This window comes from Pistacia vera, unplaced genomic scaffold, assembly GCF_008641045.1.
Source record: "Pistacia vera cultivar Batoury unplaced genomic scaffold, PisVer_v2 Contig514, whole genome shotgun sequence".
Lineage (NCBI taxonomy): Eukaryota > Viridiplantae > Streptophyta > Magnoliopsida > Sapindales > Anacardiaceae > Pistacia > Pistacia vera.
Genome location: NW_022196351.1, coordinates 110,714 through 175,000, shown reverse-complemented (window position 1 = coordinate 175,000; position 64,287 = coordinate 110,714). Strand labels below are relative to the sequence as shown.

The window sequence follows — 64,287 nt, the reverse complement described above, 5'->3', positions numbered from 1 at the left end:
ACTGTCGATAATTAATTGATGGAGGTGCAACAATGTTTGTAACAAACCTGAGGAAGCAGCATTAGCTTTAGGATTGCCGGATTGTGTTGTCCTTTTACCCTGCATGATAGATAAGATTTGCTGGATTTGCAAATCAGAGAGCCTATTTGTCACTGACGACACTTCTTGCATTATTGGACTTTCCTTAACATTTTTGACTGAAGATTGATGGCTATGGTTGCGCTTGAAGATTTTGGTGGGTACCCATTCAGCTTCCAACATGTTTCTCGTATATGATGGTTGCGGTCACAATAAAAGCAATGTAAGGGTTTTCGATTAGATGGGTTGGAATGAGAAGAAGAACCTTGTCCATGTCGAACAGCCAGAGCCACCGGTTCAGCCCTTCGAACAACCATGGTTGAGTTCTCCGTCGTCTCACGTGCAGCCCCCAGGCTTCGCTGCTTCTCTTCTTGTACAATGGAAGAGTAAGCCTTCACAACATCCGGTAGTGGATTCATCAAAAAAATTTGCCCTTGGATTGCACTGTAGGACTCATTGAGTCCCATGAGAAATTGTTTCAATCTGCATCTCTTATGGTCTGCCTCACAAAAGCAAACGGTGTCATTATAGGATCCTAGTTCATCCCATAATTTTTTAAGCCTTGTGTAATAAGCAACAATAGTCATCTGATCTTAAGTAAGACAAGCAATGTCCCTCTCAATCTAAAAAATACGAGGGGCATTGCTTTGAGAAAAACGATCCCGAAGATCTTCCCATACCTCCTGGGCGGTGGTCAAAAGAATAACACTGTCTACAAGGTTCTGTGTGAGTGAATTGAGAATCCAAGAGAGGATCATATCGTTGCATTTTTTTCCACGAACCATAGTCATCTGGTTTGGCTGTAGCAGACGATATTGTGGTGGTCCCGTCTAGGAAACCAAACTTGGATTTGGCTTTCAAAGAAATTGCCATGGCTCTACACCATGTCGAATAATTATCCTCATTGAAGGGCTTGGAAACAAGCATCATTCCTCGATGATCGGAACGGTGAAGAAAATATGAATTGGCAGCTTCAGGCTTGCCTCCATTCGAAGGTTGCTGTTCTATCATGATAATGAGAAACGACAAAAAGAAAGGGGGCAGAGGCAGAGAGCTAGGGTATCGTTCCCTGCTCTGATACCATGTAAAGAAGGAAAAATAATATTTGCCTTTGAATGATTTTATTGAACTGGGAGACGTAGCTTTATACAAGAGATTTCCTACAATCATGCTAATCTATTCTAGGTATTCTAAGTATAAAAGGCAACTAAACAAATATACAACTAATACAATATATTTTTCAATGAATGGCCAGATATCATTGACCTTCCCTTCTCAACATCTCAGCCCTTAACCGACTCTATTATGGTTGAGCGAGATGGTTTTAGATTTCATGTGGAGGTACACTATGAGAAACTACCTTTCGTTTGAGATTACTGTGGAATTGTTGGACACTCAAGTTCTTCTTGTCGTCATAATAAAAATAACAAGAGCTCAGATATTGCTTCCAAACCAAAGCATTTTATCACCCGATTAGAAACCTTAACTCTGATCCCAGTGTTAAACTTTCGGTTTCCAACTGATGATGTTTTGAAACGCAGAGCGGTAGAGGTATTTTCCTAGTATCCACCTGTCTCTCCCCCATGTTTTCATTCACTGCTTGTTTACGAAGCGATGTTGGGATTTGGATAATGAATTTATTCCAAACTTCTTATCAATCTCTCTTCCATGGATGGGTTTTGGAGCTCAATTTTCTCTAAAAGGTTTTCCAAGCAAATCTTCAATCTCTGGATCGTTGGTTGCCTGATGACTTGTAACAATATTTGGAAAGCTCGTAATAAACTGCGGTCTAACAATATTCAACCTTCTATTCATCAATTTTTCTCCCATTCTCAAGTAACATTGAGAAAATTGGGTTCCTTTTTGCCTGGATTCATCTTCCTGAGTACGGACTGTTCTATTCTTTCTAAAATTGACATCCCCATCCACTTGCGCAAGGCGCCAAAAATTATTGATGTAATTTGGAAAAAAGCCATTTTCTACTTGGGTAAAAATCCATACAGATGGACTTTCAAAGGGTAATCCAAGTTTAGCTGCGGCAGGTGGCATTTTCCGAGATCATCTGGGAGTTTGTCATGGCTGCTTTGCTTCTCCTTTAGGCTTTAGTTATACAGACATCTTTTTATGTTGAGTTAATGGCTGTTATTCAAGCCTTAGAGATGCCTTTTTGTCGTGGTTGGTCCTTCACTTGGCTTGAGTGTGATTCCTTATCAATAGTTGCAAGTTTTCAGAGTTCCTATTTTTCTCCTCCTCGGCAAATCCGAATTCGGTGGTTTAATTGCTTTACGAAGCTTCTCTCTATCAACTTTCATGTCTCCCACATCTACCGAGAAGGCAACCAAGCCGCTGATACCCTTGCTAATCTTGGATTGCTGCAAAATGGATTCACATGGTGGGATAAACCTCCTGCAAACGTTCATCAAGTTCTTTTTCAGGATACATAGGGTTTCACATCTTTCTGCTTTGTTTAGCTTGTCCCGGATTTTCTTGTGTTTGCTCTTGTACGTCTGATGTTCTGCTATGAAATTTACCGCTAGATAAGATCCTTTAGCTAGAGTTTCATAATAATAATAATAATAAAAAGTCGTTCCTAAATAATTACATCATCATAATAATAAAAGTACCTTTTAGTATATATATATATATATATATATATATATATATATATATTAATATATATATATATATATATATATATATGTTAGAGTATTATATATTTACTATAAGGGTAGTTTAGTCTTTTATGTAGTAAGGATAGTTTAGTCTTTTACTTTTGTATATTATCTCATTTTTCTTTTTGCATGTAGTAATTTTCCCTCCTTTGCAATGAGAAACACGAACCCTCATTTTCTTCTGTTATTTCTTTTTAATGTTTGATTTTTTGCTTTTGAATTATTCACATGGTATCAACGTCACGTTTATTTCTCTCCTCTCTTTGGTTAGGGCGATGATAGTTTGGACTCCGACTTTGCACGCCAAGCGTGAGAAAGGGTGTTAAAGTTGAATTGTTTTACATTATTCTAATAGTGGACTGTTATAGTATATATATTGGTTGAGCTCCATTCTCCTTTGAGCTAGCTTTTAAGAGTGAGTTCTACGTAAACTTACTTTATCATGAAATTACAGTACAATGCAAAAGAGGGAAAATGAGATAAATACAAAAGTAATAAAAGACTCAACTATCCTTACTATATGAAAGACTAAACTACCTATAGTAAATATATAATAACGCTAAATATATATATATATAATATATAATATATATATATTATATATACCGTATAAGCAAATTATTATCTAGAAATATTATTATTGTAATATATTATATTCGGTTTATTTAATTATCATAACACCTAAAGAATAATAAATCTCTGTGTTTTGTTCGCAATTCACATAAATTAACATTAATTAGAATCATAACTTGCAATAAAAAAGAGATTAATTCAGCAATTCATGTAATGACTAGTTCAGAAAATTAGTGGAGGAGGCTTTCAGACTTAGCGACCTCCCCTCATCATCAAACACGAAGCATTGCCTTGATGATGAATCAATTGACCATAAATTAACGCATTGTTAGGATCTCTCTCTCCCTACATATATTTATAAAACATCTCAATCCTTCAATTGCATTCACATTGAATCAACACTACTTCAATATTCAAAACATCATGAGTTCAGCTGACGAAACCGTTGAAAGTATAACAGCTGAAGCTCCAGCTGCCGATGCATCACGCACAGCAGCCACCGCGTCTGAACGAGAGAATTCTCTCGTCTCTGTCCCGAAGATCAGTCGCAGCGCATCCCTGGCACGACCTGGAACTCGGCCCTGGAGCCCCCCACATCTTCAACGTTGTGGTCGAGATTACAAAGGGAAGCAAAGTCAAGTACGAGCTCGATAAGAAAACCGGATGTGATTAAGGTGGATCGAGTTTTATACTCCTCCGTTGTTTATCCTCACAAATTACGGCTTCATCCCGAACATTATGCGAAGATAATGATCCTATTGATGTTTTGTACTGATGCAAGAGCCGGTGCTTCGGGATGTTTTCTGCGAGCGAGGGGCTAGGCTTATGCCGATGATTGATCAGAGGAGAAAAAGATGATAAGATCATTGCAGTGTGTGATGATCCGGAGTACAAGCATTACACTGATATCAAAGAGCTTCCTCCTCATGTCTTATGGAGATTCGCCGGTTCTTCGAAGATTACAAGAAGAATGAGAACAAGGAGGTTGCAGGGAACGATTTTGCTGCCACCAACTGCGGTTGACGCTATTCAGTACTCCAGGATCTTTATGCCGAGTACATCTCCATACTCCAGGCGATAGATACGATATTTGGAGGGCCTAAGTTATGGATCCATAACGTCATCGACCTATGGTAACCATAGATTTAGTATCTCGGATAGCAAATGAGTAATATTTTTATCGATACTTCATTGATGATTTTGTTGTAGTCTTTTTCTTTTATTGTTTTTCAGATGGAGAAAGGATCCATCGACCGCAATAAGTCGTGTTGTCAACGATATTTAACAATTTTGAAAATTATATGAACAAATGTTTTACAATTTTTTTTATTAATTTGATGGTTATTATATATGTTTGTTTTATCATTTAAACAGTTTGATGACAAGAAATACAATTAGATAAATTATTCAATTTGAATTTTAGATGATTATTACAGATTTTATCAAACAAAAAAATTAGCTGGAATTTGATAAATTATAAAGTTTATTTAAATTTGATACATTTATTTATATTAAATTCTATGCGTATTTATTTTTATATATATGTTGGTTATTTATATAGTTTGGTGAGAAGAAATACAAATAAAAAGTTATTTAAGCTTGCTACATATATTAAATATTTAAATTGAATTTTACTTTTGCCATTATAATTATCAGAAATTCAGAATCATGATTATGATTTTTTATCAAACAATAATAATTAAGTTGGAATGTGATACAAGTATATAAGGTTATTATCATAGATATCTTTAAAGGATCATTTAATTTATCAATACCTAATATTTTAACATATTACAGATCCCTTTGTTAGGAGGCTTTATGTATATATATATATATATATAGTTTTCGTAAAACTAAATTTGCTACAACCAGGTTTGGTTTCCCATTTTACTTATGCAAAATACATTTGGCTAATGCAAATTGTTTGTGGGTCTGTATTAGTGTTTAATTCAGAAATCTTATCAAAGATGTATGGTATGTGAGTTTTCAGAGGTATTTTCCACTTTGAACCCTAAGGTTCACACGTTTCTTATGCTGTCTTTGTGTTATATAAGCGACTAAAGTCCTCATCTCATAAGTGGGATTTTTGCACCAGCACAGCTCCAGCATACATCAATAGTATTGCATAAAATGTAAGCATTTATTTAGATTTTTATTTACTACAAACAAAGAATCCCTAGTTAGATTGAATAACTAAATATTTTGCAAATTTAGTTCAAAGTCGTTTTTAAAACTAGAACTCCAAATTTGATTTTTGACCAAGTAAACCAAGTAATCTTAGAAGAATAAGAAGAACAAAATTTTAAATTTTAAAAAATCCATGTTTCTTGTGCATTATTCATTAAACTATAAAAATACATGCAATACAAGTGTAGCAGCCTGCAGTCCAAAGTCGTAAATTCTTACATATCTGAGAATTTGAAGCTTTGATTCATTAAGTCTCGATCTCCATATCTTTAAATTTTTAGCAATCATAGGATCATTGACATAAAATTTGCAACTCATATTATATCAATATCATATCATTCCATTATGATTTTAGCAGAAAAATAAGACCTGTGTCTTCAGTTCAATTAATGATCATGTTTTCTCGTTCAATTTTGAAAATCCATTTAATTTTTTAATTTATTAATACTAAGAATATCTTAATAAATATATTAAATATAATACATATAGAAAGGGATTGAGATCAAGGACATAGTCATACAATAACATATGGGTTCAATTGAACCCACTCAAACTTAGAAAAAAAATGAAAAAATGTTTTATATTTTATGGTATTTACAATTTTGACCTCACTTAAATTCAGATTGAATCAACTCAAATTTTGAAAAAAAATCAAAAAGACTTTATATTTTATTGTATTCATAATTTTGATCTCTCTTAAATTCATATTGACTCCACACAATTTTATTGTAAATTTATCAATTTAAATATTTTGAACCAACTCAGTAAAAATTCTGACTATGTCTCTGATTGAGATACTGTAACTTAAATTTTTGACACTCTTTATGAGTAATTCATCTCTGCTAATCTAACAGTTAGAAGAGAAAGTTAATAGTAACTACATTTAATATCATATCAATATCTCTCAACACCATCAGGTTGATAAATCACAATCAGACAGAAACCAAGTTCCCACTCACGACTCTTTATCAAGTAATTAGAAGACAAATGTGTTTTACTCTTTTTAGCTTACTACCTCTCATGATTTTTTTGTTGATTTTGCTTTTCTAAGTAGTTAATTGTGTTGTTTCTGGTAGGTTTTTTAATTTTGTGATGTTTACCAGCAACAACAACCAACTTTTATTTCATATTTATATTATTTTAAAATTTTGCATCTTAGTTTACTTATGTTATTCTCATTTTTATATAGAGTGTAACGATCCAATAAATGAAGTTGATGCAGGCAACGACGTGCCCATGAATGATGATTAAGGAGAAGTTTTGAACCTTGTTTCACAGGTCCTCCCAAAGATAAGCATCATTAAAGATATCAATGCCCTCTTTAAGGCTAGAAGGTAATACTAGGCTCCATTTGGTTCACTATTCTGATGCTTTTTAGAATAGTATTTTGGAAAAAGTAAAGTAAAGTTGAATTGAGTTGAGTTACTTTTACGAAAAAAGTAATTATTAATGTTTTAAGTTGAATAAAGTAGGATTGGATTTTGAGAATATTGAAACAAATGCATTTTTTTTGTTTTTAGGATAGGATAATAGAATAGGATAAAGAAAAACTAGTGAAACAAATGCAGCCTTTATGTAGTCAAGTTAACTCAGTTCATGAATTGACATAATCCTTTCTATGTCAACCATACTGATTTCTCATTATGTATATGGCTGAATTGTCTTTGCAAAGATCGAACTTTTGTTATAATTTGGTGTTACCCTTATATTGTTATGGATGCATTGATCTTTCTAATTCTATAATTTATTATCTATTTGTAGAAGTTCTTGATAAGGATAGTAAGGGTTTTTAAACTTAGGATTTATCTTAACTTTATCTTTTTGAATAAAGGGATAATCCTGGACATAATTAAGAGTTATCAGGATATCCTAATAAAGTCTATATAACTAGGCTGTTGTAACCTATGCTAAAGTAGAATACACTAATAAAAATTATCAGGTGTTTTCTTCCTGATTTCAAGGTATCAGAGCCAAGTTCCTCCGACTGTAAATACTAATGGTGAAAACTTCCATGACTAGTGAGAGAAAAGGCAGGAGCCGAAGTCCTCCACCTGTTCAAGATTCATCCTCCAATCTTTCATCCCATCAGATTCCATCCTCCTCAAATACAAGATCTGGACAACCAAAAGTCTTGTTTTCTTCAAGTAATAATGATAATAATTCAATCCAAATCAGTGTTCACAAACTGAATGGAAAAAATTATGTCTCATGGTCTCAAGTGGTGAAGTTGATGGTTCGAGGAAGAGGTAAACTAGGCTACTTGACTGGTAAGATTAAAGCCCCACAAGAAGATGATCCAGCATACCAAAAATGGGATGTTGAGAATAGTACAGTGATGGGATGGTTAATCAATTCCATGGAAGAGGAGATTGGTCAACTGTACCTGTTTCTTCCCGCTACAAAGGATATTTGGGAAGCTGCAAAGGAAACATACTCTGATGTAGGGAACTCCATACAAATATTTGATTTGAAGTCTCGATTGAGAGAGACCAAACAAGGGAACATGACTGTAACTCAATACTATAGCGTTTTGGCTAAATTGTGGTAGGAGTTGGACTTGTTCTTTGAAGCAAACTGGAGTTGCTATAAAGATACTGCCAAATACACAAAAATTTTAGAAAAAGAGAGGATGTTTAAGTTCCTTGTAGGTTTGAATAAGGAATTAGATGAAGCAAGGTGTAGGGTCCCAGGAAAAGAATCTATACCTTCTATAAAGGAAGTATTTGCAGAGGTTAGAAGAGAAGAAAGTAGAAGGAAAGTGATGATGGGTGAATCAGTAGGATCCAACAATTTAAGCACACCACCAGTCTTCAGCTTTGGTTTCAAAGGGTTGGGACAATCATACCAGGTCTGATGGAGAGCCGAGGTTGCAAAAAAAAGGAGAAAAAGAGGAAATCTAGTATGAGTATTGTCATCGGCCAAAGCATACCAAGGCTACCTACTGGAAACTACATGGCAAGCCAACCAATTGGAAAATTAATAAGGCTGGAGGCAAGGGATTTCATGCAGATAGAAGAATTTGGAGATCATCCAAGGTCTGTACCATTCAACAAAGAATAGTTGGAACACTTACAAGAATTATTCAATCAGTCCAATTCTAGTTCCTCTGATCGCTTTTGTTCATTTGTTGAGACTGGTAATTCCCTCACAGCTTTGCAGACCAATGTAAGAACAACCAGTTCTTGGGTTATAGATTCAGGGGCCTCAGATCATTTGTCAGGTAACTCAAGTGTATTCATGTCCTATAACCCATGTGGTAATCTAAGGGTTAGAACAGATAATGGTTCTTTATCAAAATTAGATGGTAAAGGGACCGTCAAATTGTCTGAAAATCTTTGTCTACAATCTATCTTTCATGTGCCTAATATAGCTTGTAATCTCCTCTCTATTAGCAAATTGACTAAGGACTTAAATTGTGTGGTTATTTTTCTTCTTCTTATTGCGAATTTCAGGACTCTCTCTTGGTGAGGATGATTGGCAATGCTAGAGAAGAAGGAGGAGTACTCTACTATTCTGTTGCCAAGGATTCTGAGAATAATCAAGCTATAACATCTAGGTGTAATTATGTCTCTATGTCTGATAATTCAGAAATAATGTTGTGGCATCACCGATTAGGCCACCCTAGTTTCCCTTAATTACAAAGATTGTTTCTTGCGTTATTCAGAAATAAAAATCCAATATTATTTGAGTGTGAAATCTACCAAATTGCAAAACATACCAGATCAATGTTTCAAGTTAAACGATACAAGAGTTATAGGCCATTTTCTATAATTTATAGTGATATTTGGGGACCATCTAGAGTTAAAAATATTGCTGGATCAAAATGGTTTATTACTTTCATTGATGATCACACTAGACTATGTTGGGTTTATCTTCTGAAAGAAAAATCTAAAATAGGTAGAGTCTTCTAGAATTTCCATTCCATGGTTAAGAATCAGTTTCACACACATATTCAAGTCCTAAGAACTAATAATGGTAGGGAGTACTTCCATTCTAGCCTAGGAAACTATCTGCTCAGTCATGGGATAATACACCAAAGTTCTTGTGTAGATACCCCATAGTAGAATGGTATTGTAGAAAGGAAAAATAGGCACCTTTTAGAGGTTTCCCGGGCACTTATGTTCACCAGAAAGTGCTTAATTATTTGTGGGGGGAGGCAGTCCTAGCAACAACTTATTTGATAAATCGATTGCCTACTAAGATTTTAGAGTTTCATATTCCTCTCTCCACATTTCTACAGACATTTCCTGATTTTAGAGCCTTAAACTCTCTGCATTTGAAAGTCTTTGGGTGTACTACCTTTGTTCATGTTCACTTTCATAATAGAGGCAAGTTAGATCCTAGGGCCATTAAGTGTGTGTTTGTACGATACTCTCCCACTCAACAAGGATATAAGTGTGGAAGAAATTGTTTGTCTCTAAAGATGTGACCTTTTTTTAGTCATAACCTTATTTTCCCAAACCCTTTCTTCAGGGGGAGAACTCATGGATTGATAATGAAGATAGTGTTTGGGAAATAACATTTCCCACAAGTTAGACTCCTACATCCACTCCAAAACCTCTAAATCAAAACTCACCTTTAACTCAAATCCAGCCTCTCACCAATCCTAATTCCATCGATCAGAATAGAAAATACCAGTCCTAATTCCATCAGAACAGAAAATCTTGAAAACCTTACAGCAGAAGAGAATTTTGACACTTTGACTCGGGAACATATGAAGACAAGGGGAGGTTTGACTAGGCTAAATCAACCAAACCCCAAAGTTTATTCTCGAAAACATGGTTATCAAGACAGTGAGAATCTTTCTGACCATCTACATGGACAATCATCCCAACCGAAAGAAGTCAATGAATCACAGCCTCCAAGTAAGAAAATTCTACCTCTTAGTGAGTCTGAGTCAAATGTTGATCTTCTTGTAGCTCTTAGGAAAGGGGTTAGGTCTTGTACTCTACATCCTATTTCTCATTTTGTGTCTTATGACAATCTATCTGTTGATTATCGAGTGTTTACTACTAATCTCTCAACCATAGAGGTTCTGAAGTCAATACAGGCAACATTGGATGATCCTAAATGGAGAGAAACTGTAATGGAAAAGATGAAGGCCCTTGAAAAAAAATGGAACATGGGAATTGGTGAGCTTACCTGAGAGGAAGACTACTGTGGGTTGTAAATGGGTGTTTACAGTAAAATATAAGGCAGATGGTTCAGTTGAAAGATATAAGACAAGCTTGGTAGCTAAGGGATTCGCACAGACTTATGGAGTAGATTACCATGAAACCTTTACCCCTTTAGCCAAGCTTAATACTATTTTTTTTCTCCTTTCCCTAGCTACAAACTTAGACTAGCCCTTGCAATAGCTAGATGTAAAGAATGTTTTCTTGAATGGTGACTTGGCAGAAGAGGTGTATATGGAGTTGCCACCAAGTTTTGAAGGTAATCAGATAGGGAGGAAGGTTTGTAAGCTAAAGAAATCCTTGTATGGCTTAAAACAGTCTCCTAGGGCTTGGTTTGAATATTTTACCAAGGCTATTAGAAGTTATGGGTTCATACAAGGTTAGATTGATCACACTTTGTTTTTCAAGAATAATGGTGGTAAGATTACTGTCTTAATAGTATATGTAAATGATATTATTCTTACAAGAAACAATTTGGAAGAAATGCAAATGGTTAAAAAGGTTCTTTCCAAGGAGTTTGAGATAAAGGATCTAAAACAATTGAGATATTTTTTAGGGATGGAGGTTGCCAGGAGTAAGAAAGGGATCTCTGTTTCTCAAAGAAAATATGTTTTGGATCTATTAAAAGATACTGGAATGTTAGGGTGTAGACTTGCTAAGACTCCTATTGAGCCAAATGTGAAGTTTGACTAGGACAGTAAAGATACACTAGTTGAAAAAGGTAGGTATCAAAGACTGGTTGGGAGGCTGATATACTTGGCTTATACAAGGCCTGACATAGCCTTCTCTATAAGTGTGGTAGGTTAACACATGCAAAACCCATAGGAGAAGCATCTTGAAGCTATAAATGGAATCTTAAGGTACTTGAAGATGACACCTAGGAAATAACTATTTTTTATGAAAACTAATGAAAGAAAGGTGGAGGCATTCACGAATGCAGACTAGGCAGGTTCAGTGAGTGATAAAAGGTCAACTTCATGGTATTGTACCTTCGTTTAGGGAAATTTGGTGACTTGGTGAAGCAAGAAGCAAACTGTGGTTGCAAGGAGCAATACAAAAGCTAAATTTCAGGTAATGGTACAAGGTATTTGTGAGTTGATATGGTTAGAAAGACTCTTGGCGGAACTAGGAATCAAGAGTGAAGATCCCATGAAGCTCTACTGTGATAACAAGGCTACGATTGGGATTGCGCATAATCCAGTACATCATGATAGAACCAAGCATGTGGAGATTGATAGGCACTTTATTAAAGAGAAGATTGACAACAAGTTGTTGTATGTTATCTATCTACCTAGTACCCAACAGATTGTGGATGTTCTTGAACGAAATAGAGGCAACAACAGGAACAAAATATAACAGTAAAACAAATCAAACAGTAAACAAAGAAAATAACACGTGCGATTTACCCTAGTTTACCCAATGTGGGGCTACGTCCAGCTTGTTGGACTAAAGAACAAAACTGCACCGTTTAAGAATAAGTGATACGACAGCATTTTCTGTATGTTAGAGTGTTGCTTTAGGCAGCTTAGCTAGGACACTTATCGTGTCTTTCTTCTTTATAAGAAATATGGGTATAAAGTGTACAGTATCAGAAAACTTTACTAATTGAAATTAGATACAAATTTTCTTCGTTCTTTCTCCTCTGTTTTTCTTCTACTCTCTACTGTTGATTCATATAGTTTCACATGGTATCAGAGCCTTGATTAACGTCAATGGCTGATAACTTTGATCCTTCTATGTTCTTCAACTTTGGAAAAGTTTTGAACAGCTCCAGCTCAACTAATTCTGTTCCTTCAGCTTTTTCGTCTGGTTTACAAGTCGTGAACCCTAAACTTACGCGCGACAACTATCGATTCTGGAGGTCACAGATTCTTTTCGCTGTTGGAGCTCACGAGTTGGAAGACTACTTAATTGGTAATATACCTTGTCCTTCTCCAATAATTGTTACTAAACAGACTGTTCCTGAGTCAATTCATGGTGCTAAAGATAAAGAAAATGAAATTAAGGAAGAAATAAATCCAGCCTATGTGAGTTGGAAACGTACAGACAAATTCTTAGTGACCTGGTTATTAGCTTCAATTTCTGAGAGCATGTTCGATTATGTATCAAAATGTCGCTACTCACATGAAATTTGGTCTGCTCTTGAGCATGAATTTGAGATTGACTCTAGAGCTAGAGCACTTCATTTAAAAAATTTGTTGCAAACAACTTAGAAGAAAGACCTTAGTATCGATAGTTATGTTAAGAAAATGAAAGAAATAGCCTCAAGTCTGTCTGCAAGTGGACAGATTGTATCGGATGAAGATCTTCTTTAGTATGTTCTTGATGGACTTGGTCCAGAATATGATGCAGCAGTTGTTAATCTCACATCAAGAATTGAGTCTAAATCAGACTCTGTGAGTTTACAAGAAGCAAAGTTTTTGTTGCAAAAGTATGAGGTTAGGCTAGAAAAGTTCAACACGTTGGAATTCTCTAACAGTTCCGCAAACATAGCAACTACTAGTCAGCAGACTAACCTCTCTAGAAAATGTGAAAATATTGGTCCCTCACTCAATCTGATGCAGCATCAACATCAGACTCATCACTCTGCTTATCCAGTACCTATAAGTTCATCAACTCAGTCTGGATCTTCTAGCACCTATAATCAGATGCCTATTTTTTCATATGAAGGTTCTTGGAACAATTATAGACCTGCTGTGCATAATAATTTTGGCAGAGGCAGAGGTAAGTTCAATAATAGAGGGAGACCAATTTGCCAAGTCTGTGGCAAACCGGGACACACTGCTATTCAGTGTTACCACCGTTATGATTCATCCTACAGTGGGGGCTTTCACTCTGGAAACCAGTTTCAGTCAGGTGGACCTGGTGTTGGAGGTTTTCAATCTGGAAACCAGTTTCAATCTGGTGTTGGAGGTTTTCAGAACAGTTTTCGACCTAGTGGATCTAGTGAAGTTGCTGGTTTTCAGTCTAGAAACAATTATCAGTCTGGCATCTTTCATCCACCATCACAGGTTGCTAATGTCATGAATGGTTCTCAGTATAATCCCTCTGTCTCAGCTGGTGGTGCTAATCAAGTTGCAAGGACTTTCTCAGTTGATCAACTTGTTCATACCGGCTTACCAAGTCAACAGTCATCTGCTAGCTTTCAATTTGGTCCGCAAGCACATATAGCTATGCATCCACAACAGTATTCAGATCTTCCCTTTGCAAATGCAAACACTCCTACTAATCCAGTCTGGTACATGGATTCAGGGGCTACTGATCACATTGCATCTGATCCAGCTCACCTGAATGTTAGCAAGCCTTATGAAGGGACAGATCAGTTGCAAGTGGGCAATGGTGAGTTGTTGCACATCTCTCACGCTGGTACCTCTTCTTTACCCAACAATTTACATTCCAAATGTCTATATCTCAAGAATATTTTGTGTGTTCCAAAAATTACAAAAAATCTACTTAGTATTTCTAAATTTACAAAGGATAACAATGTAGTTGTGGAGTTTAATTCTCATTGCTGTGTTGTAAAGGACAAAGTTACCATGGCAACACTACTGCAAGGGGATCTTAAGGCAGGGCTTTATCAGCTGGTGATACCTCCAAATCTTTCAGTTCAACCCTCTGTTCCCTTAGAAAACTCTTCCTTAAGGTCACCATCTGGAAACCTAGTATTGTCTCACATTCATGATGCTAGTTCCTTAAGCTCATCATTAGATCCTGTTTTTAGGAATAAAGTTGGCAGTGACAAACTTAATAATAGTCAGCCTGTCTGCTCTAGTGCTACTGAATCAGAGCAACAACAACATGATCTTTCTTGTATTTCAGATTTTAGTAAACAACATATCTCTTCTTGTACTTCAGATTTTAGCAATAAAAACAGTGATATTACTGACTCTGATGTTTCCTTTATTAGTGATAATCAGAATGTCAATAGAGCTGATTGTGATGTTGACTGTTGTGCTCATAATGCATCTTCTGTTTGTGTGATTAATGATAATCAAGAATGTGCAAATTCTATCCATGAATGCATCAATCATGAAAAGTCTATCTCTCATTGTGCATATCATACTGAACCAATGTCAACATGTGCTTTAACTATGAATAATTGTTCCGATTCTATGATTTGGCATAAAAAGTTAGGACATCCACACATCAAAGCATATCAACATATTATAAATTTGATGCTAAAGAAATCACATCTGAATTCTGTTGAGTTTTGTGATGCTTGTCAAATAGGAAAAATGCATCACACCACTTTTCCTAGGTCAGCATTTCGAGCCAGTTCACCCCTTGAACTCATTCATAGTGATGTGTGGAGACCTGCCCCTATTCCTTCAACTGAAGGATTTAGATATTATGTTTCTTTCTTGGATGACTATAGTAGGTTTACATGGCTCTTTCCACTTAAAACCAAGGCTGAAGTCAGATCTGTTTTCATTAAGTTTCATCACTTAGCCGAAAGACAATTTAACCATAAACTTAAATGCATTCAATCTGATCAAGGAGGTGAATATAAAAGCTTAATTCCTTACTTAACTAGTGAAGGTATTCAATTTAGACATTCATGTTCTTATGTGCATCAACAAAATGGTCGAAGTGAGAGGAAACATCGACATATAGTAGAAACCGGCTTAACCTTATTAGCTCATGCATTTATGCCATTGCATTTTTGGTGGCTAGCCTTTGAAACTGCAGTGTATTTGATCAACAGAATGCCAACTGAAATTTTACAGTGGGTTTCACCCTATCAAGTGTTGTTTAAGTTTGCACCTTTGTATGATACTTTAAAAGTTTTTGGATGTGCTTGTTTCCCTTTTTTAAGAGTCTTCAACCAACATAAGTTTAGTTATCACTCTCAAAAATGTGTCTTTGTAGGATATAGTCTGGTTCACAAAGGGTACAAATGTCTCAATTCAGATGGCAAAATCTTTGTCACCCCAAGTGTTAAGTTCAATGAAAAAGAGTTCCCTTTTTCTTCTGGTTTTTCAAATATTAGTTCAACTACTTTACCATCAGTAGAGCCTTCTAATCCTACACCACAATTTTTTCCTTTTGTGTCAACAAATCTCTCAAAAGTCCCATATCAATCAGCTGAATCTGGTCCTACTAAAGTTGCCCCTGCAGTGGCTAGCTCTTCTAACGATTCTCCTTCAGCTAGTATATGGAATAAAAACTGCATACTTGTTGATAATCCTACACACCCTCACTCATCCAAATCCATTTCTTCACCTCACCAACAAATACATCCATCAAAATCATCACATCTGCCTGGAACTATTAAGATTGATTTTACAGCCTATTCAAGACCATTGTTGTCCTCTACATCAGCTTCTTTCACAACGAAATCCAATCAATTACCTACACAAACCAGCAGAACAATCTCTACCAATCCATCACCATATCCTACAATCAAATCCATCCAGTTACCTACACAGACCACCACAATCATTTCAAAAAATTCAGTACCAGATTCTGCAACTAGAACATCACCAGATTCTGCAACCAGAACAACACCCTTACCTACACCAACTACCATGATTACATCCTCTTCACAATCAATACCACAATTTCCAACAATCAGGCCTATACCAACTGCAACAACTGCACCATCATGCTCTCTTGAAGTTGATCTGACTCCTTCATAGTTTGTTAGCATTCCATCAGTCTTAAATACTTCCACCAATGTTCATCCAATGATTACAAGGTCTAAACTGGCTGAGATACACTCTTTCTTTGAAAAGTCATCAATTCAGCCCTCTATCCAGCCTACACATCAAATTACAGGTTCAACTCAACCTAAAAATCACCATACAGCTCTTATACTTACTGGATCAGTGATACCAGAACCAAATTCAGTTCAAGAAGCCTTGAAGAATACTGAATGGAAAACTGCAATGCAGTGTGAATATGATGCTCTAATTTCAAATAACACATGGACACTTGTACCTTTTTCATCAGAAATGAATGTTGTTGGAAACAAGTGGGTTTTTAGAGTAAAGTATAATGTTGATGGCTCTCTTCAAAAGTATAAAGCTCGGTTGGTAGCCAAGGGATTTCAACAAACCCCGGGATTAGACTATTTTGATACTTTTAGTCTAGTTATTAAACCTTCAACAATTAGAATTATCCTCACTTTGGCTGTCACCTACAATTGGGATGTTCAACAAATTGATGTGAACAATGCTTTTCTCAATGGAACTCTAAATGAAGTTGTTTACATGGTGCAACCTCCTGGTTTTGAAGATACTATGAAACCACAGCATGTGTGCCAATTAAACAAAGCTTTATATGGGCTCAAACAGGCCCCTAGAGCCTGGTTTGATAGACTGAAACAAGCACTCCAGAACAAGGGATTCAGAAATTCTGTATCAGATTCAAGTCTATTCATTCTCAACCAAGATGCACACATCACTTATGTTTTGGTGTATGTTGATGATATCTTACTAACTGGATCTAATATGACATATGTGAGTACCCTTGTGCAGGAACTTAATGATCAGTTTTCATTGAAAACACTTGGGTCTTTAAAGTATTTTTTAGGCCTTGAAGTTACCAGGACAGCCACTGAAATTCATCTAAGACAAACCAAGTATGCCAATGACTTGCTACAAAAAACAAAGATGATGGAAGCCAATTCATGTGTCACTCCTATGACCACAGGATCAAAGTTGTTTCCAATGGATAGTGAACTATTTTTGGATCCCAGTTTGTATAGGAGTACCGTGGGTGCTCTTCAATATCTCACTTTAACAAGACCTGATCTCAGCTTCACGGTGAACAAGTTAAGTCAATTTCTACAGTCTCCTACTGATCTACATTGGCAGGCTTGTAAAAGGGTCTTACGGTACATTCAAGGCACAAAAGATTATGGCCTTAAGTTCACACCAGCTGCCTCTTTAGAGATTGAGTGTTATGCTGATGTGGATTGGGGCAGTAACATAGCAGACAGAAGGTCCACAAGTGGGTATTGTGTCTACTTAGGACCCAATCTAATCCAATGGAGCTCTAGAAAACAGAAGGTAGTAGCTCTATCCTCTATTGAAGCTGAGTACAGAGCTTTGGCACATACAGCCACTGAAATTGCCTGGTTAAACAGTGTGTTCAATGAATTGGGTCTGTCAATTACTAAAATTCCTGTAATATGGTGTGACAATGTGAGTGCTGGAGCTTTAGCTTCTAATCCTGTATTTCATGCTAGAACCAAGCACATAGAAATTGACACACACTACATCAGAGAACAGGTTTTAGCCAACAAAATTGTTGTGCAATATGTTCCCTCAAAGCTACAGATTGCTGACATTTTAACGAAGGCTCTTCCGGCTACTCAATTTGGAGAATTGAGAGCAAAACTAAATGTTGTTTCTTATTGTTGTAGCCAATAACTTGCAGTTGTTTGAGGATATTCAATTAAAAAAAAAAAAAAAAAAAAAAAAAATTGAGGGAGTAAACTGCAGTGTTGCAGAGAAGAAAATCCAGCAGTAGTATTGAGGAAGTTAAACCGCAGTAGCTTGGGGTCAGTTTAAACTGTAGTAGCTTGGAAAGTAAAATTGAAGTGTTGCAGAGAAGAAACTCCAGCAGTAGTATTGAGGAAGTTAAACTGCAGTAGCTTGGGGTCAGTTAAACTGCAGTAGCTTGGAAAGTAAAATTTCATATGTTGCAGAGCAGGTTTTGTTGCTGTCTTTGTTTACAGTAGCTTGAGGAGTATATTGAAGTATTGCAAAGTAGTTAATAGAATGAAGTAAAGGTTTTGTTGCCGTCTTTGTTAACAGTAGCTTGAGGAGCATATTGAAGTATTGCAGAGCAGATGATAGAATGAAGTAAAGTTGTTTTGTTGCTGTCTTTAATTAACAGTAGCTTGAGGAGCATATTGAAGTATTGCAGAGCAGTTGATAGAATGAAGTAAAGGTTTTTGTTGCTGTCTTTATTTGCAGTAGCTTGAAAAGTAAATTGAAGTGTTGCAAAGCTATTGATAGAATTAAAAGGTAGAAAGCTGGAGCAGTGTGTCTTTGTTTGATGTTTTTTTTTTGTTGTTATTGTTGTTTTGCACAAGCTTAAACTGCAGAGCAGTTCAGCTTGAGGGAGGCTGTTGGACTGAAGAATAAAACTGCACCGTTTAAGAATAAGTGATACGGTAGCGTTTTCTTTATGTTAGAGTGTTGCTTTAGGCAGCTCAGCTAAGACACTTATCGTGTCTTTCTTCTTTATAAGAAATATGGGTATAAAGTGTACAGTATCAGTGAACTTTACTAATTGAAATCAGATACAAATTTTCTTCGTTCTTTCTCCTCTGTTTTTCTTCTACTCTCTACTGTTGATTCATATAGTTTTCACATCCGGCGTCTCATCCACATAGGAATTATTAGTATTGACTATTGAGCTCGTTAAAATGAATTCCCTTTTTATTCTATCTCTAATTTTTTTTGAAATTGTGTCAAAGACTCTTGAAGATTCAAAGGATGTTTAATGGTTTTCTAGAGTTGGAATTAGCAAATTTAAGATATTTGGATTGACAGAAAAGGAGAGAAAGTTAAAAGGAAAAGTGAGAGAGAATGAAAATAATTTTTATGAATGAATTGGAATGGAATGCATTTTACACTATTATTTTTCCCTTTTAGCTGAAGCACGAAAATTTTAAAAATTTATATGTATTTTGACCTCTCTTATTCATTATGTATTACGCTTTGACCCCTTTTAAATTTACTTTTTATTTTATTTTATTTTTTAATTTCATTAATTTTTTGTAGTTTGATCTTCTCCTCTTTCTTAACATTACACTTTAAATATAATTTTTTAGTTCGTCCCTCCTTGTCATGTAAAGTCTACAAAACCTGTGCATGTTATAGAGCATTAATAAATAGACAAGCATAAGTAGGGGCAGAGCTCCATTCAAGCCTCAAAACTTTATATGAATGATTATTTATTTAGTCCCTTTAAACATTGAAAAGAGATTTCAATAAAAAAATATTACATTGAAAATTTAACAATTTTGTTTTTTAACGTTTGTTGGTAGAATAAATGAACAATTTTTTTTTTTTTACATTTTTCAATAGTTATACATTTATTTTATATTTATTAAAATTAATATATAATATATTATTAAGTTAACCAATAATATAATTAGTTGAAATATAATTTTCAAATTGTAAAAATATTGTACAGAATGAAATTATATATCCATTCTAGTAAGTATACATCGAACATCACTTTAAAAATAAAAATGCCAAACTCATATAACTATAAAATTTCAAAAAACATAACAAACTTAAAAATAAATATTTCCAAACCTTATTCACAACTTATTATTTTCACATTACAATAAAAAAGATTAAGCTTTAATTAAATAACAAATATTTTCTCATTACAATAAAAGGATCAAGGTTTAATTAAATAATGAAAATCTTCTTAAAGTTTTTGAAATAACAAAAATCTTAATATCTCTATGGTGCATTTGGTTTAGGGAATGTTGAATTACTGGGAATGTTATATTAATGGAAAGTTAGATTACCTTGAAGATTACCGAGAATCTTTAGGAAAATATGTTTGGTTAGTTGGAATAAATTGGTGGGTATGTTATATTAATATGTTTGGTTGGGAGAAATAAAATGGTGGGTATGTTATTTAAATTATTAAATTGCCCTCTTTTAAAATATTAATATAATACTATTTTTATTATTAATTTTTGAATAATTTCTTTTAACCTCCAACATTTCAGATATAGCTAAAACACCACAGCTTATATAAAACTTTAATTTATAACAAAATCACCCCCACCACCCCAAGCCACTGCTTGCCATCTGCCATTGGAAGTTGCCAAAAGTCATTGAAAATCGTTGGGAGTCGCCGAGAGGCTCGATATGGCCGTTTCTAGCCATATTGATGGCCTATAGTGGCCATGTCAAAGTAGATCTGATTGGAAATGGCTAGATCCATGGCTTTTAACGACCATATCTGGGCGAGATATGGTTGTTAACGGTCAAATCTATTTCTGCTAGAATAGATATGGTCGTTAACAGCCAGATCCATGGCTGTTATGTCAGTGTATGCCCTAAGAACCAATCATGTTGTTGGTTTCAGGATATTATATCTTGTAAATGTATTATAAATAAAAGAAAGTACTCTTATTTCACATGTTGATTTCGTTTATATTATATTTGATATTACATGTGAAATGTCCGGATGACACGAATCTTCAGAAGATCAAATCATCGAAGAATTCCCTACACAAATAATGTTAATTGGGTAATAACGTTGCATAGTAGACATACTGAAAATCTCCATTGAATATCATGTGATGATATTAGTGTGTGTGACTATAAGAGATATGTCACTAAGGCATTAGCATAGATAAAAGGTTAGTGAACCATTTATTGAACACAACCGATTACGATGAATCACATGGACATTTAGAATGTGGTCAATGATGTATCGTAGGATCGTGCTAGTGTACCACTAATCCTTAGATCTGAGACATCATAGTTAGATTCAACATAAGATGTATATGGTCATGTATTGTGTAATAAGCCGGTTTGGTCATATGTTATTTATGTGCGAGAACAAGTGATGGTCAAGATGGGATCCGTTAACTCAAAATAGTTCAATCTCGAGCTCCCAGACGAATGTCAATAAACATGGGAAAAAGGAAATCTCTCGCTAGAGTATAATGAATGTCAGATGAAAAGTAGTTTTATGTTAATGAGTTTCCTTGTATCGATTGACAATTTGATTAAAGATTAAATTAAGGGTTTTGACATACTATGAACCATTCTTAATTGGGATTAGATGACGAATGGTTTTTACTACATGGTACATACGATCAGAAAAGGTTAATTGAAGTTTACACTTTATTATGGTTTAGGGGTTATGAAATATTGCTAGGCGCCTACCATAATCAGTGGGAGTTTCGATTATAAATAGCTATAACGAAATATACCGAAATCCGAGATTAGGCCCACGGCTAGATCAAAGTGAACCAAAATGGTCACACATAAAACCAAGCTCAAGAAGAGAGAGTAATGCATATCATTGATTGGATTAATAATGTTCTAACGTAAACAGTTGCATCCGAAATAATGTATTGGTGAGAAATGATTATCCATGAATAGTTCACTAACCAAGGGTAATAAAGATTTATCAAATATTATTATTGAATTGAATTCAATAATGGTGACAAAAGTACATTGATTTTATTCTAAATAGTTAGAATATTTAATGAGATTAAAATTTAGGCTAATTATGAATTAACCATAAAACCAAGGACTTGACATAAATGCTCTTTTCCAATATTAATTTTAAATGTTTGAGGAATTCTAAGACAATTTAAATTTGCACTTTGTGCCCATGGTATATAAACCAAGTGTTAAACCATTTTCATTCAATTGAAACAAAACCACTCTCTCACTCGCTCGACTCTCTCACTCTCTTGATTCTCTCTTTCTTGGCTTGTGTGGATCAAATTTTGAGATTCTTCAAGTTTACTTGAAGAACTAAGACTCTAAGAAAGAAGATTCAAGTGTTGAATAGCAAAGGAGTATGTAATATTTCATCCTTACCTTGAAATGTTTTGAGCTTATGTGTTATGTTTGTGTTCTACCTTACATCCATCATCTTGTTCATTATTTTTACACCATTTTCATATCCAAAATACATGAATCTCAACACGTTAATGGCCATATCTCACCCAGATCTCACCCAGATATGGTTGTTAATGGCCATGGATCTAGCAGTTAACGACCATATCTACTTTGATATAACTGTTTTTGGCCATAAATATGGCTAGAAACGGCTATATCGGAGCCTCCTGACGACTCCGGCGACTTCCGATGGTGGTTGGCCAATTGCCCACGGTGATGGTGGTAGTCTGCAATTTGTTTTGAATTCAAGGGTAAATTTGTCCAGAAACTTAATTAAACAAGGGTAAAATTGTAAAAGCTAGATTAATGTAAATTGATTTTAAAACATTGGCATTATTGTCCAAAAATTTTATTAATAAGGGATAAAATTGTAACAAAAATATAATAACTAAATAATCTTATAATACTTAAGAAAATGGAGGTTATTAGATTACCTGCAATATTATAAATAGTAACTACCATTGGTATTGAAAGATTAACAGAATCTTATATTATTTGACAATCAAATGTAGTAATCAAATAATATAAGATGACATAACTTCAGTAGTCCTATATAACCCACAACCAAATGCCCTCTTAAGGTTTAGGTATTAAAATAAATCTAAAGAAAAAAAGTCTATAAACATAAACTCATAATACTCTCAGTTTTAAGAGGTTATTAAAGATTCATTAACAAGAGGAAGAAATTTGTTGTTACATCAAACCGGGGGTTTTCCTAATATGTATAGAATACAAATAGGATTCTAATCTCTCATTATCTAATCACTCTGGAACGAGAGTAACTTCAACATTTTCTCTCTGACTCATCTAATTACTCGGTTGAGTACACGTTTGCTTGGCTTGCTGAAAAGGCCAGGCCGATAGGTGTAAATGAGCAAGTGCCATATGAGGGAAAATTGCGAAGCCATAAACAAGAGCATGAGCGAACAGGCTGATACTCCCACTAAACCAAGCATCAAATATGCCTTTTTCTCATAGAAAATCTGATAAACAGTTGTGCCAAACGCTACCATCATTGACGTTATGGAGATGAACATGATAACAACTCCGAATATGAACTTTCTAGGAAGGGCCTCAAGAAAATCATCTTGTTTGTAGCGTGCAGTGATGATGGACATGAATATTATGGCGGCCGCAATCGATGAGAACAAGGAGAGTGCATCTGAAAACCCAAATGTCATGAACACACTCAATTTATTGTAGCCACCAGTTCCACTGAATGCTGCTTGGAAAACTAGTGTGGCAGTCACTGTTGCCGCTACTATGCTTGAAGTTGCTGCTTGCTTCATCCATTGCTCACCTTCTGTAACAAGTTTTTTATGGGACTTAAAAAATACTGTAGCTGGAGTTTCTCCTACACAATTTTCTTCGTTTTTGCAGTCGGCAGGTACAATGTTCTCTACTTCCTGTATAACATAAACTTCGTAATTACAAAATAACATAAATATATGAAACCCAACAAAATGTCTACTAAGTTAGGAGGACCTAAGCGTTATAAACTAAATTCTAAACTCATTCGCTAGTAATGTATGAGTAGAATGTGACGACTGAATTGAACATTGCCCAAAACATGTCTATTTGGTTAGGAGGACTCAAGTCTTATAAACTAAATCTAAAGCTCATTAATTCACTAGTAATGTAGGAAGTCTTCCTAAACTAAATCTCAAACTCATTGGCTTGCAATATCGGATGTAATAATTGACTTGAATTTTGAAGAGTTGTGCCCATATTTCTTCTAAATTGAATCTCAAACACATTTGTTGGCAATTTAGGATGTGATGATTGACTTAAACATTGACGAGTGACGCTTCTTAATCACCTCACCTAAATATTATATCCCGCGTTTAGAAATGGACTATTAAAACTGTTTCTTATTTAGCCTGAAATCACTACATTGCTACTTATATTTCATTAACAAGCTAAACTGTAATAATTGATTACTGATGGGACAAGATATGATAAGATTAGACTATAAATTAATTATGTGTAACGAAGCTCATATTTCATTAACAAGCTAAACTAAATAACATCGTAAATATGAACTTTATATATTTCAAATCAATCTTAGTTTTCACTACCCCAAAAGTCATGCAGTAGTGCAAAAAGCAGCAATTTTAATGTTAATATCAGAAGTCTTACCTTATACCACTGTAGCTCACGCTGCATTTGAAAAGCTGCACCAGCAATGACATTTAGTTTGTTTTCGGGAGCTAGCTTTCCAGCAAAATGCAAGATGTTGTTCTTGTCAATGTCTTGAGACATTAATAACAAATGTTTGTGGTCAGTCATTTGATATATGAGGTTAAATACTTTCTCTTGACGATTCATGACTGCTAAGTGGAACAAGTTTTGATTCTTTTCATTCGTAAACCAGATTGCATCAGGATATGACTTTATAATCGCTTCCACGATTTCGCAAACCCCTAATTCTGCCGCTAAAAGGAGTGATCGTTTTAGTATCAAACAAGTTGTTGTATAGTCAGTTTTACCTTCTGCAATTACCTTGCACAACTTTTTGACAAGCTCAATTACTTTGTCATGCATCAACTTTGTTTTTCCTTTTTTTTTTGTATCTGCAAATTAAACAGACTCAATGGTCAACAATGACAATAACTGTATATTTAACCTAGTAAAATGTTTGAGTAAAATACTAGATAGATTTGTTCTTAGTGTTTTGAAAAATTATGTTTAAATTGCTATTAAAAAATAATTTTCAAATTAAAGTACAATTCAAATGTTTGGGTTGTATTTTAAATATTTGCAAATATGTTTGATATAGTATTCAAAAAATGTTTTCATATTAAAAACTATAGAAAACTGTGAAACGACTTTTAATTTTATTTTTATTTTACATTAATTTTTAGGATTATACAATTCTTGCATCAAATGATCTATACTATAAAATATTAAATTAAAATAGTTTCAATTTCTAAAACTATACAAGTACTAAACTACTATATTGTAAACTTGAGATTGTGTATTGTGAAAACATAAGATTAGGATTCTCTCCTGATTTAAGTTTTACCTAAACTTTATATAATCGGTTGAAATGTGGCTACTAAAGAATGTATGGTCATGATTCACTAATTAACTTTTTTCTTATTTCACAATTCGAAAACAATAATACTAATTAATAAATAAAAGCAAAATAAAAGCAAAATAAAAAGTTTCAATCCTTTTTTATTTGAAATATTTTCATTTGTAGAATATTACTCGAATGTTTATTAATACATGCTGATCTAAAATAACTTTTATACAGCAATAAAAATTAAAAACAAAAGAAATATATACTCACCCTTAGAAAAGCGAAAGTATTCCCGAAACGGTAGCTTTCTTGTTCCTCCACTTGGAAATGCAGATGGCTTTCTGGTTATTTCACTCAAAAGAGAGTCACCACCATAAAACGTCATTGTCGCTAATATTGGACGGTGATTAAGCAAGTCTAAAGCCAAGTCTGATTCATAAGGAGGAAAGTTACTGTAAATATGTATCAATGAAGTAAAATGAAACTTTCATCGGCATATTGAAAGTTAGTTTTGAAAAATCAGCTATGTAATCAGTTATAGTTAGTAGTAGCAGAAGAAAGAATTAACTCACCATAAAATTCAGCAATTATAAGGTATTTTGCGAAAAGAACACCTGATGTAAAACGTGTTGGAGAATTATAATCAAAATCTTCGATGCTGCTTTGCAATAAGTAGTCGACCATATCCTTTTGACCATGTCGAGTGGCCTCAACCAAAGGTATCCTTTTAGAATTGTTTAAATTATGAATTAAACTTTGATCTTTATCTTTTATCAATATCATGCTGGCTGCTCGGACATTGCTAACAATTGCAGCAACAGAAAGGACCGTGTTGCCCTCTTTATTTTTCTGTGACACTTGATCCATTGACATCTTATTCAATAGATACCCCACAATATGATTGGCCTTGCCTGTCCCAACAGCTACATGAAGAGCTGTGTCTAAGTTTACCGTAATCCTCGCTTCTAACGCATTCTCATCGTTATCACAGAGTTCTTGTACAGATTGCAGATCGCCTTCGAGTATAGCTTTGTATAATGGCAGGTATTTCTTGAAATCCTCTGCGATAAAAAGAAAAAGAAAACTTTTCAGACTTTTTTTTTTTTTTTTTTTTTTTTTTTTTTAAAGGTTGTTGTTGGTTGGAATATTATTTATTAACCTCTGAAAATGTATTTTAGTTTTCCGCTACTTACCCGGCTCTCTCCCTTCCGCTGACGCGGTAGTCTGCGAAGAAGAAGAAGCGATTATAAGCTGTAATGAAGAAGAGATCGATATTGTAGTTTGACAGCGCGTACCTGAGCATTGCCTTGGAACTCTTCTTTCAAAGCGTCCCATGCTTCTTTCGCCTTCTGAGCACGAGAAATTTTGCGGAAAATATTATCATCCACGGCTTGTTGAAGGATGAAAAGTGCTGCTGCATCATTTTTCTTACTTTCTTTCAACTGCTTCTGTTGTTGTTCAGATAGAGTAGAGCCGCTGATCTCTAAATAGTTTCCATAATTAACAATGTCCCATAAGTCTTGAGAAAAAAAATATGTCTTCATCTTAAAACTCCAAACATCATAATTTTCCCCAGTAAAGATGGGGATAGGAAGAGCAAGTGGACTGGTGTTTCCTTTGGCCATGGCGAGGAATTCAAGGTATAGTATTGAACCCTGTTGCCTATGTATATATAATGAGGACAGTTAGTATTTGGTAGTTGATAATTGCAAGAAAGTATATGAGAATGGCAGATGTACATGTGCTATTTCACTAAATAAAAAATCTAGAATATAATGGGGTAGTGTAAATAGTATGTATCATCACATGTTTATCAAATTTTCTTTTTTATTTATCCATCTTTATTATTTATGAATAAGTATCTTTATTGTTTGATCTATAACCACTACCATAAGAGGAGGTTTTTGAAAATTAACAATACATGTCTTTGTTTCATAAAGTGACAATGAGACTGTTGAATATAAGTATCGAACTCTGTTTCCTATTTATATATAAATATAATGATGGAGAATGCTCATATAGCACAGCTATTATTTGGTACTTGGTAACAGCAAGAAAGTAGGTAGGACGGGGTTTGTTTAGTAATTGTAAGAAACCGGGGGCTGATGTGTGATCTGGCTAAAAGGGTATTAGAAATTAGAAATAGGATGAAGGGTTTTTGTGTAAAGGGAACTAGGGGAAACTTTTTTTTTTTTTTTTAATGGGAAAATCTTGAACATTTTGGAAGTAATACATGAATTATCACCAATTCTTTAGTTTCCTCGATTACTATTTGCATAAATATTGTAATAATTTCTGTTTGTTAATGGAGAGAGTTCGAGAAACATATCTTTTTTTTGGTACCAAGATAAGATCTATAAATCTATAATTAATAACAAAAAAAAAGAGATTCATACCAAAATTTCTAAAAGTAAAAGTACACGAACAATTATTTTCTTTAAGCTGTGTTGATGTTTAATCCTTTGAGAACTTCTGGATAGCTGCATTTGTACATATTGACAATCAGAAACTGAATTTATTAAAAAAATAATAATAATAAGTGTTAACATGAATGGAAACTTTATGTGAAATAATGTGTTATGCCCAGGAAAATAAAAGGCTGACGTGGAAATGTCACGTGAAGGTGACCTGCTCCCGTCAAAGCAACACGCACACGTCAGACCTGCCAAGTGATATGGGGCTCACACGCGTCCATTTCCCTGCAATAAGTCGTGCGATGTCAGCTTGGGAAAAGGAAAATGGGACGTAAAGCCGGATTACATCCTGACAATCACACCAAACCATGGATTTAGTGATGATTATACGCTTCAGTTTGATATAAAATGAAGAAGACCCCTTCATTAAGGGGATTCGGCCATTTTTCATAAAAAGAAATCTCTCTCTTCTGTAAACATTTTTACTTTTTCAACTTATGTAAGTCAGCCCGCAACCGCGACCTGACCCATACTAACATCAATACAAATCAGTGGACGTAGGACTTGCTACCTTAGCATCCGAACCACTTAAAAAACTCCCTTTGCATTTATTTCGCTTTATAAATTCCATTTTCATGTGTATTAAACAGCCAATCAACGATACACACGTGAGAATTCGTTGGTGCTTAAACTGAGCATCAACATAATGTAACAACCTTTTATTTATTTATAGAACTTTTTATTTATATTTTATAGAATAATAGTATCGAAAGAAGTATTCCAATAACCACTGGAGAGTAGCTGGTGTTCTAGTTGTTCCACACTTTTTGAAGGAAGCCATTCAATCTCATATCGAAAGGAGTATTATATACACCGCTTAGGCCATGGGTTACACAATAGTGCCGTGTTTTATATCTATATATATAAAAAATAAATTAAAAAAATAAAAAAAAGTACTGAAGACTAATTAGTGTTAACTTAAATAGAAAAATAAATTTAGTTCTATAGTTTGAATTTAGAAAAAAGAAAGAAATATAAAAGGCCAGCAACGTCCACAATCTCGCTTGCGTAGCCAAATCAAAGCCCGAATTGTTCTTTTTTGTGTGTTTTGAAACTTGTATCATTTTTCTCTTTTTCATAAAACTATGTCCCCTAATTGATAATACCCCAAGTGAATAAACTTATTTTATTTATTTTTTGTGAATTATCATCGTTAAAATATGTCTAGTTTTAGTTTGTCATAAGTATATAATATTGTATTGATAACACCAAATTTGACTAGAATTAGAATTTAGCTTCAGAATCATGGCCTACCCTCAAATTTTAAAGAAATATATAAATATTTATATGTAATTTTTTTTCTTTTTATATCAATTTTAACTAAAAACATAGAATATGAATATTATATACTATTATATTTTACTTTGGTCCACTTTAATAAGAATTTCTAGATCCGTTACTGTATATAATCTTTCTAGATCTCAGATTTGACAATTAAAAGGATTTTTTTTTTTCTTTTCTTTTTTTAAGAATCTAAACAGAGTGAGCGATAAGAATTCAAAAGAAAGAAAATCAAAACAGCCCCTTAAATTAAATAATTAAGGGGCTGTTTAATTTTATCACATAACACATAATTAAGGACCTTTAGGTTGTGACTTCACACAAATATGTAGGAGAAAATCACGGAAAGAGATTTGAGTAGTTCTATGATGTCATCTGCAAGATTTAAAAGTTTTCTTTATTAATTATATAATTTCCACTCCACATATGTGGACTTTTGGTTTTTTTATTGTGCTTTGATTTTCATAATAATATTATAATATAATATATGTATTTTTTTAATAGGGAAACATCAAGTCATTTTTTTTAAGATCTTGATCCACTAGTGTCAAATGTTAATAGATGCATTTATTTTACTTGTACTTTGATTTTTGTAATCTACTATATTTTTTAAAATTAATAAATTAATACCCTTTTCTTTACTTTATTAATAAACAACAGTCTGTTTCTAATTAATTCTTGGTCCGCTGGTTACTACTGCCATATGTCAACAATTCATATTTTACTATACTTCAACCTTTTAATCTACTAGAATTTTTTAATAATTATTAAATTAATATCCTATCCTTCATTCACTTTAATAAGGTAATACAAAGTCTGTTTTTATTATTTCTTGGTCCACTAGTGTCATGTCCCAGTATTTAGTATTTTATTTTGCTTGCTCTTGTTGAAACAATCTAGAGAGTGCTTGGAATCAATATAAACTCACAAATAATGAAAAATAGTAAAGAGAAAAAGTGCGTAATCTATCTTGGTTTACCCAAACTTGGGCTAGATGTAGCAAAGTTTAATACTATTTCAATATTATCTATATTCTCTCATTACAATAAATGTATTTTATTATGATTTTTCATATCACTTATATAAAAGAATAATATGTTTAGATACTAAGATTCTTATTCCTAAAACAAACTCTAATACGAGACCCCTGAATACATCTACTTAGCCTACTAACATTGAAGCAGCAGCTCACGGCTATAGCTTGAGAGTGCATGAATGTCGAAGTGGCTGCCACCTCCAATACTTGTAATCTGCTAAATATTATAAAAGATTTATAATAAATTAACACCCTACCCTTTACTTAAATATGCAAACACAAAGTTTTTTTTTTTTAAAATTAATTTTTGGTGCACTAATGTCTGTATCAATATTTGATATATTATTGCGCTTTGGTATTATACATTAAATAAAATATGTTGAATTTGTATTATATAATGTGTTTATTTTATTTGAATTTGAAGATTGACCCAGAATTAATAACAAAAGACTTTGTGTTTCCTTACTAAAGGAAAGGACAAAGGAAACGACAGAGTATCAATCACTTTAATAATTTTTTTTTAAATGTTGCAGATTACAAAATCAAACTACTGTAGTTGGCAAAGAATTTTAATAGAAAAAGACTTTGTGTTTCCTTGTTTGAGTAAAGGGTAGGGTATTAATTGACTATATTTTTTGGATTACAAAACCAAAGCATAATAAAAAACCAAACATTGACACGTGACAGTAGCTGACCAAGTTATAGAAAAAGAAGACTTTTAACTTATATGTAGTGGAGCCAAAATTATAAATTTGATAGTTATTACGTAGTGGAGCCGAAAAAGAAGACTTTTAATTTAAGATATAAAATAAATCTCTAATTCTGGCTAATGGCATCTACAAGGAATCTCTTCCCGTTATTTCCTCCCACAAATTGTCATCTAATCTTCAGATCTGAGATCCGGATGAGTTAATGTCAACAAATATGGAAAGAAGTTGCCTCAAACGTGTAAAACATTTAATTCCTTCCCAGCTGTGTTTATAACTATAAATTTATATACAATTTGTTATGCTTGAGACCTGCTCCCGTCAGAACGGCAAGCGCACATCAAGCCTGCAAGACGTCATAGAGCTCCCACGTGTCCATTCACTGCTCCAAATCGCGTGAAATCAGCTTGGAAGGTGGGCAATGTGACGTAAAGCCGGATTTAGCCCTGACATTCACACCAACCCACGGATTTAATGATGGTTACCTGCACTCATCTCACTATAAAAAGAAAAGACCCCTTCATTGAGGGGATTCGGCCTTTTTACACTCTGAGCTAGCTTTCTCTCTCTCTCTCTCTCTCTCTCTTGTATTTTTGTTATTTTTCCTAATCATTTGTAAGTCAGTCCGCTGTTGCGACTTGACCCTCAATATTAATACAACAATCAATGGACGTAGGACTTGCTACCTTAGCATCTGAACCACTTTAAAAACCTCTCATTACTGCATTTATTCTACACGTTATCAATACCCACGTGTGTCTCTTGGCCAACCAACGTTACGCACGTGTCGATTAGTTGGTGTCAAAATCACACATCAACAATTTGGCACTAGAAGGAGGGCCCTGATTGAGTGTTCATTGTAATAGCCGCTTTCTACTCAAATACTCATGAAACATGTACATAATAAAATGCATATAAAATAGCATAAAAAGGTTGGGCCCAAATTTTTCTTTTATTAAATATATACATTATTTAAATACAAAAAGTTGTATCATGTACAAAACATCAAAACAGGGTGGACAGTGTAGCCATTTCCCTTCGCTTGCCGACGCCCATCCGACCGTGTCCTCACCTAGATCCCGCAAAACATAAAAATCAAAGGGGTGAGCACAACTAATGCTCAGTAAGCAAATCCTCTACTCATCTATCCCCGTAACTCTCTCTCTCTCTAATTCATTCCTTACAACTTCTCATTGGTATTTCTCTCTCTTTTTCTCTTTCTTAGAACTCTTTTCTAATAACTCTCTTTAGTAAGTCACGGCCCCATCTGACCGGGGGCACGGCCGGGACTCGCTCCCACTCTACGTGACCTCTACTCATTCTAGCTGATCGGACTCGGTTATGCATGGATTCGGAACCCTTGGCCATGTGAGTGTATACTCTCTCTCTCGGGTACTCGGGTATAGCCCTCATCCGCATGCACTCTCATGGGCTACACCACTTCTCTATCTCATACTCATGCCGCTCTCTCAATGCGGCGTACATGCGGGAATACTCTACCTATTACTCACGGGTTTCCCATCGCACAACCTACTCTATTCTCTTTCTCTTAACTCTTAAAGTAGCTTATACTCAAATTCTCTACTAAGTCTCAAGCTACTTCTTAAGTGTATAACTAGCTCATGCTCACCAATACACTAATGAAGTGCCAAATACAAGATTTCCTCAAAACAGTTATTCTGCACAAGTCACACTAAAAAGGCCATAACTTGCGTTATGTACCTCGGATTACTACGGTTTTGGTCTCGTTTTAAAGCTTAGAAACAGGGCTATAACTTCTATGTTTTGGTCTCAGCCCAATTCAATCCGTAAGATACCCAAAAATTACTTAGAAAGTTACGGCAGTGACAGGACAGATTTCACCTAGGCATTTCATCAAACAACTCATGTGCATATAAACACTCTACTAAAATTACTACTATACTTCATTCTCTAGCCATCCAAAATGGGGGAAAACTCCCTCATGTAACCATAATCCCTGTCAAGAGAAGCACTTCCAAAAAGATTTACACAACATCCCTCAAACTTCATCTCAAACTCCTTTTCCCATCACATATCAAAAACACTTCTCAAATTTAATCATACCCAACTACTAGGACTAAGCACACATCTCATCTCAATTTTCAGTAGGTATAACATATACATACATAGTTAAAATAAATTTCTACTCAAAGCTTATTCAAAACTTAACTTGGTTGGATTTACTTACCTTGTGAGGGAAAAAGCTTCTCTAATACTTTTCCTTTCCTTTAGTAGCTTGATTTCTCTCTACAACTTTAAACAAAAAATAATATAAGCTTTAACCAAAACATACTAAAACTCTCATCTAAAACAAGAATCCTTACCTTAGGATGCTTTAGATGAAATCTCTACTCAAATTACTCAAAATCTCTCTAAATCCTTTAGAAATCTCTTGGAAGATTGATGGAGAAAATGAGAGAACTTAGGCAATGGAAGAGGCGGTGGAAAGGTGTGACTAAAGAGTTTCTCTACACTTAACTCTTTTTAGCTCATATATAGCATCCTTTCCCATTTTGCCCTTTCCCTTCCTTAAAACCATCCATGTCCTTTGATTCTTTCAATACACCCCCATCCAAACACAACCTCTACTAAATTTCCTTTCATTTTACTCCCCACTTTTCCTACTAATTAGGGGTAGAATGGTCATTGTGCCCCAAAAGAAGAATTCTCTAGAAAACTCAAGAAACTTTGTATTAGGCTCGTCGCCGCGGCGAAGAACTTTGCGTCGCCCCGACGAAACAGGGCAGAACCTACCCGTGGGTGCAGCTCTTCCTCGCCGCGGAGAAGCTTCTTCTTCGCCCCGGCGAAGATTGGATTTTCCAAACTTCACCAAAACTCAACCAATTTCAAGGCAACCATTTCAATTAAAGACTCACCAACCAACCTTGACAACACACAAACTCAATTGAAGCTAAAACAGTAAACTTTTAACTAATACAGCAAATCTTAAACACATACCTCAAGTGGGATATTACATTCATCCTTCATCAGGAGAATCTCCAACCTACTAGTCCTACAGCAACAAATGGCCCACCAATCTGAACCTGAGGAAGCCAACCAGCGTGCTGAGGGAGTTGCCCTAACCCAGGGGGATACCTCTTCTAGAATACTTCCAATTCCACAAGATGCTGCGGTGGATATCCCAACAGCTTCGTAGCTTGACCCCGCCATCAGAAGCTACCTGGAGAGATTCGATAATACTTTCCAGACGGTCAACCAAAGACTAGATCGTTTGGACCAAGGCGTGCCATCTAGAACAGTTGGGGTGGTGCAACCGCCAAAAATGCCTACAAGTCGCACGAAAGCGCGACAAAGGGAAATAGCCTGTGCCACGAGCACTACAGCGCGTAGACGTAAGGGTAAGCAAGTGGCAAAAAACAAGCCTACAGGCTCCAAAGGGCCAGCGAACACAAGCCGTGCCCCAAGCAGGGTGCCGGCAAAGTTGAGACTCGGTGAAAAAGTGAATCCCGAGTTGTCCCATGCCACAGCGCAGATGAACCCAAACAAAAGTGCTGGGCAGGGTGATTCTTGTCACCGCCAGCAGAATGATCCTGATCGCTATCATGCGGGTGGTCCCCACACCTCGCGGGGCGGTTCGTACCACCGTGAGGGTCGTGAAAATACCCCGCACCATCCATCGCCTTCACACGCCTCTAGCCAGCGTGTGTCGAGAGCGGCCGAAAGTGCCGACCGAGGCAAAAAGGAGTCCGACCTTCGGACTTTCCTGAACTATAATCGCAAGGGCCGGACTCGCATTGGTGAAAGCAATCCCCAACTGGCTCCGTTACCACAAATTGAGGAGCTACAGCGAGCTCTGGACATGCTGAGAAAGCGGCAAAACGAGTAGGCCCAGTCACCTCTGCATCCTCCTTCTCTCCCGAAGTGTTAGCTGATCCACTCCTACCGGGGTTCAGAATGCCCGATATGCGGCCATTTGATGGGAATCATGACCCGCAAGATCATTTGTATGAGTTCAACGACCTAATAGAGCTCCAGCAGGTTTCAGATCTTGCAAAATGCAGTTGTTTGGCCGTGACTCTAACTTCTCATGCCAAACGGTGGTTAAGGTCGCTCCCAACCGAATCAATCAGTTCGTGGCCTTAGATGAGCACGACGTTCCTACGGCATTTCTAAGCAAATCGAAAGTTTTCGATGCCCTTGAGCTATGTCAACAACATAAGGCAGGAAAAAGATGAATCCCTACAATCCTACATCGATCGTTTCCATATAGAACTCAACAAGGTGGCTCATGCCCCCAAAGAGTCCATCTAAACACTCATAATAGCTAGAGTTCACCTGCAAACCGACCTGTGGAAAGAATTACAGGCTGAGGACGATGTTTCCCTCACCAGATTCTATAACCTCGCGAAAAAATATCTCCGTATAGAGAATTCATTGGCGGCACTCCGCCGTCGCTATCCCGGCACCTCGAGCAGTATGTTTGGTCGAGGAGAAAGTAGGAGAGCTATTGCAGAGGAGACATTGACAATCAGCGAAAAGGAAAGAAACCCCGCTACGAGCACAAAAAGTCCTATACTCCTGTTCCTCGTCGTGATTGCGACAGAACCCAATACACTCCGCTAAATGTGTCCATATCTGCAATCCTTGACAAATCGGAGGAGGCCAGCCTACTCGGTGAGCCGGAACCCATGAAAACCCCTACTACGGCCAGAAACAGCAAAAAATACTGTAGCTTCCATCGGGACAATGGGCATCACACCGATGAATGCCGAGCTCTAAAGCAAGCAATCGAAGAGCTCATCAAGAAAAGGCACTTCAAGGAGTATATTGATGACTCTGCTCCAAAAGAAAAGAACCAAGAGGGACAAGGAAAAAAGCGTTGTGATCGCTGAGGGTACATGAGTGTTAACATAATCTTCAGAAGGCCGCACCTCGCGGGAAACACGTGGGGTGCACAGGAAAGGTACGCTCGCAAAGCGTATCACGATCCGATCAGGGTAATGAACACATCGCAACGACCACAAAAGGCTCGAAAGGAGGAGCCGATTACCTTCTGCGAAAAGGAGGCAGCTCGCTTGCACCATCCTCACGACGACGCCCTTGTAATCACGCCCCTCATAGGGCACCATAACGTCCACAGAATGCTCGTGGACAACGGAAGCGCTGTGAACATTCTGTTCTAGACCGCTTTTGAAAGAATGAACCTGGATGAGGCCGACCTGAAGCCCGTCTCGATCCCCCTTTATGGCTTTACAGGGGACCATTTAATCCCCAAAGGGATGATCCAACTCCCGGTCACGTTGGGCGACTATGACGAGGTAACTAAGGTAACTGAGTTCTTGGTCGTAAATTGCCCGTCCGCCTTCAATGGGATCCTGAGGTGACCTTTGCTAAGAAGCTTCAAGGTCACTTCCATATACCATCTCAAGATGAAGTTCCCCACCTCAACGAGGATAGGGGAAGTGAGCGGATCGCAAAACGCATCTCGCGACTGCTACATAAAAGCGGTGCAGATGGCAAGTAAAGGAAAGGGCATTCCGCGAAGTGCACCCCAACAGGCTATGGCGATCAGCAGGATCGAGCTACAACCTAGCCCAGCAGAGGATAATATGGATCCTCGAATTCAGGAGATCCCTTCTAGCGGCCCGGTTGGGAACTTGTCTGAAGTATCAGTCGACCCGAAAGAGCCAAGCCGAGTGCTAAGGGTTGGGAGCAGTCTCAATCCTCAGCTCACGTCCGAACTAATAAGCTTCTTAAGAGAAAACATTGATGTGTTTGCCTGGTTGCATGCAGATATGGTCAGGATCAGCCCAGACATTATTTGTCATGCATTAAACGTCGACAGTGAGGCCAAGCCAGTTCGCCAAAAAAGAAGAGCAATGGATCCGGAGTGGTATGCTGTATTAAAATCAGAAAGCGAAAACCTCCTCCGAAATGGGTCCATCCGAGAGGCACTCTACCCAACATGGGTTGCCAATCCGGTCCTGGTAAAGAAGCCAAATGGCAAGTGGCAAACCTGCGTTAATTTCAGTGACCTCAACAAGGCCTGCCCAAAAGATAGCTTCCCTCTGTTGAGAATCGACCAGCTCGTGGATGCCACCTCGGGGCACAAGCTACTAAGTTTCATGGATGCATACTCGGGATACAATCAGATCCCAATGTATGGGCCAGACGAGGAGCATACGTCCTTTATTACAGACCGGGGGCTTTACTGTTACAAAGTTATGCCTTTCGGCCTCAAGAATGCTGGCGCAACCTACCAGAGGCTGGTTAATCGAATGTTCTCCGACCAGATCAGAAAAACAATGGAGGTCTATGTGGATGACATGCTGGTCAAATCCCAGGTCGCCTCAGAACACATTGCTCATCTCGCTGAGATGTTTGACATCCTCCGACTGTACAGAATGAAGCTGAATCCTCTCAAGTGTTCATTCGGGGTATCATTAGGAAAGTTCATGGGGCACATGGTTAATCAGCGAGGGATAGAAATAAACCCCGAGAAGATTCAAGCTTTGCTTGATATAGAGAGCCCGACCAGCAAAAAACAGGTCATGAGTCTAAATAGGCGAATAGCAGCACTTAGTCGCTTCATATCGAGGCTAACAGATCGCTGCTTGCCCTTTTTCAATGTCCTGAAGGCCAATAAGAAATTCGAATGGACTCCCGAATGCGAACAGGCGTTCCAGAGTATAAAAGAACACCTCGAGAAGCCACTTCTCCTCTCTAAGCCTCTTCCACAAGAAATTCTGCTCCTCTATTTGTCCGTCTCTCGGTTCGCGGTTAGTGCAGCTCTAGTACAAGAAGAGGAAAAGGCACAATGGCCAGTGTATTATGCGAGCAAGCGTTTGACAGATATCGAGATGCGGTATCTGGAAATGGAGCGACTAACCTATGCTCTGCTGATCGCATCTAGAAAGCTGCGACCTTACTTCCACGCCTATACGATCCACGTAATGACTAATTACCCCCTCAGGCAAGTCCTCCAAAAGCCAGAAGCCTCGGGTAAACTGCTCAAATGGGCCATGGAATTAAGCTAGTTCGACTTGAATTACAAGCCCAGGTCGACCATCAAAAGGCAAGCTGTTGCTGACTTCATCTCAGAATTTTCCTATCTTCTAAGCGAGCAACAGCCTGGAGAAGCCATCCAGGAAAGTATTCAGAACCTGTCGACCTGGAACCTCTATGTCGATGGGTCATCAAGCAAAAAAAGGGTCGGTGCGGGTCTTCTCCTTGTAAGCCCCGAAGGGGTTCGAATTCATGGTATTCTCTGGTTTGGATTTAAAGCAACCAACAATGAGGCTGAGTACGAAGCCCTGCTTGTCGGGTTGCGACTGGCCAAAGAAATGGGTGCAATCGCGATCAGTGTCTACAGCGACTCCATGCTGGTCGTCAACCAAATTTTGGGGGAATACCAAGCCAAGGAAGAAAACATGGTCCGCTATCTGAAAGAAGCTAAGGCCGCTCTCGGGCCGTTCAAACACTTTGAAATCACTCAGATCCCTAGAGATAGCAATTCTGTAGCAGACGCCCTGGCAAAGATAGCCTCGTCGTTGGATTCAGAAACTCCAGATAGCATTCCTGTTCGGTTCATCGATGCTCCAACTATCAGTTCAACCGAACAGGCCGTGAGTGATGCAACCGGATTCCTGGATGTCTCCCATTTTCCAGTACCTCAAGGATGGGACCTTGCCAGACGACAAGGTCGAGGCAAGGGTCCTGTGAACAAGATCTGCTCGTTATCCACTCATCGAGGACCAACTGTACAGGAGCGGATTCAGTGCCCCTCTCCTCCGATGTGTAACCAGTGAAGAAGCAGACTACATCATGAGGAAAATTCACGAAGGGATCTGCGGTAATCACACAGCTGCTCGATCTCTTGCGAACAAGGTTGTCCGTCAAGGGTATTATTGGCCCTGGATCCAAGAAGATACGCATAATTTTGTCAAGAGGTGTGATAGGTGTCAGCGGTTCGCGAACATTCCGCGAGCCCTCTCTCACGAGCTGATAACGATGTCTAGCCCCTGGCCATTTTCCATGTGAGGGATCGACCTTATCGGTCCCATGCCAGTCGGAAAAGAGGGGGTTAAGTATGCCGTCGTTGCGGTAGACTATTTCACAAAATGGGTGGAAGCTGAACCACTGGCCGCAATTACGATTAGAAAGCTGAAAGACTTCGTTTTCAAGAATATAGTGTGCCGCTACGGAATTCCTCACACCCTCATCTCGGATAATGGAAAGCAATTTGACAACAAGGAGTTCAAGCAGTTCTGCGACGAGTTGGGCATTCATAAAAAATTTGCCTCAGTCGCCAGACCGCAAGCAAATGGCCAAGTTGAAGCTGTCAAAAAGACCATCAAGCACACTCTAAAGGCCAAACTTGGGGTAGCCAAGGGAAGTTGGGCCGACGATCTGCCCGAAGTCTTATGGGCATACAGGACAACTCCGAAAACCTCCACCTCAAAAACCCCCTTTTCGCTAGCCTATGGCTGTGAAGCAATGATTCCTGTGGAGATAGGAACTGGTTCTCTTCGGAGAAACTTGTATGATGAGGTGGAAAACGAAGCACTTATGAGAGTTAGTCTGGATCTTGTGGAGTAACACCGCAGCAAGGCTTCGCTAAGGACCAGCAGCGTGCGAAGAGGTTTTTCGATTCAAAGGTCAAGCGAAGAGACTTCCAGGTCGGTGACCTTGTGCTAAAAGAAGTTCTCCTCGGAACCAAGGAGCCAAGCGCGGGGGTATTAGGACCGAACTGGGAAGGTCCATACCGGGTCGACAAGGTGATCAGACCGGGGACTTACCATCTCAAAAGGTTGAACGGTTCCAAAGTACCCTGAGCTTGGAATGCCGAGCACCTCTGGTCATACTATCAGTAATCCCGAACTCAGCTCTCATTGTAAATTAGGTTTTGATTTTGTTAGTTTCCTTTTTATTGTAAAATATTATCCTGTTCGCTTGTAACAATTCGCATGTAATATTGCCTATGTAAACAAACTGAATTGTAAACTACACTCATGTATGATTAAGCGAACAACATGTATGATTAAGCGAACAGCAATTGAAAGCAAAATGTATCTCATTTATGTACAACAAAAACTGTTAGACCCTATTAATTCCTATGGAGTTGGTCTCATCGCACTATGCCTGGTCAGTGGGGGGATCCTTTGAAGCAGGACCTGAGCCCTCTGCCTGGTTGGATCCTTGGGCGGCTGCTGCTACTGCTGCTTGATCATCTTCCCTCGCCGAGATCTACAAGGTCTCTTGCCACTCCCTTAGGAGGTCGGACATATCCAGATCTGGGTTCTTTGGTCGTAAGATATAAATGGACCCGATCGCCTAGTCGGCGGCCTTATCCTCGAGCTCTTCTGACTGGATCCGTATTTCTTCAGACAAGGAAGCAACTTTTCCCTGACTCTCCTGGAGTTCGGCCTCAAAAGCCAACCTTCCCTTTTCGGAGGCCTCCATTTCTTGTTCTACTCGCTGAGCCCATATTAAGGTCGTCTGGAGCTCCTGGTCCTTCTCTCTGACCTCCTTAGAGAGTCTAGTGGTTGTCCTCTGAAGCTCTTTTACTTCCTCCACGCGCCGCTCAAGCTCTGTCTTTTGGAAGTCAACTGTACGCATAGTAGCCTCCTTTTGGTTCAAGTATCTGTTCGCCGCCTCAAACGATTGCGTTCTTTCCGCTTTGACGGCCTCCAGGCTCTATTTGAGCTTCGCTATCTCCTCTTTCAGATCATTTTCCCCTTTTGCGGCCCCCAGTCGAGCTTTCTCCATGGACATCCTCATCGCGAGCAAAGCCTGCGAACAAGAAGTGAGTTAGAATGAAAATGGTGGACAAACTCTTCAAGAACAGTTCGTTTACCTTGCTTAGATGCTGGAACGACGTGGTCATCAGGTCATCGCCCACATCGACGAACTCATCATATGACTCCGATAGCCCACACTCAAGCAGAGAGTAGACTATCGGCTGTAGGTATTCGAGCAGGTTCCCCAATGAATCCAGCACTGGTGTGTCCTTCGCCTTGTCAGCAACAACCGTCTCGTCTGCGGGTTCCTTGCCCGACCTCCTTCCGACGTCCCGCCGCGACCTCAGGGGTTCATCCTCAAATTTGGTCTCTAACTCGTCGACCTGAATCTGCTTCCTCTTCTTCGACCGCTGGGCTAGAGCCTTAAGCCTCGGGCGACCAGGTAATGGCTGAGCGACCTGTTCTGTCTTGGTCGTTTCTCCCTCATAACGGGGCTGGGAAGGCTCAGCAGTTCGCACCGGTTGTACCGCTGAGGAGTAAACAGCTTCGGCCGTCCTGGCTCTCCTCAATCGAGGGAAGTTGAATGGCGCTCGCCGGGGCTGCTCGGATTCTTTCGGAGGCATGGTCGCTGCATGCAAGTACGTTAGTAACTAAACAAAAATTATTCTATGACCAGAAAGGAATCAGTGTCCAACTTACATTCTGGGGACTCTAAAGACGCGTTGTCACTGAAAAAACCATACTTTCGCAAGTTCGTGGTCGTCACGAGCTTCCTCGCGTCCCAACTTTCTTCAGGGAGAACCCCAAAAGACACGATCCTGTCAGGTCGGTGAGCAGGTCCAGGCTGGTCGTCTTGTTAACTGCAAAAGAACGCAAGTCGTTAGAAAAAGCGAGCACACAGTTAATGAATCTAGCGAAGAGGAACCTACTTGGTTTCTGAAAGTGGCAGTAGCCGTCGTAGTAGAAGAAGAACTTCGTCTCGTAGGCCCCCGCGTTGCTGGGATAGCTATGTATCCCTTCAGCGATGGTAGATCACCGAGACAAGTAATAGGAGCTGTTGTCCTTACTCCTTTTGAGGAAATACGAATAGCCGAGGTCCACCACTATTAGCTCGCCCAAGCCACTCTCGCGGCACGTGATGTACATCGCAACGACGATGACATATGCGTTTGGCGTTAATTGCATTGGTGCGATCCCGAAGTGATCCAGGACTGACCTAATAAAAGGGTGGAGAGGAATCATCCCCCCACCCTTGAAGATCTCTTCGGAGATCGCAGCCAGGCCATCGGAAGGATGTCGCGACGACCAGGTGGCGTCGAGGAACACCTCCGCGCAGATGTCGAACTGTCTCTTTATCCTCTCGAACTCTTCTCGAGTGAGAACCGAGAAGACCTCAAGGGATTTGTCCACGGGAACATCTCGTGAAGACGAACCGGCTCCTTCTTCGGATCTGGACGCTAAGGTCCATTCCGCAGTCTACAACACCGACAGACAGAAGGTCATTTTAGCCATCGTACGGTAGCTAGGAAAAAATTCCCTAAAACCTAACAATGATTCGAGCCGCCGTTCACGGCAGGAACCCGACTCCATCGTCGGGTCTCTGATGAAACATCAGATGACCCAACGCCATTGTAGCACCAAAAAAAAAAAAAAAAGGGGGAACAAAAAACCCTTACCTTTTGGGGGATGTGACCGTGGACGGTTCTTGCTTCAGGTATCGAAGAGATGTCAATCGGAAAAGAAAGGCTTCCGGTTTGCAGAGAGTTTTCGCTCGAGGCAAAAGGGATTCTGGTGGCCTCATCTGAAAAATCTGGATTTTTATATGGACTACGAACAGGCGTTTACCACCCCTCGGAATCAAAACGATGCCTTTCTCTCTCTCCGCATTAAATGCGCCCCACGCCGCATTTATTGTTGTGATGAGAGTTGTCGTTTCGGGCGTGTCATGCAATTTATGCTCTGCCAAAGCAATAACGCGTCAGCACACAACGCATTCAATGCGCTTGGCAGACGCCTGACACGCGCAGAGCGCCTGTCAATGCAAAAACGACCTCATTAAATCTCCATCTCTAAGGCACGGTAAGGAACGCCCGATGAAGTCAGGATGCTTGAGCAATGGCTGTCAAGTCGTTCAGACGAGGTTTGCGCGAGGTCATGTTAGCAAAAGGTCCTATCCCAAGCTTCTCTCATTCATATCGGAATGGTCAGAACCTCCAATTGCGGCATGACTTAGTTTCCAAGGTTTGATCCTCAAGCCTTAAAAACTAGGGGATTTCTGTTATTCCTGGGAAATCAAGGGCTGTCGTGGGAAATCACATGATAGGGTGTGACCTGCTCTCATCAGAACAGCAAGCGCACGTCAGGCCTACAATATTTTTAGCCCTGACATTCACACCAACCACGGATTTAATGATGGTTACCTGCACTCATCTCACTATAAAAAGGAAAGACCCCTTCATTGAGGGGATTCAGCCTTTTTACACTCTGAGCTAGCTTTCTCTCTCTCTCTCTCTCTTGTATTTTTGTTATTTTTCCTAATCATTTGTAAGTCAGTCCGCTGTTGCGACCTGACCCTCAATATTAATACAACAATCAGTGGACGTAGGACTTGCTACCTTAGCATCCGAACCACTTTAAAAACCTCTCATTACTGCATTTATTCTACACATCATCAATACCCACGTGTGTCTCTTGGCCAACCAACTTTACGCACGTGTCGATTAGTTTGTGTCAAAATCACGCATCAACACAATTAGTATCTACTTTCGATCTCATTAACTTAACTAATCCTCCTTAATTGCAGTAAAAATTGCCCTTAAAAAACAAATTTATTATCATAAGATAAACAGGCTATTAATTGTCACTGGAAATAAAATAATAAAATCTATCAAAGTCATATTTTACTAATTATTATTCAGAAATATTAAATATTTTTTATTAATAAAAGTTGAGCACCCTACCTTCAGATCTTTGTTTCTAATAAAACAACCGTTGATGCATGATTTTAGTACAAACGACCTTGCACCTGCAAAGTGTTAAGCATGTCTTAGAAATTACACATGTTTAATTTGGGATTTGGATTATGTTCACACTTGAATGCAAAGACTTAATAATAAATGAGACCGTAAGAATTTTTATGGTGGTTCAGATGCTTAAAGCAATTCCTACATCCACTGTTTTCTTTTATATGTTTCTTGGTTATGAACCAAGTTACAAAAGATCGCGAATTGCGAACAGAATTACAAGAGCTTGGTATTCAGAAAAAAATATTAAGTCAGTCTCTTTCCCGTAGGTTGTCTTTGCTATTTTTGTTGTAAAAATCAAAAGATCCCGATTTTGTGAAGGGGGGTCCTCTATTTATAGCTACTGAGTTCAAGGTAATGATTACAAGTCTGCAAGTGTGTAGGTGTTGTGCAAATCCTTCTTTACATCCCATTGGTTGATAACTTATGAAATATCTTTAAATTATATGAGGCTTAGGCAGGTGTGCAGACCTCATTCATTCACAGACAAAACTTAAAATTGCTGAATTGGTGACAGTCATATTCTCTCTATCTTAGGCCGACATGATAGATTTTGGGTGACACAAAACCTTTCTGAATTCTGATTAATGCTCGTTAATGTAAGCTTACATCAGTTTTGATTTTTTAAATATAACTAGAACACTACGAAAATTTTGTACAGCCCATAGGTGGAACTCCTTTTGACCATAACCAATACATTAATTATTATTAAGAGATATTAATTAGTTTTTATCTTTTCTATATGGTAATTGTACTTCATGTTACTTTCAATCGTGTAATATAATAGATTTAAAAAAACGATTAAACTGATACCGTATCCTTTGCTTTAATAAGGAAACACAAAGTCTTTTTTTCATTAATTCTTGGTCCACTGGTGTCACATGTCAATTTTCAATTTTCTAATCAATCAACTAGATCTTGTAAACTTTAATATTTAATAGAGGATCAGTTAGAAATTTAATTTTATGTCTATTCATTTAGTGCTAATCTGCTTTAATACACGTGCAACCACTCAACAAGTGCTGCACTTTTTCCTATAATAATTTTTAATACTTTTGTTATGAATACAAATTTTTATTTCGTTACATATATTAATTCTATAAAACATTCAATGAATTCTCCGCTTTTGACTGTTATATTTCTAATCATTTATTTTTATTTTGTTTAATTTATTTTTAAATTTAAGTCATTCATATCATAATATGTCAACACTTTTACCTCAATAAATTTATATAAAAAGTTTATTATATAACGCTATTTTAATAAAAATATATTAAAGCAAAATTATGGCCTTTTTTTTTATCACCGGAGTATTCGGGTCAGTTTACGTGTATCTTAACTAATCATCACTGTCCGTTGAATACCCTACAAGTCCAATAGACCAGATAAGTCACAAATGTGATAGATGACTGATTTATGAGACTTGAATACAAGATCTTTGGATGACCTACCTAGATATCTAAAGTTTTGCTATCCGGCCACAAGGCTAGTGGTTTATGTCCATTTTAGGAGTACACATATAAAGAACTATAAAATTTATCAAACACTTATTGATTTTTGTCACAACTCATTATTCCATATTACAATTAGAAGTAATTTTGTCACTAACTTATTATTTCACATTACAATTAGAAGTGATAATACTTATCAAAACTGCTCCACAAACATTTTATGTGGTTCAATATCGGACTAAAAAAAGAAGAGGATCCTTTCTTAACTTGAGCTTTACATGAACCTTTTTCCATTCTTTGACATGTAGTACTAATAAAATAAACTGTCAAAATTCTCTAATTAATTTTTATTTAATAGTTACCAAAAATATTGGAACACTTAAGACCCCAATTAAATGTTAGCCAAGTTGGAAATCTCAACCCACTGTAAAAGAAAAATCCTTGGACAGAAAATGCAAAAGTGATGGATAAATTTTCTAAAGCCTATGAAAGTTTATGACTAATCAAGTTCATTAAACTCTTGCCGAATAAGTTGATTGAGTTCATTAGTGCTTGTCGGAATGAGCATTCAATCATCAATATAGTACCAATCATGAAAGACATAAAATACAACACACAATGATTTTTACATGGTTCGACTAGTAACCTCATCCAGGTTACCATGTCCAGACGAAGCAAATCGACTGTAACAAACATTTGCAAGTCAATTACAGAGTTGAAATTAAGTAAACCACTGTAAAACACTCCCTGTTTCACAACACTCTAACTCCACCCTCGGGTTCCGCCAATGTTTTGCTACAACTTGCTTGAATCCAAGAAACCTTCTAAATAGCTTGAGATCTACTCAAACTTCAAGGCCGGAGTCAACTTTCAACTCCAAAGCTTGAACTCCCTTCAAACTTTCATCAAAGGAACCATGTTCCAACAAACATTGAACAACAAAACATAAGCAACGTATTTTGAGTATAAAACCATATAAGGAACTTGACTAAAGAAGAAACTCTCTAGGAACTTTCAAATAACAAAATGGAATATTCAGGTTCAAGAAAAACGCAAGGATGAAGAAGATATTATATAATCCTTGCTCAACAGCCCTTAGAAAACCAGTTGACAAAGGCTTACACATGCTGGGCTATTTTAGGAAAGTTTTCAACAACTTTGTTGGACCACAACTGAAAAAGGCAAAACAAACTTTCTAGGACCACTTTTGAAATATCAGGCACTAGTATAGGGACATTTCACATGGATTTCAGAAATGGAAAATATCCTAACAAGCAATGAAAACATGACACTTGTACTAAAGGTCTAACAGGAAAAATGTTTACACAATTAACTTAAATGTGCCCACATAGTTGCACTAAGTTCAAACTAAGGAAATGTGCACACATTTATGCAATATGTTACGACATGTGTAAACAACAGACACGATTGTGTTTAACCAAATAAATGTCCAAACATAAAAAATGAACACGCACACACATCCTCATAAGTTGACAAAAAATACTTACAATCTCCTCATTTGTCAAACTTATGAACGAAGCACAATCTTGATCAAAAGACCAACACAAACTAGCTTGTCTCAAACAATATCAACATTACAATAAAGAGACAAGAAAGAATTAAAACAAACTACACGACATATCTTCATGAAACATCATTACCAAAAAAACATAAAGTATGAAAGCAACAACAAACATTAAAAAAAAAAAAAAAATCATAAACAAATAAACTCCCCCTTAGCAAAAGAACTCCCTTTGGGTATCTAACCACTTCACATTCCAACCAACATTAACAAAAAGCTTTTCAACCAAACAAATAGTTCTAATAAATAACCACCAACAAAAATCTAAATTCAAAACACAACACCTACTCCCCCTCCTTATTCATAAGGTTTGAACCAAACCTTCAATGTCCACTAGACCTTTGAGTAGGAATTTTTCCTCTTGCAGCTTTTGTCTTGACTCTTTTGCGTCCACGAGAAGCAGATGATTGTTGTGGAGTAGATTCAAGCTGAGTAGACTCAGCAAGATCAGAGGTAGCAAGGGTTGGGGAGACTTGAACTTGAGTAGTCTGTTCAGGATTTTCTACTAGTTGAATTGGAGATTTTGAGCAACAGCATGGACTTCTTCATGAGTGGTTGGAGGAGAAACAGAGGCAGCCTTTCCCTTTTGCACCAAATCTTCAAGCTTGTTCATTCTGGCAAGCATGGAGGAAATGAAGATCTACTATGTTCTGGAGCATTTGTTGATGCATATCACCAACTGTCTTTTCCAAGGCCTGCATATCATCTAAAATCTTGGACTACCAATTGTTAGTTTTAAAGGAACCAGCAGTTGAACAAGAAGGAACATTCTTTGAAATAATAGGTGCAGAGATTGATTTCTTAAAAGAAAATGAAATGATAAACTTAAGCTTCAAATAGTCTCATTTGCCTATCTTAGGTTGGTAGGGTGAAATGATTTTATGAATCAGTAAGGGGAAAGACCAGGCTTGAGAGGTGCTTTTTGACTTAGCAGCAGCCTTAATGTTTGTATAAATCATGGAAGCAAGATTTATTCTTTTTCCAGCTCTTACACCATAGATCAATTGAGCCATTTTTATCCTAATTAAGGTGTTGTGTAGGGAAGGTGACTAGTTGGTCAGTGTAATTTTGAACAGACCCTTATAAAAGGGTGTCAGCACTTTTGCTTGGAGGTAACCACACTCAGGCATTTAGAAATGGACCCACTTGTCAAATTTTGGGCCATTTCATCCAAGTTTTGGATAGTTAACACATTGGGTTCCTCAACTTTAGGCAAATCAAGAGTACACCTAATCACTTCAACAGAGAAATCTATCCAACAAACTTTAATAAACACTTAGTTGAAAGGAGGGCCAAACTTATCTATTTCATTGCTAAAATTAGCATAGAAGTCTTGAACAAGAGTTTGAGAGGTGATAGTTAGATTGCTAACAGATTTATCCTAATTCCTATTTAGTAAAATCAAGAAAATTTCAGGAAAATCATCCAACCTAACATGGGCTTCATAGATAATGGGTCTAGAAACAATATGATTTCTAAAATGTGATTCTACCATACGAAGGACAAAGGTAACTCGTTTACCAACATTTGAAGCTTGAGCAACAACCTTTCATTTCTTATTCTCTTTTGGAGACTATGAAGGGTTCTTGGAGGCTTTGGATTTTGTAACAGAGCCCTTGGTATGTTTCTGCTTTTTGATGGGAGGATCTTCTAGTGAAGAAGAAGCAGCATTACGAGAATTAGACTTTGATGAGGTCTGCTCAGATGAAGACGAAGAAGACTTGGTGTCATCTTTGGTTGGATTTTGTTAGAGTCATGAAAGTGACTCTATTTTGGTGATAAAAAGACACTATCTGTGATTAAAATGAAATCATATTGAGATAATTAAAGAATTTATGAATTTATTCACAAAAATTGCTTCCTCATCAACTCTCTACTAGTTGGATGAGCCTGATTGTAGGACATTTGGTAGTATTGTGTTTCAAATTATAATTGTTTTTGTTTCATGTTTAATTTTGATACTTTAATATAGCTTGAGCATAATTTGTGATGAATATAGTTGTCCATTGTGATTTAATGTTTTCATAGAACTCGCTGAATGATAAACATTGGTTTGAGATAATTAAATGATGAATATTGCTTTTCATTACTTCGCATCGATTGTAATTAAGTTGTGTTTGGATTTAATTTCATTTCTACGTTTGTTGTGAAGTTGGTTGATTGAAAGATATGTGTTGACAAATTGTATTTGTTAATCGCGTACCAACTAGTGGTATTGTCTTGTAGCGTTTATCGGCATTCAATGATAGTCTTTAACCAATCGAACTTGAGTGATCAGGTGAGACAGGATAGATTATACTTAGAGTGTCGGAAAGCCATTTCTTTGATTTACCTTGCCTTGTAGGTTTAGGGGTGTAATATCCCACTTGAGGTACGTATTTAAGATTTGTTGTATTAGTTAAAAGTTTACTATTTCAGTTTCAATTGAGTTTGTATGTTGAGTTGGTTGAATTGTTGCCTTGAAAATTGGTTGAGTTTTGGTGAAGTTGGAAATCCAATCTTCGCCGGGGCGAAGAAGAAGCTTCGCCGCGGCGAGGAGGAGAAGTTGCATTACGGGTAGGTTCTGCCCTATTTCGCCGAGGCGACGAAAAATGCTTCGCCGCGGCGAAGAGCCTAAAACAAAGATTCTTGAGTTTTCTAGAGAATTCTTCTTTTGGGACACAATGACCATTCTACCCCTAATTAGTAGGAAAAGTGGGGAGTAAAATGAAAGGAAATTTAGTAGAGATTGTGTTTGGATGGGGGTGTATTTGTAAAGAATCAAAGGATATAGATGGAATTTCCAAGGAAGAGCAAGGGCAAAATGGGAAAGGATGCTTATAATATGAACTAAAAAGAGTTAAAGTATAGAGAAGCTCTTTAGTCCATACTTTCCACCGCCTCTTCCATTTGCCTAAGTTCTCTCATTTTCTCCATCCAATCTTCCAAGATTTCTAAGGGATTTAGGAGAGCTTTTGAGTAATTTTGAGTAAAGATTTCATCTAAAGCATCCTAAGGTAAGGATTCATGCTTTAGATGTGAATTTTATTATGGTTATAGTGAAATCTTATTTGGTTGTTATTGTTCTTGTTGTTGTTTTGAGTTGTAGAGAAGAGACAAGACAACAAAGGAAAGGAAAAGTGCTAAATAAGTCATCTTTTCACAAGGTAAGTAAATCCAACCAACTTGAGTTTTGAATAAGCTTTTGAGTAGAGATGTATGCATGATCAGTTTGTAGTATGATTGATGAGAAAATTGAGTTGAGATGAGTAGCTATTTTTGTAGTTGTTGGATAGACTCCATGTATGAGAAGTGTTTTTGATGTGTGATGAGAAATGGAGTTTGAGATGAAGTTTGAGGGATGTTGTGTAAACCTTTTTGGAAGTGCTTTTCTTGACAGGGGTTATGGTTATATGAGGGAGTTTTCTCCCATTTTGGATGGCTAGAGAATGAAGTATAGTAGTAATTTTAGTAGAGTGTTTATATGCACATGAGTTGTTTGATGAAATGCCTAGGTGAAATCTGCCCTGTCACTGCCATAACTTTCTAAGTAATTGTTGGGTATCTTACTGACTGAACTGGGCTGAGACAAAAACATAGAAGTTATAGCCCTGTTTCTAAGCTTTGAAACGAGACCAAAACCGTAGTAATCCGAGGTGTATAACACAAGTTATGACCTTTTTAGTGTGACTTGTGCAGAATGACGGTTTCGAGGAAATCTTGTATTTGGCATTCCATAAGTGTATTAGTGAGCATGAGTTATCCATACACAATTGTTTATACACTTAAGAAGTAGCTTGAGACAAAAATAATTTTAGTATAAGCTACTTTAAGAGTTAAGAGAAAGAGAATAGAGTAGGTTGTGCGATGGGGAACCCGTGAGTAATGGGTAGAGTATTCCCGCATGTATGCCGCATTGAAAGAGCGGCACGAGTATCAGATAGAGAAGTGGTGTAGCCCGTGAGCGTGCATGTGGATGAGGGCTATACCCGAGTACCCAAGAGAGAGATTATACACTCACATGGCCAAGGGTTCCGAATCCATGCATAACCGAGTCCGATCGGCTAGAATGAGTAGAGGTCATGTAGAGTGGGAGTGAGTCCCGGCCGTGCCCCCGGTAAGATGGGGTCGTGACTTACTAAAGAGAGGTAATAGAAAAGAGTTCTAAGAGAAAGAGAAAGAGAGAGAGAAGTACCCAAAGAGAAATTGAATGAGGAGTTGTAAGGAAAGAATTAGAGAGAGAGAGTTACGGGGATAGATGAGTAGAGGATTTACTTACTGAGCATTATTTTAGTGCTCACCCTGTTGTTTTCCTATGTTTTGCACGATCCAGGTGAGAACGCAGTCGGATGGACGTCGACACGCGAGGGGAAGCGGTTACACTGTCCAGCATGTTTTAATACCTTTTGTACACATTATAAGTTTGTGTAAAAAAGTGTATATGTTTGTAAAGAATATATATATATATTTAATAAAAAGAAAATTTTGGGCCCAATTTCTTTATATTATTTTATATGTTTTTCATTATGAGTAGTGGCTATTACAAGGGGATTGTATAAGGTGGAGGAGAATTATGTGAATTGGTCTCGTGTCGGACCAAAATCGTAGTGGCAACATTTTTATTATAAAGTCTTCATTTGTTTTGATTTCAAGCTTTTATTATTTGCATTTAGTTTGTTTAGATTAATTAATCCGCTACTCAAATATACATTAGATTGTTAGTCTTGCTCTCTGTGGATTCAACCCTGCTTATCGTAAACTACGGTATTTAGGTTTAACTTTGTGGCTGTGATGACCGGTTCGACAGATTTTGGTAAGCCCTAGTTCCTTTCATTGGGGGCTTTTTTCAATGTTTGTCTAAGAAAGTAGTTCTTCGAGATTCCATGAATCAAATGTTAGTGAGTGATTGGAAGAACAAGAGAGATTTAGGCAAGAAACAGAGAGAAGAGAGCGTATTGTGGCACAAAGAGGGTTTGAAATTAAACCACAAACCCTTAAGAAATTAGGAATTTCACTTATATTTAGAAACTTAAAAATAGACGTGCGCACGTAGTGACACAATGTGAGCACATAATGGAACATACTTGACAATATGAAGACATTCACAAAAAAAAGTTGGCACACAGGACAAAAAATTAATGACCTGAAGTCCTCCACAAGCATGTTAGCACATAATATTTAAAAGTGGCAACATTTTCACAAAAGCAGCAGACATATTTCACTTATTCTATTTTGAACAAAAAATGAAAAAAAAAAAAAAAAAAAGCAAAAATCATGAGATCAAACAAAAAATTCACAAGATTTTAAGGAGGCAAGTTATGATATTTAAAAGTAGATACACCATAAGGATCACAACCCAAAAATAATCAACACTCAAGGCAACCATTCCTCAAATCATACAAGAGTAAAATAACTGAGATTCCTCATCATATGTGTATGATGTGTCCTCAAGGGGGACTTATTATACATTCGTCAAGCAATTCAAAGAAATCTCCCCCTACCTTCATTTCTCTTTTTCCTTTTGATATATTACTTTTCTTTCCTTTTTAAAATAATCTCAATTTTTGAATTCATTTTCATTGCAAAAGAGATTAAAATGGGAAAATTCTCTCAAGAAGTAACCATGTGTAGCTTTTACACTTGCAAGGAGATGGTTCTCTTATTGGTTGATTTTCCAAAAAGATATGGGTCTTTACATCTTAGAAAATTACTCAAAAATGACTTTCACACTTCTAGCAAGGTAGCTCTTTCACAAGGTGACAAAATTTCAGCAAAAGCACTCAAGATGAAAGAACCTTGTATTACTTCAAGAGTTGAAAAAAAAAAATGTGGACACATTTCTCACAACATACACACTCAAGAGAGAAATAATTTACTATCCACCACAAAGATCCAACACACTTGCAACATTAAAAAAAGAAATTTTCTCATGATTGATTCAAAGAAAACAGAAAATTACTCAAGTTGAAGTAGTTCAATGGACTTCCTCAAGTTAACAAATGATTGAAAATCTAAGGGTTTTGCAAACAAATCTACCAGTTGCAAGTTTGTATTCACATGTGCAAGTGAGATGATTTTCTTTTCAACTAAATCTCTAATGAAATGATGTCTAATATTGATATGCTTAGTCCTAGAGTGTTGAACATGATTTTTCGAAATGTTAATGGCACTACTAGTATTACGAAACACAGTTACACACTCTTGAAACATAATATATGTCTAATCTTAACACATACAACCTAATAATTCACACTAAGCATCATCACATAATAATGAAAATTAAAGATTAAATTAATAACATGAATGAATCAAGATATCCATTAAATTGATAACAATATTTTTAACACAGAGCCTTCCAATTAGGCTACATTGGATCCCTAGAGAAGAATTTAGTTACACAATGACATAAAGAAAGCAAACCTCAATTCCCCCAAAAGCATAAATAATCCAAAACCCTAGGAAGAATCCTCTTTCTTGCTACCAAGTGGCTCTCAATTTACGTTAAAGAGAATAATCCCTAAAATAAATTACAATGTCCTATTTATACTTTTTCTTTGCTAGGGGTGTTTTTAGGAAAGTAAGGGGAAAAATCCTAGAAAAAATAGGAGAATAAAATTCAATTCTAGGCGAAATAGAATAAGAGAATCCTTATGACATTAGGATTCCTTTGCACAAGCTATGCAAAGGTCTCCAACATAGAACACAATAGCTTCTGAATGTGGAAAAGTTGTGAACAAATTAATTGTAGGTCATAAAATAATATTCCCAATTCTCCAGGAATCATCCAAATCTGAGGTCTATAGCTCAAGTTATTGTCAAAAAACACTGAAGCATGTTCCAACCCATGTCTACTTTTCTGATGTAACTTTTGGATCAATTTTTAACAATCTTCTAGGTCGAACTGGATCACAATCAAAACATAAAAGTATTTCCATCTCTTAGCTTTACAACATCACCAAAATCAAGTCAATTAGAGTTGAGTATCTCAAGTTATGCCCATTTTAGTGCAACACATTCTGGCAGAAAAACTCACCATCATAAAATTCACGAAGTTCGCCTCGACGTGATTTAGTGGAGCTGCGACATGAAGTTTTTATCCATTTTGCAAGACATTTTCTGCTGCAGCATGGGAATAGTTCCGTTATGGCACCGGAATAGTTTTGCTGCGACAAACAATCTTTAAAAATCCATAACTTCTTCGTTTGAGTTCCAATTCTCAAACCATTTGTTCCTATATGAATTTCATTCTTTCCTCTTCAATGTCCATGCTTGAAATCCTCATTTTTCAGCACCTAGATACTTGAAAATTCACACAACATACCCGTGATTTTAGAAAATAAAAAAGGTATAGCAATGAAGTAAAATTAACTAATTAAACCTAATTCCCTCTCAAAATACCCTTAAAATCACTAAGTATGAGTGCACTTTCAAGCATTCACCAGCAGCTTATGTCAAGAAATTGACTTCAAACAAGCTGAGCCCCAAATCTAAAAAATATATTTTTTGTGGGGTATCCTAAGAAGACCAAATGATACTATTTCTACCATCTAGAAGAGCACAAAGTTTTTGTCACTCGTACTGGTGTCCTCTTAGAGAAAGTATTTTTTAGGGGATCGTACAAGGTGGAGGAGAGTCTTTAACAAATCAATGGTAGTCTTTAATCAATCAAACTTGAGTGATCAAGTGAGACAGGATAAATTATACCTAGAGTGCCGGAAAGCCATTTCGTTGATTTACCTTGCCTTGTAGGTTTAGAGGACCATAGAGGGTGGAGGAGAATTATGTGAGTTAGTCTTGTGTCGAACCAAAACCGTAGTGGCAATGTGTTTATTATAAAGTCTTCATTTGTTTTAATTTCAAGCTTTTATTATTTGCATTTAGTTTGTTTAGTTTAATTAATCAAATTCCCAATTTCATTTCTGCTATTCAAATATACATTAGGTTGTTAGTCTTGCTCTCTGTAGATTCGACCCTGCTTACTACTAACTACGGTATTTAAGTTTAATTTTGTGGCTGTGACGACCGATTCGACAAAATTTTGGTGCCGTTGCCAGGGAGCAACGTGCTTTCAACTTTGTGTGTTTGGGTAGTCATTAGTTTTTTGTTCTAGGTTTATTTTAGTTGTTGCTTTGTTTGTGTTATTTTCTTTGTAAGGATTATTTGTTTGGGTGAATTGTTTAATTTTTGTGTTCCTTTTAGTTTGTCTCTTTGCATTTTTGGTTAATTATTTTCTTTTTTAGGTTGTTTGCATAATTTCATTTTTACTTCATTTTATTTTCATTGGAATAGTTTCATTTGTGTTTTGTTTTTTTATTTTGCAGAAAAATTGCAATTGGGAAAACGCTGCAGCGTGTCATGAACATTAAAGATCTAGCATTACCCAATTGTGAAATTCTCTTAACCTTTTTTTTTTTTTTTTTAACTCATTTTGATTAATTGGTAATAGCTTTTGCCTTATTTTGCATAATTTGTTTTTATTCCTAGAATTTAATTTTTGCTCTTAGTATTAATTTATTTTAGGTTGCATTGATAGCTTTAGTTTTGATTAAGCATATTTATTGTGTGAAATTTTGTTGGGTATAGTTTTATTAGATTTTAGATTTGTTTTAGTTTTGTTTTGTGTGCTTATTCAAATTTGTTTCTTAGGATTTGCATTTAGCTAATTTTCTTCGAGATTTTTTGTTGCATTGTTTGTTGAGCCTTTTGTGTGTTTGATTGATGAATGCAAACTAGAAGCTCTTGTAACGAAGAGTTATTAACTTTGAATCTTGAAATTGAGCGCACTTGTAAGAGGAATAGAAAACAAGCATGTAGGATGGTTGACCAAGATGCACCCACACATGTGCCTTTTGGACAACCTTTCACACCCACCACCTACACTTCAACCTCATGTATCTGTATCCCCAATGTCCAGACACAATATTATGAGATCAAGACTAGTATCATCCAATTGCTGCCAATTTATTATGGGAATTTAAACGAGGAGTCATACAAACACTTAGATGAATTTTTAGAGGTTTGCTCCACAGTTAGACTTCAAAATGTGAATGAAGAAGTCGTGCGCTTAATTTTATTCCCATTCTCACTTAAGGATCGAGCCAAACAGTGGCTCAATTCTTTGGCAGCAGGGTCCATTATCTCTTGGGCCCAAATGCAACAAGGATTCCTCCAAAAGTATTATCCTATTGGTAAAACCAATAGCATAAGACAAGCCATCACTAGTTTCACTCAACTACATGGTGAGGAATTTTATGAGAGTTGGGACCATTTGTAGGAAATGCTTAGGAAGTGTCCCCATCACACAGTCCCTAGGTGGCAATTAGTTCGTAGTTTTTATGACGGACTGACCGAGAGGCATAGGAATATGGTAGACGCCTCTTATGGAGGAACATTTATGTGCAAGGACGAGAATGAGTTATGGCAACTCTTCGAGACCTTAAGTGAAAATTCAATGCACCATATTTCTATGTCTTGGATGCCTATCTCAGGGCAGCCATCTAAGAAGGGTGGCATGTATGAGGTGTCACGGTTAAATGACATTAGTTCCAAGCTAGAGGTGTTGGCCCACTGCTTTGACTAGTTTGTATCTATATAAGGGCAACCCGTTACACAATCATCTCAGAATAGGGTGAACTAGGATGTTTTTGCCATGCACTCCACTCTTGACCATCCAATTGAGGAACCCACCCCTAACCCTTTTGAAGAACAAGTGCAGGTTGCACAAGGCTTCCAAAGACGGAATGATCCGTACTCAAATACGTACAACCTACACCACCCTAATTTTTCATGGAAGCCACAGCCACCTCAAAAATGTCCACAATAATATGCTATACAGGAACAATCCTTCCAATCAGGGAGGCAATTATAGGGAGCAACCTTCAATCCAACCACCCATCCAACCTAGGATCCCACCTCCCGTTCAGTAGCCCACTCCAGTGCCCAGTTCACTAGAATCAACGATGGAAAAAATGCTCCAAACCATGTAGGAACAAAAAGCCGACATGAATGCTAGGTTCTAAGATTTAGAGCAAAATACCCAACTTTTACACTCTTATTCCCAATCCATTAGTAAGCTAGAGACCTAGATTGGTCAAATAGCTTAAGCAATTAATAGGAGAGAACAAGGCCAGTTGCCTAGTCAAGTCATAGGTAAACCTATTGGTTCTTCTCAGCTTTCCAAACAAGCTAAGGTCGTGATGACTCTTAGAGCGATCGAGAGCTAATTAGGCCTGAGAGGGAAGTAACAGTCTAGGGTAGAGAAGAGGAAAATCTAGATAGGGACCAAGCCAAAGACATTGAGAGTGATCCACTTGTAGAGTCAAGTGTTTAGAGACCAGGTAAGGAGAAAGTTGGGGAGAATGAACTATCCCTTGCATTGTACATACTGAGAGCATCTTTTCCTCAGTGCGTAGAGCCCCTAAATGTTCCCACTATTAGGAAAACCGCTAGGATGGAGGAAATGGTTGAGTTGTTTAAGCAGGTGCAGATTAACATTCCACTCTTAGATGCCACTAAGCAAGTACCTACTTATGCCAAATTCCTCAAAGACTTGTGCATGCAAAAAAGACGAATGAAATCTCACACTTCCAAGACTGTACATTTACTAGAAAATATAAGTGCAGTTGTCTCAAACCGCCTTCCCCTGAAGTTAAAGGATCCTAGAGCTCCTATTATTTCTTATGTGATAGGTAATGTCACGATTGATAGAGCACTCTTAGACTTAGGGACGAGCGTGAACTTATTACCCATTTCTGTGTATGAACAATTTAACTTAGGTGAGCTCAAGTCTACTGAAGTCATCCTGCAGTTAGCTGATCGATCGGTCAAAATTCCTGGGGGCGTAATTGAGGTGGTTAAGGTTGAGGAACTATATTTTCCAGTGGATTTTCTTGTCTTAAACATGGAGTATACGAGTAGTGGAAGTATGCCACCGATTATTTTGGAGAGACCTTTTCTAACAACGGCAAATGCTTGTAGTAAGTATAGATCAGAAGAGATAGAAGTGTCTTATAGGAATAGAAAGCTGAGACTTAATGTGTTTAATGCTGGTTTAGGGCCGATGCATGAGGACGATAATGAGTTTTTCATGATCGATGCTATTGGCAGTCTAGTGGAGGCTCACGCTCCACAGATGTTATGTGATGACACGATTTACACTCTTGTGAATCCGTTTGTTGAGGAGATATGTAGCTTGAGTGTCATGTCAGAGATTCAGGAGGTTAGTGCGTATATGGATAGGTCACCCACTCTAGAACGTCGACCTTGGAACATCAAGTATGAACCCTTACTACCTTTATCTAAGACAACACAGCCGGGGTCAATTGAGTCTCCACTAGTCTTTGAGTTGAAGGCCTTGCCTAATACTCTAAAGTATGTTTGCCTAGGACCCAACAAGACCTTACCCGTGATCATTGCCGCCAACTTAGATAGTGAGCAAGAGGAGAGATTAGTGGCAGTCTTGACAGCACATAAGGAAGCAATCGGTTGGTCGGTAGCCGATTTGCAAAGGATTGGCCCTTCTTTGCATATGTATCATATATTTTGTGAAGAGAATGCTAAACGGGTGCATGAAGCTCAGAGAAAGTTAAACTCAAACATCAAGGAGGAAGTGAAGAAAGAAGTGATCAAATGGCTTGATGCAAGTATCATCTACCCTATATCAGACAGCCAATGGGTGAGTCCGACCCATGTTGTACCTAAGAAAAGTGGCCTCATCGTTGTCAAAAATTAAAAAGGTGAGCGAATTCCTATCCGTACTCCCACAGGATGGAAAGTTTGCATTGACTAAGGAAGCTTAGCCTAGCCACTAGGAATTCCTATTCGTGCTCTCATTTATTGACCAAATTCTAGAAAAACTTGCAGGGTAGGCTTTCTATTGTTTTTCGTATGGCTATTCCGGATATAACCAAGTACTAGTTCCCCTGAAGACTAGGAAAAGACCAAGTTCACATATCCTTTTGGTACATTTGCCTTTCGTCACATACCCTTCGGGTTATGCAATGCACCGGCAACGTTTCAAAGGTGTATGTTATAGATTTTTTTTGACATGGTGGGTCAATTCCTTGAAGTCTTTATCAATGACTTTTCTATGTTTGGTACATCTTTTGATGATTGTCTGGAAAAACTTGAGTTAGTGTTGAAACGATGCAAAGAGAAAAATCTTATTCTCAGTTGGGAAAAGAGACATTTTATGGTTCAAGAGGGAATTGTCTTAGGTCATGTAGTTTTCAAGAAGGGGATAGCAATGGATAAGACAAAGGTAGAGTTGATTTCTCAACTGCCACCACCTTTGTCAGTCAAACAAATTAGATCTTTCATTGGCCATACAAGATTTTATAGGCGTTTCATCCAAAATTTTAGCAAGATCTCTAAGCCTTTGTGTGATTTGCTTGCTAAAGATGTGCCATATGTTTATTATGACTCTTGTATGATTGCATTTACCATTTTGAAGGAAGCGTTGACCACAGCACCCATCATGCAACCTCCTGATTGGAACCTACCTTTTGAAGTGATGTGTGACGCGTTGGACTATGCCATTGGTGCAGTCCTTGGCCAACGGGTGAATAAAAAGCCCGTTATGATCTACTATGCAAGCAAAACCCTCTCCAATGCTCAATGCAATTACACCACTACCGAGAAGGAGTTGCTTGTAGTAATTTTCTCCATTGATAAGTTCTTGTCTTATCTTCTTGGGTCTAGGATAGTTGTTTTTATAACGTTGCAGTTAGGTATTTCTTAGACAAGAAAGACACTAAGCCTAGACTAATTCGATGGATTTTGTTGTTGCAAGAGTTTGATCTAGAAATCAAAGATAAAAAGGCTAACGATAATGTAGTCGTTGACCACTTGTCTAGACTCTTTACAGAGTATATCCCTAGTCAATGTTTGAATGACTCTTTCCTAGATGAGCAACTATTTGCAATATCCCAATCCAAAGCACCTTGGTATGCCCATATAGTCAATTACCTGACCGTAGGACATTTACCATTAGGGTGGACCAAAACTCAAAAAGATCATTTCTTTGCAACCATCAAGCATTATTTTTAGGAAGACCCGAACCTTTTCAGGGTGTGTGTAGACCAGATTGTTAAGAGATGTGTTCCGGACCATGAGTTTAGTAGTGTACTTGCATTTTATCATTCTCATGCTTGTGGTGGTCATTATAGTGGCAAGAGGGCTGCTTTAAAGGTCCTCAAATGTGGTTTTTATCAGTCCACTCTTTTTCATGATGCATTCTTTTATTGTCGTGCTTGTACTTCATGTCAAAGAGTAGGGAATATTGGTAGACGAGATATGATGCCCCTAAATCATATTTTGATTATGGAAGTGTTTGATGTGTGGGGTATTGATTTCATGGGTCCATTTTCCTCATCTTTTGGCTTTGAATATATTTTGCTTACAGTGGATTATGTGTCTAAATGAGTAGAAGTCATTGCCACTAGGACCAATGATCATATGGTGGTCGTCAACTTTGTTCAATCGCACATCTTTAGCCGTTTTGGTCATCCACACGCTATCATTAGTGATGGTAGCTCGCATTTCACCAATAGGCACTTTGGCTCACTATTGAAAAAGCACTCAATCACCCATTGAGTTGCCACACCTTATCACTCTTAAACTAGTGGACAAGTGGAACGTGCTAATAGGGAAATTAAGACTATCTTAGAGAAAATGATACGGCCTAATCGTAAAGATTGGTTGGTGCATCTAAATGATGCACTTTGGGCCTATCGAATAGCCTATCGCACCCCTATTAGCATGTCCCCTTATCGGTTAGTTTTTGGGAAAGCATGTCATTTACCTGTAGAACTTGAACATAGAGCATATTGGACCATAAGAAAATTCAATTTTGATATGACCATGGCCAGTGACCATAGGAAACTCCAACTTTCGGAGTTAGATGAGCTAAGACATTAAGCTTATGAGAACTCTGGCATCTCTAAAGAGAAGACTATGGCTTTTCATGATAAACACATTGTTAGGAAGTCATTCTCCCCTAATAAAAAAGTGTGGCTCTTTAACTTTAAGCTTCGTCTATTTCTGGCGAAGTTTTGGTCACGATGAGATGACCTTTTTATTGTTCTTAATGTTTTTCCTCACGGAGTTGTTGAAATTCTAAACCCAAAAATGGGACAAGTTTTTAAGGTGAATGGCCAAAGACTTAAACTTTATGTCAATGGCATTAATGATGGAGAGGTGATTGAGGAGTGTTCTTTATTATAACCACATTAGCCATTTCAGTGCACTGAGTCTGGCTAAAGACTTTAAACATAACGCTTGTGGGAGGCAACCCACCTTTGTAAATATGTTTTATTGCTTTTATGTTTTTGTTTTTTTTGTCTTTGCAGGAATTGCCATGTTTAGAGACTCATTAACTAGTCAAAGGCTACGCTTATGCATGCTCCACAAACTCGTTGGTAACAACCCCACCGTTGTTTCTCAGGTTGTATCTCTCCACCTTATATGCTGTTATTGTTAGATTTCTTTTTTCTCAAATATGTTGGATGATTTTAATGTTATTGATCATATTGCCATTTGAGATCATTTGATGCTAAGTTGGGGAGGATGTTTGTAGTTGTGGGTCATTAAGGACAATGACATTTTAAGTTCGGGAGTGTTGATTGATTTTTATTTTTGTGAAGTACGTTGTTGATCATATTTTTGTGAAGTGTTGTTGATGATGCTTTTGTAGAGATTGTGTGTTGAATGGATTGTGCTTAAATTTTTGGGGCATGATGATGTTTTTTGTTGAAAATATGTTGAATCTTACTCTTGTAAGTCCAAAAGTGGTAAAAGTGAACTAAAGTGAGTTATTTTTTAAAAAAAAAATTTGAATTCATGCATAATCACCATGTTAGAAGCAATTGAGGTGCTATTTGAAAGGTTTTGTGAGGTTTGTGAAAATGGTTTGTTGCAACATGGTTTTAAACATTGAACTATTGGTTCTGTTTTGTGCTAGGTTTGTCCATAATTGTGGTTAGACATCGTTTTGTGTAAATTTCATATGTTTTAGTGTTTATGCAAGTCTCCCGCATACTTTACATGCCCATAGAGCAAATTTGCATTTATTATCTTGCCTGTGTTAAAAGTGCTTAAATGTTGCTTGATGATTTGGTTTTGATTTATAGCCTAGTTGACGCCCGAGGGGTGTTCTACACCTAATCCCCTAAAGCTATCTAGCTTGGGAGCGGTTGGCCCAAAGCTCGATACATGGGTCCTCTAAAAGCTTAGTAAGTCATTATATAGATCATGAGCTTTATAAAAGAAAAATAAATATAAGTCTTGACTTGTATCCTAGTTGGTTCGGGTGAGTAAGTCCGAGGAGTGTTTTACATTTAGTGCCCTATAGCCATCTGGTTTGGGAGTCATTGACCTAAAGCCCGTTACATGGACCTTCTAGAAAGCTTAAGAAGTTAAGACAAGAAAAAAAAAAAGTGATGAATGAAAAGAAATTATATGTCAAAATCTTGTGTGGAAAATGAGCATTTTGTTGCATGTACATAAGTTGGGGAGTTTTACATGACATTTTAACATTATGATATGAATATGAAACGTGTGTTTGAGAAGCTTGAATGGAGATAGGCAAATCTTGACAGAAACTTTAGTTCTTTATTTAGGATTGTGTTGTTTGCTTGTTATGTTCAAATTCTTCACTTTATCATTTGATGAATATCTTAGTTGTTGATGAATATGGTTATGTATGGTTTTGTGAGAATGTTGAAAAGTTTCTTTTACTTTACTCGAGGACAAGCAAAGAGTAAGTTGGGGAGTGTGTTAGAGTCATGAAAGTGACACTATTTTGGTGATAAAAAGACCCTATGTGTGATTAAAATGAAATTATATTGAGATAATGAAAGAAGTTATGAATTTCTTCACGAAAATCGCTTCGTAATATTTTTCTTATGAATTTAACATGTTTGGAATGATTTTGGAAAGGGTATGAGTTGATATTAGGTTGTGGTTTATGGATTAGAGGTGATTTTGTCTCATTTATGCTATTTAGAGGGTAAATTGTCATATTTATATAGATTGATTTTGTCACTTTTCAATCGTATAGGAACCACAGCGATATTTTTCACTTTGTGTATAAAAAGAACGCAAAGGGTCGCAAAAGAGCAATGTCGTTCATCCATCCATAGTTTTTTCCAGCGACTCTTCCTCTCCCATTTCCGTCGACCTCAGGCGACAGTTGGACTTCCCCTTTCACCAATCTTCATCATCCCGCATCACCGTCGCGACTCACGCCAAAACTCCAGTGATGTTTCGCATTCCAGCCATGATTTCACCATTTTTCGGTGACCTCCAGCGACGTTGCACTTCCTTGGCAGTCGATCTTCCTTCCCCATAGCCAGATCTATCCATTCCAAGCTTTAGTTGCTGCCGAAAACATTGGAATCCGCCATCACCGTCGTCGCACCTCTTCACCTTCCAACTACGATCTCTCCCATTTTCAGTGACCTTTCCACTCCCCAAGACCCGATATGAACTTACCATCACCTGAGCTTTCTATTGGTACTTTTGAATCTCATTTCCGCCACCATTTGTCGAAAGACCCATCGGAAAACTAACGTATTCTGACGAGTGCGACTGTTCATATTTTGGGCCGTCCGTTGGTCGTTTTCACTCCTTCTTCACATCATATCACTTTCGGTTACTCCTCTCCACCATGATCAGCTTCGTTTCCACCGCTTCAGCCTCCATCGACAACAACATGAGCGGCTGAGTTCCCGGTTGTTTGTTATGGCGTAGGCGAGATCGAGATTGACTCCACTGCCCTCCTCATCAGCTCTCGACTAGTTGGATAAGCGCGATAGTAGGACATTTGGTAGTATTGTGTTTCATATTATAATTGTTTTCATTTCATGTTTGATTTTGATACTTTAATATAGCTTGAGCATAATTTGTGATGAATATAGTTGTACATTGTGATTTATTGTTTTCTTAGAACTCGCTGAATGATAAACGTTGGTTTGAGATAATTAAATGGTGAATATTGCTTTTCATTACTTCGCATTGATTGTAATTGAGTTGTGTCGGATTTAATTTCATTTCTACTGTTGTTGCGTTTATTGTGAAGTTCGTTGATTGGAAGATACGTGTTAACAAATTGTTTTTGTTAATCGCGTACCAACTAGTGGTATTGTCTTGTAGTGTTTATTGGCATTCAATGATAGTCTTTAACCAATCGAATTTGAGTGATCAGGTGAGACAGACAGGATAGATTATACCTAGGGTGCCGGAAAGCCATTTTATTGATTTACTTTGCCTTGTAGGTTTAGGGGATCGTATAGGGTGGAGGAGAATTATGTGAGTTGGTCTCGTGTCAAACCAAAACCGTAGCAGCAACGTTTTTATTATAAAGTCTTCATTTCTTTTAATTTCAAGCTTTTATTATTTGCATTTAGTTTGTTTAGTTTAATTAATCAAATTGCCAATTTCATTTTCGCTACTCAAATATACATTAGGTTATTAGTCTTGCTCTCTGTGGATTCAACCCTGCTTACCGCCAACTATGGTATTTAGGTTTAATTTTGTGCCTGTGACGACCGGTTCAACAAATTTTGGTGAGCCCTGGTTCTTTTCATTGGGAGCATTTTTCGGTGTTTGTCTGAGAGAGTAGTTCTTCGAGATTTAGGCAAGAAACAGAGAGAAGAAAGCTTATTGTGGCACAAAGAGGGTTTGAAATAAAACCACAAACC

General features: G+C 37.2%; 3 protein-coding genes, 1 long non-coding RNA gene and 1 pseudogene across 4 annotated transcripts; 2 read left to right on the top strand and 3 right to left on the bottom strand.

Annotated features, from left to right (window-relative positions):
• The first annotated feature begins 3,801 nt into the window (after positions 1-3,801).
• Positions 3,802-4,460, top strand: LOC116106421 (annotated as a pseudogene).
• An 18,651-nt stretch (positions 4,461-23,111) lies between these two features.
• On the bottom strand, positions 23,112-24,854 carry LOC116106420. The gene is made up of 2 exons (XM_031392788.1): positions 24,448-24,854; positions 23,112-23,714 (listed from the first exon to the last, which is right to left on the bottom strand). The coding sequence occupies exons 1-2, from the start codon at positions 24,850-24,852 to the stop codon at positions 23,112-23,114; spliced, it is 1,008 nt and encodes a 335-aa protein (XP_031248648.1). The 5' UTR covers positions 24,853-24,854.
• A 749-nt stretch (positions 24,855-25,603) lies between these two features.
• LOC116106414 lies at positions 25,604-25,965 on the bottom strand. The gene is made up of 2 exons (XR_004124316.1): positions 25,906-25,965; positions 25,604-25,762 (listed from the first exon to the last, which is right to left on the bottom strand). It is a non-coding gene; the product is annotated as an uncharacterized LOC116106414 (long non-coding RNA).
• Positions 25,966-26,042: 77 nt separating this feature from the next.
• On the bottom strand, positions 26,043-26,958 carry LOC116106419. The gene is made up of 4 exons (XM_031392787.1): positions 26,629-26,958; positions 26,527-26,584; positions 26,141-26,394; positions 26,043-26,057 (listed from the first exon to the last, which is right to left on the bottom strand). Exons 1-4 carry the CDS (start codon positions 26,956-26,958, stop codon positions 26,043-26,045), a joined length of 657 nt encoding a protein of 218 aa, XP_031248647.1.
• Positions 26,959-57,158: 30,200 nt separating this feature from the next.
• LOC116106417 lies at positions 57,159-59,327 on the top strand. Its single transcript, XM_031392786.1, has 2 exons — positions 57,159-58,230; positions 58,657-59,327. Exons 1-2 carry the CDS (start codon positions 57,159-57,161, stop codon positions 59,325-59,327), a joined length of 1,743 nt encoding a protein of 580 aa, XP_031248646.1.
• Positions 59,328-64,287: the final 4,960 nt, after the last annotated feature.

Excerpts from the sequence above, each read along its gene's own strand:
- LOC116106420 (XM_031392788.1), bottom strand. The coding sequence starts at position 24,852 with ATGCATGACAAAGTAATTGAGCTTGTCAAAAAGTTGTGCAAGGTAATT. Across the intron at positions 23,715-24,447 it reads GTGAGCTACAGTGGTATAAG|GAAGTAGAGAACATTGTACC; the intron begins GTAAGACTTCTG and ends TATGTTATACAG.
- LOC116106417 (XM_031392786.1), top strand. The coding sequence starts at position 57,159 with ATGAAATCTCACACTTCCAAGACTGTACATTTACTAGAAAATATAAGT. Across the intron at positions 58,231-58,656 it reads GATCAAATGGCTTGATGCAA|TCTTTATCAATGACTTTTCT; the intron begins GTATCATCTACC and ends AATTCCTTGAAG.
- LOC116106419 (XM_031392787.1), bottom strand. The coding sequence starts at position 26,958 with ATGGCCAAAGGAAACACCAGTCCACTTGCTCTTCCTATCCCCATCTTT. Across the intron at positions 26,585-26,628 it reads AGTTCCAAGGCAATGCTCAG|CTTATAATCGCTTCTTCTTC; the intron begins GTACGCGCTGTC and ends TCTTCATTACAG. Across the intron at positions 26,395-26,526 it reads AGCGGAAGGGAGAGAGCCGG|AGGATTTCAAGAAATACCTG; the intron begins GTAAGTAGCGGA and ends TTTTTATCGCAG.